The 65880-nt window shown below is 25.4% G+C and overlaps 3 protein-coding genes across 6 annotated transcripts; 2 read left to right on the top strand and 1 right to left on the bottom strand.

Moving 5' to 3' along the window:
- Positions 1–10333: 10333 nt before the first annotated feature.
- Positions 10334–13889, top strand: LOC145835115 (heat shock cognate 71 kDa protein-like). Its single transcript, XM_082942661.1, has 9 exons — positions 10334–10443; positions 10599–10728; positions 10913–11031; positions 11148–11511; positions 11698–11999; positions 12166–12498; positions 12605–12803; positions 12961–13302; positions 13724–13889. Exons 1-9 carry the CDS (start codon positions 10369–10371, stop codon positions 13807–13809), a joined length of 1950 nt encoding a protein of 649 aa, XP_082798787.1. The 5' UTR covers positions 10334–10368; the 3' UTR covers positions 13810–13889.
- Positions 13890–17661: 3772 nt separating this feature from the next.
- On the top strand, positions 17662–23167 carry LOC145834744 (uncharacterized). Of its 2 annotated transcripts, none has more exons than XM_082942253.1 (6): positions 17662–17855; positions 18299–18412; positions 19166–19292; positions 20264–20457; positions 20668–20802; positions 22762–23167. In XM_082942253.1, the coding sequence occupies exons 1-6, from the start codon at positions 17719–17721 to the stop codon at positions 22877–22879; spliced, it is 825 nt and encodes a 274-aa protein (XP_082798379.1). In that variant the 5' UTR covers positions 17662–17718; the 3' UTR covers positions 22880–23167. The 2 variants fall into 2 exon arrangements, with proteins under 2 accessions (XP_082798379.1, XP_082798377.1); XM_082942251.1 differs by having other exon boundaries at positions 18296–18412.
- A 19378-nt stretch (positions 23168–42545) lies between these two features.
- On the bottom strand, positions 42546–54626 carry LOC145834333 (phosphatidylserine lipase ABHD16A-like). 3 transcript variants are annotated; one of them, XM_082941737.1, is made up of 14 exons: positions 54517–54626; positions 53973–54096; positions 53309–53395; positions 52935–53020; positions 52220–52436; positions 51988–52028; positions 49638–49714; positions 48988–49126; positions 48575–48686; positions 47598–47714; positions 46620–46739; positions 44968–45147; positions 44639–44769; positions 42546–43038 (listed from the first exon to the last, which is right to left on the bottom strand). In XM_082941737.1, exons 1-14 carry the CDS (start codon positions 54565–54567, stop codon positions 42919–42921), a joined length of 1602 nt encoding a protein of 533 aa, XP_082797863.1. In that variant the 5' UTR covers positions 54568–54626; the 3' UTR covers positions 42546–42918. The 3 variants fall into 3 exon arrangements, with proteins under 3 accessions (XP_082797863.1, XP_082797862.1, XP_082797864.1); XM_082941736.1 differs by having other exon boundaries at positions 42547–43038; positions 54512–54626; XM_082941738.1 differs by lacking the exon at positions 54517–54626 and having other exon boundaries at positions 42548–43038; positions 53309–53794; positions 53973–54080.
- Between the last annotated feature and the right edge of the window lie 11254 nt (positions 54627–65880).

The following is a 65880-nucleotide window of genomic DNA, read 5'->3' as shown; positions in this document are numbered from 1 at the left end:
CACAAATATTTCGGCTATCTTCAGTATATCTGAGACGATATTGTTATTACAAAAAACACAAGAACTGCCGCAACGTTTTCCACGAGACATTCGGCGGTCTGATTTTTTCCTCATCAGGCAGATATACTCACGATAAACCAAACGTGATTAAACAACTTAGTAGTAAATCATTCCATAGTGGGTACAGTCAAAAAAATTGACGCAACTAAATTATTCAAAGCTCAACGTCTAAGTCATTGTTACTTTGAATATGAGATTACAGGCTTTGCTTGTTTTATCAGTTAATTAGTATCAGGCTCTTTTTAGTAATGCAGAGATGTTTTTACCAACACAATAAATTTTCACTATGATAATGAGAACAAAAATAGGTCGCAGAAAGTTGCGTGGATTGTTGTTAATGGTTGTATGGTGGAATCTAGTTCTTCTTGTGAAAGAAAGAAAATGTAAACACTCACAACTAAGGTATTGGTGTGGAGAAAGACCTTACAGTCATCGAGCTGCACACTATTTGCTTGTAAATATGACTTTTAGCTAACTTTAAAACAATGATTGAAAAAATGCTAAACTAATTATAGATACATTATAAAACTTTTCAAGTAAAAAAATAATTTTTTAAAATGGTAGGCATCCTTTTTTAACCCATTACTGCCAATATTGACCATAGAAACCATAGTCTAACATGGTCTTCACACCGTCTCCTCCCCTAGATTTCAGTTTTTAAGTATTTTCCCTATCTAAAAGAGCAAATGAAAATAAATTCAACAAACAGCTCAAAAATAAATAAAAGGGGATAATTGGTAATTTCAATTTAAGGAAAATGTTTAGTATAATCATAATACTGCATTTTTAGATTAGTGTCTACAAATCTTCAGTATATGTGCTTGTAGGTGGATGAAATTTAAGAATTGTTAAAAATTTGGTTAACTTTTTTATTGATCTGCAAATAATTCAGCTTTAAACAATAAAATCTAGCATTAGAAAGCAAAATCAAACCAGTTTAATTGGCAATAGCAGAACTAATGCTACTAGTGAACTGATTAAACAAACATAATATTAAATTGAAACAAAAAATGACTTAGATGTTTAATTGTAAATTTTTTCGACAGCACCAACAAACGATTGCTTCAGAGCTAATATACTTAAGAACTTTTGCTTGGACCGATGTTTCCTAAACTCATTTTCTTAAACGGCCACTTGAAGAAAAAATAAATAAATGTCTCCTTTTTTATATTGGGTCCCTTGCTAGTTATTTATACAATCACCTTTAAGAATTTTCAGTAGTTATTGTCCCCCATTAATCAAAATTACTGTATAGCTTCATTAAGTCCATCGTTACTGTGTTTATTCAATGAACCTTGATGAGGACGAAGCCAAGTCGCAGAATGTCACATGGACTGTTGCTGATAGTCGTGCGATGCAACATAAAGTTTAAAACATATTTCCTAGTTTAAATAAGCAAAAGTTTTTTTTTTTCATGATGAAAAATGAGTGATTGCATTCTATACGGCTGTGCAGTATAATAATACTTTAAACTACTATGGATGTATCAAGACTTTTATATTAAAAAATATACATTGTTTATTTTTATTTTTTTATGGTAAAAAAAAACATTAGTCTCAAACTCTACCCCTTGCAACGATAAACGTTTTCTGGAGAAAGGTGAGTGTGTTACATCATATTAATTTTACATGCCCCATTAATATTTTACTTTAAGTATTTAGAAATAAAATAAACCAAAAACTATCTTTTAAAAAATTAAAAAAAAAACCTTGGTGACACACCATTTGGAGAACACTCACAAGGCTAAAATCCAACACAAAAAACCACAAAGTGTGAGAAAATAGCTCAAATCCCCAAGTAAGTGTTCACCGAAAACAAAACATCACACCAAAAATCCAATCATGTGATCACCGCTACCATAGTGAACCTGCAATCAGTTGTTGATAAAATGTATTAACTGGTATTATAACAAATACATTAGCATTAAATAATTATCTTAAAGCTTGGTAACTAACTATTGTACTGAAATGTTACTCAGAAAATTTTTATTTAATTTAAAAAAAACTATTAAGAAAAAATGTAGTTTCTGAAACTTGTATTGGTAGAAATAATTTTAGTCTAATAAAAGTAAGAAGAAGATTATGTTTTTCATCTGTTTTTAAAGTACGTTGGTAGAAACTATAATTAATGTTCTAAAAGTTAATAAAACGATTAGTAAAGTGTGTACCTGTACAAATATGCTATTTTCGAAATATTCGTCTTTTAGGAGTTAGTTAGTAGCATGCAAGACAAGTTTATTCTTAAATGGGTAAGGAACAGAGTAGAAAAAAATAGTTCGTATAAACATAAACACTTATTAAAAAAATTTTCGCATATGTTTATAACTTTAATAAAAATTAATTTTGTAAAAAAAAAGTGGGAAAGCTTCCAAACTGTATTTATTCAAATTCATTATAAGAAAACAGTTAATATAGTAGATATATTTGCTTCCTCCCCTTTATTACACGTTCTTGCTGTGGACATAATGTGCGTAGATTCGTTAGAGGTGACTGTACTTTAATTTCTAGTGTGCATTTAATTGTTTACTTCACTGTTACTTCCACAAAGAGAGATTAAAAGCTTATTACGTAACAGAAGAGATTCAAAGTTAAACTTTGAGCGACACATATTTATATCATGAGTCAGAATTGAACGCCTGCACTGGCTATTCTATGATTTAATAACTAAATAATTTTATTTTACAAAAGTGACTATTTTGCATAGTCAATACTTTTGTACATAAAAATTTTTTTGTGAAAGATTTCTACACATTTTATTTTTTGTACAGGTGACACTTTTCCCATACTGTTCTAACAACTTACAATAAGTGAATCAAAGTTATAGAGTCAAAACTGAAAGATTTTTAGGGGTTAAAGGATATTTGCTTATTTTAATTGGTATAAATAAAATTATTATACAATTGATAATGAGTATAAATAAAAATTAATTTTTAGAGCGAGTAAAATATTTAGAAAACTACTTAAGAATAAAAAGCACATATGTTACGGATATAGTGTATAAAGCTCAGAATTTAATTTATGAGCTTGCGTCTATTTAAAGATAATGAAAAATATTTTTAGATAAAGATTAAAGATAATGAAAAATATTTTTAGATAAAGATTAAAGATAATGAAAAATATGCTAAAGCAACAAAATTAAATCTTAGTTTAGATTAAAGACTCATAGCTGTAATATAGTATCAATTTAGGCTGAAAACATGTGAGCATTCTAAAAAAAGGCATTTATTAACTTTAAGTAATTGATAAATGCATTTATAAAATATTATATTTTGAGCTTGATTGTATTCTATAAAAGAGTATAACTTTTTGAAAATTATTAACTCTCACCTTTTTGAATTAGTAATTATTTGTATGTATTATTTTTACTTACTTAAAAACTAATACTGTTCAGCAAAAACTACCATAAACTTTCTTAAAAAATAGCTCCAGCTGATTCTAACCTTATTTGAATAATTTTCTAAAACTGTAATAATAGGATTAAAATTTTGTAAAATATATATTCAATATAAGATTAACTACTTTGTTGTGGTGAATAAATAATATTTAACGCATACTAAAAATGTAATTTATTTAATTTATAGTCTATTTACGAAAAATTTTTGTCATTTATTAAACTACAGCAGTTGTTGAAACTAAGTATGCCGAGGAAGAAAAAAGTGAAAAAACCTAAAACTCTTGTGGAGAAAAAAGACGCAAAATTGCAAAATAAACAAGCCAACGGGTCTGCAAGTTCTATTTCAACTCCATATGCCTCTTTAATGAAAAAAGATGACATTTTAAAAGAAGTAAGTGCAATTACTTCAAAACCAAAATCCCCTTTGTTGAAAGATATAGAAAATAACGGGTCTGCAAGTTCTACTGGAAACAACTTCTGCAGCCAACAAACGATAAAGTCAAGTTGTCTCTTGTCAATTCCACAAACGAGCAGTTGAAAAATACAATACCAAAGTCCATCACGTCCAAAAATATCAATAATCTTCCAACTGTTAAACTTTCTAACCAGGAAAATTCATTTAACTACCCGGCATTGAGACTTGTAAGTAGTGACGTTTCAGGTGATCAATTAACAAAGCTCTTAGAAATTATGGAAGGATTAATCACCAACAATTTAAAAGTTGGAACGGATACAAAGAAAACTGTCGATGTTCTCAATGATCGCCTCGGAGGTGTGGAGACTAAGATGAGGATCATTACTTATATATTACTCTGGATTTTATTTTTTTTGCTCCTGCTTATTTTGATTGTTGGTGTTTTAAAAATTGTGTTATAAAAATATTACTTTTTTGACGGTATGAAAATTTCGTTTTTTTAACAAATTTTAGTGATTTGATTTCACTAGTGGCACAGTATTATTTAAAATTTTAAATCAATGTAAAAAATGCTTAATAAGTTTATAAGTTGTTGTGTTATAGAAAATCATTACTTTACATTTTTTATATGAAATAAAACTTTATAAATTAAGTTTGAATGCTCTGTTATAATCGGGTTATAAATAAAACTAATGTTATCAGATGATTATACTAATACACAGAGGAGATTGATGTAACTTGATAGTAAACATAAGTTATAAATAATAATTGAGCAAACTTTAAATGTTCCCCTAGTTTATCAAGTATTTAAACGGTGTTATTTGAGTACTACTCCATTTATTATTTGTGTAAGAAACTTTCCACTTAACGAAGTTTTTTTGTCATATATAAAGTTCTGACGAACATATTTTAGTGATAGGTTACAATGGAATCGCAGATACAAGGTATTGTTAGATAACTACCGGCAAATCTCCAAAGAAATTGTAGAAAATCTTTAATCTAATGTTTGCAATTAAAACATTATTATCTATATTCCTAAAAGTAAATGTTGTTTTCATGTTTTTTTTTTCTGTTAACTACATGTTATGCCTAAAAGATTATTAATATTTAGTTCGAATGAGATGGTTATATCAAGTAAATTTTCAATGCAAGTCAAAGAATGGTAGAAGTCTTGATGTCTTAACAAGCCAAATGTTTAATTCTAGTTATATGGCTAAGCTTTTGATCTTTAGAAAATGTGTAATTTATTGATTATAGGTATTGTAAAGTTTGTTTTAGTTTAGTAGTTCAAAACAATTATGTAATAATTAATTTAGTAATGATTATTTTATGCAATTTATAAAACCTTTTTATATTTTTAGATAGCATAGCTTTTCTTTAGAGTTTTTAGCTTAAAAGTGTTACTCTGACATTAATCTGTTTTCGCCAAGTTAATATTTCTTTATTACATTATAAAATTGTAGTAACACTTAGTAGGTATACGAAAATTTTATACATGCTCTTGCTATCTAAAGCTTAAAATTAAAAAGAGTAAGAAGCAGCTAAATTTTAAATATAACTTTTTTTTTTTGAAATTTTAACAAGTTTTAGAATAAAGTTTATCAGTTAAAAAAAAATATATATATAAACTAAAAGCGATAATCATAGCTAGAACAGATAGCAAAAATTAATATGCAATAAAGTTTAGTTAACTTAACGGTCGCTTTATCGGTCTGAGTGAAAAAAAAAAATTAATATGTACTAGTTCATTAGATAGATTGTAAAATAATTCTTTATATAGGCTTTAAAAACAACAGGTGTCTTGCATTAACAAAATATTTATTTCAAAGTTAGTGGAAAAGCTACTGTTTTTAAAATAATATTTCAAAACTGTTTTAATTGTTTTAGATCTGTGTGTTTGAGAATTGTGTTTGGTATTAATAACTTTTTAAAGGATAACGATATAAATAAGCTACTTATCCATAGTATTAGCAGTAAGAACTATTTTTGTATGTCCTTGTCAAGGTCAACACAAATACGTCGTTACAAAACAAGTAAAAATTTAGTATTAAGATTAACTTACAAAAAATTTACTTAATAAAATCAAAGTTTAAACTATTACAAAATTTTAGTAGAACACAGTGTAAAAATTGTTGTAATATGATAATACGGCAACAACTCATTAATAATTAGTTTAGATACCAACTTTTTATTTTTAGTTTAATAAGTTTTAAAGTATATTTAAAAAACAATATATGTTTTATTTAAAATCTTTAAAATTAGATTATATAACAAGCCTTAAACCTAAGTTTTGTACACAAAATAAATTTGATTTACAACCAATTTTTCTTCAGCTTACAATGATTAGTTTATAAAGTTATTGGTTATTTATTATTGTTTAGTATTTTGCTAAAATATTATTGTTTTCAAGATTGTAGGTTAAGTATAATTTGTGTTGCCTGTTTTAAAATAAATATTTATATGCACTTTTGTTGCTAGTAATCAAAATGAATGAAAAAACTTTCTAATACAAAAAAAAATACATGCATCTTTGCGAAGCATGTTGGATTAACTTTACGCAAACAACTAAATTACTTTTGAAGTGCTAGATACACAATAGTAAACATATGTTTAACAAATAATATAGCAAAACTAAGTAAATAAAAAGCTTAAAACTCTTAAAATATATGATAACTAATTATTCAAATAGTTTTTAAAAAACTGCTAATTTAATAACAATTGGCTATGAGTAACTGGCTAATTTTGAACTTTAGTTTTCTAGTATGCAATCAGCTTTAAAACAGCCTAGTAATCTAAAAACTTATATAAATTACTAAATAGAAATTTTAATTATTAATCTTAGTTTAATATATTTTATATATGTAAATAGTTTACTTTGTAATTTATTTTAATATACTTTATGTTTAAGTCTCTTAGATTCTACGTTTTTTTAAAGCTATATATTAAAAATGTCATTAAACTTAATTATACTAACTTAACTAAAATATTACAATAATTATTTTTATTTTCTGAAAACTTATCAGTCAAGTTAATATTTTTCTATTTTTTTTTCAATTTTAGACTTATCAGTACTCAATTGGCTTGACAAAATAAAGAATTCTGAATATGAAATACTTATCAAACCTTTAGTTTAACTTTAAACATTATTTTCCAGTATTTATAATAAAAATTTATATTAGCTTTTATGTTCGGCTGCATTTTATTAGTTACAAAATAGACCAAAAAAAAGTATTTTGTGTTTGTTTGTTTTAAATTTAAATGTATTGCTTGAGTTATTGTATGGTCACTTGCTGATAGAAATATTAAAGTTATGCTGGACAGGATCGTTGTGTACTCGAAGTGATAATAATTATGCTTTTCCATAAGTAAATTTAAAGAAGATTAAATTAATCTATACACGTTTTCGTTTTGTAAATTTGATCAAGTTTTCAATCTCAAGTTTTTTATGATAACTGTAGAAAAAGATATTGTTATGATTAAATCTACCGGTAAAGAAACTGGTTTAAAAACCAAACGAAAAAAACTGTCTCAAATCTTTTACAAAAACAAAAAAAACAGATACAAAGACGTTTCGCTTATTATGTAAACATTTTAAATGCTTATTCAAAAATTAATTAAATTAAACTTTAAGAAAAGCCAACAATAAAAAGTACAAAACAAATGTAACATGTAGGAGTCTTGTTGTAGTCTAATGAGGTTTTCCCTAATATTTGCTGAGTCAGCAAAATTAAAAAGTTTTTTCTTACAGTGTTTTATTTTTAGTTATTAAAAATTAATTTTGATAAACAGAGGGTATAAAAAAAAAACTTTTCTACTTTATTTTGCTGAATCAGCAAATTTTAAGGAAAACCCAGTTAGATTACAATCGGTGATTGTTGAGAAAGTTGCTTTTCGGTCAGTGTTGTTATAGTATTATGTAATGCTAAAGTTTCTAGATAGTTCTTGTGTTTTCTTTTCTGTACAATTATAGAAAATACAGCAATAATCTAGTAAATTCTATTCACAGTATATATATAGGGCAGCCAGGCATAAATTCAATTAATCTTAGTTGGATAAGTTTTGGCAGTAAGATTTTTTAGTGCATGTAAATGATTTATAAATTAGCTTATGTCACAAATTACCTATTTTGTGACATAAATTTATTATGAACAATTTGGTAACAAAAAGTGATTTTTTTTTGTTTATGATATTTGTTTTAATTTATCTTCTATATAAAAATTTTTAAATAAAAAAATTGTTAAAAATTACAGTATTTATTTAGTATTATGTTGCTTGTTTTAATTTATCTTGGCTTGGTTTTAGTATAGTTGTAAACAAAATTTTGGATATATCATCTTTGAATTTTTAAAGTGAACAAATTTGTAGAAATAAAGTTTCAAGATTGTCACACACTCAAGCTATTCAGGATAAACCAAATTATTATAGGGGTTTTTAATAAATTCAGATTTTTTTTCTTTCAAATTATATTTTTCTTAATGACTGTGTTAAAGCTTGCCAAAAAACCCAGAATTTGATAATTTAGGCCGAAAAAAAAACTGTAAATTTAAAAAAATTTTACTTGTAAATAGGTTTGCCACTTTACCTGGAATCCTGGAAAAACCTGGAATTTAACAATTTAGGCAAAAAAAAAAAAGAAATTGGAAATTTTGAAAAAAAAAACTGGAAAAACCTGGAATTTTGAACAAAAAACACTGGAATTGTAACAACGTTCATATTTTCAGTAGTAAAATTTTGGTTTTACTCAAAAATTCTATCACATAAATAAAAATTTTTTGTCATCATACAATTTTTTTTTATTAAAAAACATTTTTAAACTAGATCACAGTATCTTTTAAATGTTTTTATACTATTTAATACAGTTTATTACCTTAAAATTAACTTAAAACTTAAAATAGACTCAAAAATGTGTACTCTTAAAAGCCTGGAAGACATTTGGAAAACCTGGAAAAATTTTTGAAAAAAGAGTGGCAACGCTGTGTAAAGTAATGAAATTTTAATTAGATAAAAAAACCTGTTATTACAATTAATTTTAATAAATATTTGAATTTTATTTATTATAAAACACATTTAAAGTAGCATTGTAATTCATCTTTTCATCATTTTATACTACTTTAAAAAAAAATTTCACCTAAATTAAATTGTATATTATATTTTCAAGAAAACTTGTACTTTCAAAAACCTGGAAGAAATTCAGAAAACTAAATTTTTTTTCCAAGAAACCTTTGGCAACCCTGTGTGTTTTTATCAAGTTACCTTGTTACTATTTTAAGTTTCTTAAGCTTGACTTACAACTTTTTTTTTTGATGAAGGCTCATGTTAATGTTATTTTTTGAAATTCTTTTTAAACTCAACCTAGTTTTTGCTCACACAGTGGCAACCCCTTAAGTGAGTCAATTTCAAATCTTTTCTAGAATAATTTTGACAATCTTTTAATCATTTAATATTACTATGAATCACCTCTTAACTGATTATTGTTAAAATAAAATTAGTTCTTGGATTTGCCACTTATTTAAAGGAGGCATACAAAACACCTCATTTTGGAAAGCTAAGCCTTAAAAATCTATTTTGATTATTTTGAAAAAAATACTTGCTAGTTAACGTTTTAATCTAGGTGAGAAAGTTTCTTTTTCTATGAAACTACTGTAGTGTATCTTATACAGTTATATACTGTAGACTTTGTTTTAAAACTTAAACAGGGTTATTTACACTGCTAGTTAAAATTTTTTGTAAAAAAGAGGCTGTTTAACTTTTTTCAAATTTATTTATCTAAAAAGTAGTCTCCCTACATTTTTTAACATATTTTAGTATTGACCTTTATTTCAAAGTTTTAAAAATATATTTTTCACTAAATATGTGAAAAATAAAAGTAATGATCAATTCTAAGAATTTAATAAATTTGTTTCTTACATTTTTCAACCATTTTCCTCTAGTTTTTAGTATGTGTTTCTTGTAAAATAAAAAAAAAAATTTTTGTAAATAAAAATTAAGATTTTAAACCCAAAAAAAAAAGAATAGTAGTTTTTGTAGTTCTTATAAAAATAGTAAAATATAAGTTATTCTGTTTTTGAAAAGTTTCATCTGACAAAATAAAGTAAATTTATAAAAATTAGACTTCCTTAAATCTTTTTAATTTACAGCTTCAATATAGAATCTAATGGTTTCATTTGCCTACATCAATTATATCTTAATAGGTGAAATATTTAACAATTAAATTAAGGTTATTCAAATGTTTTAATTATTTACAATGTCTCTTAAATGATAGCTGAAAGTATGAACTATTACAATTTTGGGTCAATTTTGGGAACCCTGATCTAAGCTTACAAATAAAAGCCAATGTTTATTTTTGTAAAAAAAAAATGTTGGACCCTCTTATGGCTTTTATTTCAAGTAATGTTAAGTTTTTGAAAAAAAGTTTTTCTTGAAGTTTATGTTTAAAGAATATTCAATAAAGTTTTACTTTGGTTTAGATATAAGTTTAATTACATTTATAAAATTACAAAATGACAAAAGCTCCTGCAATAGGTATTGATTTAGGAACAACCTACTCTTGTGTTGGTGTCTTTCAACATGGAAAGGTGAGTTGAAACATTTGTTTTAATTTTAGTTTAACATCAAGTACAAAGCTGTGTCTACTTAGATTTAGCTTTATTTTGTGTTTATATGATTTTATTTACTAAATAATTTGTTTAAAATAAAGATTTAAGTTATGAATTGTTCAAAATGTTTACAGGTTGAAATTATTGCTAATGATCAAGGAAACCGCACAACTCCTAGTTACGTTGGTTTTACTGATACTGAACGTCTTATTGGTGATGCTGCTAAAAACCAGGTTGCCATGAATCCAGTCAACACTGTATTTGGTATGTAAATATATATATTTTTGATTTCCATATTTATGTATTCAAATAATAGCTGTATCTTCTTGTATTCTTTCATGATTAAAAAGCAACAATTGTTATAGTTTAATGTATGTTTGTATTTATAGATAATAATTGTCAAGAAATCTACATTTTACAATTATTATTACTGTTCACCTGTTTTCAGATGCCAAGCGTCTGATTGGTCGCAAGTACAGTGACAATGCTGTCCAAACAGATATAAAACAATGGTCTTTTAAAGTTGTTGATGACAACACTAAACCTAAAGTTCAAGTTGAATACAAGGTATTTATTATTTTTTAGTATTGATTTTTGTCTAACTGTTAATTTAATAGTAGATTTTAAAACTTTTTTTCTTTATTACTTTAAACAACATACTAAGTTCAAATTTTTTTTACCAGGGTGAGACAAAAACATTTTTTCCAGAGGAGATCAGTTCAATGGTTCTCCTCAAAATGAAGGAGACTGCTGAGGCTTACTTGGGTAAGACAGTCACAGATGCTGTGGTTACTGTTCCTGCCTACTTTAATGATTCCCAGCGTCAAGCCACCAAAGATGCTGGTACCATCTCCGGTTTGAACGTTCTCCGTATCATCAATGAGCCAACTGCTGCTGCTATTGCTTATGGCCTTGATAAAAAAGTTGGAGACGAGAAAAATGTACTCATCTTTGATCTTGGAGGTGGTACTTTTGATGTTTCCATTCTTACTATTGAAGATGGCATATTTGAAGTCAAATCCACTGCTGGAGATACCCATCTTGGAGGTTAGTAAATTTTATGTCTTGAAAACTTTTTATTTTTCAAATATTTTCTAAAAATTCTATAGTTGGTACAAAAAATATAAATACCTTGTTTTTATGATATATATTGTGCATAAAGAATATCTATAAAAAAGTTGCTATTTTAAATGGAACTGAACTCATATTTCAGTTGAATAAATCAATAAACAGGTGAGGATTTTGATAACCGTCTGGTTGATCATTTCATCAAAGAATTCAAACGTAAACACAAAAAAGACATCACTTCAAACAAAAGAGCTCTGCGTCGTCTCCGCACAGCTTGTGAACGTGCCAAGAGAACAATATCTTCCTCTGCACAGGCCAGTATTGAAATTGACTCTTTGTTTGAAGGCGTGGACTTCTACACCAGCATCACACGTGCTCGTTTTGAAGAACTTTGCGGAGATTTGTTCCGTGCAACTCTTGACCCAGTTGAAGAAGCATTGAAGGGAGCGAAAATGGACAAAAGAAAGGTAAATCGTTTTTATTATCTCAAGTAATTAGTTTTATTTGTATAATAATACTAAAGTGTATTTGAAAAATTCCTCATATAATTTTAATTAAGTAGTTTTATAAAAAAATAAATTTATTAATCTTAACTTAGCTACTCTTTACTAAAGTGTATGTAAATATTATCAGATTCACGATGTTGTTCTTGTTGGAGGTTCAACTCGTATTCCAAAAATCCAGAAATTGTTAAGAGATTTCTTCAATGACAAAGAGCTCAACAAGTCCATCAATCCTGACGAGGCTGTTGCCTACGGAGCAGCCGTCCAAGCTGCCATTTTGAGCGGAGACACTTCGGAAGAAGTCCAAGATCTTCTGCTTCTCGATGTGGCTCCTCTTTCACTCGGTATTGAGACGGCCGGAGGTGTCATGACAGCCCTGATCACTAGGAACACCACCGTCCCAACCAAGCAGTCCAGAGTGTTCACCACATACTCTGAAAATCAACCCGGTGTCCTTGTTCAGGTATTTGTTAATTTATTTTGTATAAAAATATGTTTGTTAAATTAGTCATTTAAGTGTTTAGAGAGCAATTGAAAGGCATAAATAAAAATAATTTAATAAAAACCAGGTTTTTGAAGGAGAGCGTGCCATGACAAAAGACAACAATTTGCTAGGAGAATTCGAACTTTCTGGAATTCCTCCTGCACCGCGCGGAGTTCCTCAAATCGAAGTCACTTTCGATATTGACGCCAACGCCATCTTAAACGTTACAGCTTGTAACAAGTCGACAGGAAAAGAAAACAAGATCACCATCACAAACGACAAAGGTGTGTTATACTTAAACTAGTTATTAAACCGTCAATTATTTGTTTTGTGTTTTGTAATGAAACTTGTTTTTTTTTATCAACTAGTAGTTTATTTCTTATTTAACTTATATGTAAAATAGTTTGTACACGAGTAAGTAAAACCAATATTTCTCATCAGGCCGTTTGAGCAAGGAGGATATTGAAAAGATGGTGAACGACGCTGAGAAATACAAGGCGGAAGACGAGAAACAGCGGGAACGCGTTGATGCGAAGAACCAGTTAGAATCTTACGCCTTCCAGGTCAAGCAGACCGCTGAAGACGACAAACTGAAGGGCAAAATTTCCGATGATGACAAGCAGACTGTGGTGACAAAAGCCAATGAGGTTATAGACTGGCTGGACAACAACCAACAAGCTGAAAAAGACGAATATGAAGACAAGAAGAAGGAACTCGAGCAGGTTGCACAACCAGTGATGACAAAACTTTATCAGCAAGGTGGCGCCACAGGAGGCATGCCAGGTATTAGTTTGTTTTAATTAAAATGTTAAAGTTTGTAATGAACATGGTAATACTCAGTCTAGGTAACAAATTAATAAAAAACTTCGCCTAATTTATATTTTTTATCAACCCTATGACCAGTTTTTAATGGCTCTAATTTTTTTCATATAAATTATTATTTTCTGTAAAGTACTATATTTGTGACAGTAATGATTTATTTAAAAATTTAAATTTCAACAAGAAAAATTTTTGGGTGTTTTTACTCGAATATTTAAAAAAAAATCTGTTTGACTTCGACTTATTGTTCAGATTGAAAATTTTGCTTTGTACTTGGATAATTGATTACTGATTGATACTCCTACAGAAGTTAATGATAACTTTATATTAGTAACGTAATGATTATCAGATAAAAACAATAAGAATAATTAAATTATTTTATTAGGTGGTATGCCAGGTGGATTCCCAGGATCGCAACAAACATCAGGTGCTGGAGATACATCAGGTCCAACTATCGAAGAAGTTGATTAAATCCCAATATTTTCAAACTTACTTTTCATAGGCTATTTCGTACTGCTTTTTTGTAGTAAAAATAAATTGAAAAAACCTTATACTTGTCTTATTTTCAAATATTTAAATAAGTCTAGAATTAATTTACAGATTTTTAATATTTAAAATAAGATGTGGTGGTTAGACAGTTATAAAGTAGAGATGCGATCAAAAGTTGTGATAAAGTTCATTAGTAAATCATTAAATTCATAATTAAGTCTATTTTAATTCTACTTTCAAGCCAAAAACCTTATTCTTTGTTTAATTTTCGATTTGCTATACACATATTGCCCATTAAAATTCAACTAATTTTTATTTGAGTTCTATAAACTTGATAGAGTAAAAAATACTATAGCAGGATTAATACGTACTCTTTTTTTGCTAAGTTACATATACCAAAAATTTTTAACAAGCATTGTTAAACAAATGTTAAATGAAATTTATTTCAGATCGCTGTATAATAAAGATAGTTTTGTTATTTAATTAGATCATTCTCAAAGCGAGTTTTTTTGTAATTTTTTTTGTTAAAAATATAGAAAAATTGAAGAAAAAATAAATTTGGAACAAAATTAAACCCAAAATGTTTATTCTTTAAGAATTTAGTGAAACCTTGGCCAAGTATACAAACGTTTATCTGTCCTTTCTTTTTAAATTATCACTGCAATCCTGTTTAGTCTCAATACACAACCTAAATTTTGGATTAAAATTGATAGCTTGAAAAATTTAAATCATTTTTGTTTTGAATATGTTACGGTAGTATCTGATCAACTGAACTGGTGTTCACAATCTTATATTGAAAAGTATCTTTGCTTTTTATAATCAAAACTAAGTGCTGAGTCACTTATAGACATGTTGCTCTTAGAAAACTAACCTTGCAAAAGCTTAAAAATTGAGATATATTAGTCCAACAACAAAAAATTCTGATTTAAAAATGGTCATTAGTAAATGTGTAATGTTTGCCAATATAGCGATGGTCAATAACTCACTAAGTAGGCTTATTCTTTATGACATACCATTAAGATCACAATTGCTAAAAAATAAAAGTTAGATATTAATAACCAAAAATGGTTTATTGAAAGAGCCTTTTAAAACCTAGATATATTAAATATTTTTTAAAGTAAGCTATTTTTTAAGAAGAAAATATTGTTAATTTCAGTGTTCAGTAGCATCATATATTTAATGTGAATGAAATGCTTTGTGAATTTTTTAAACTTTAACAGACATTGAAGTTAAATTAAAATGGGATGAAGGTAGTCTTCCTCTTTTGATTTTAAAGACCGGACAGGATTGAATTTTAGATAAATATAAATAAAAATGGTAAGAACCATTAAAAAAATCAGTCACAGTCTTTTACAACCACTTAGAATAGATCTTTCGTTTATTAAAAAACAAACATTTTCAATTCTTATTCAAATATTTTAATGGTTCTTACCATTTTTATTTACATTGAAGTTAAAGAAACGTAAGATAATAAAAATTTTTTACTAACAGTGAGATCTACAAAAGTTTAATTTAATGATAAACTAATTTCTTTATTGAAGACATGTTACAACTTTCGTGCCTTAGTACAAAAGAACTAGATGAATTTTTTTCTGTATACATAAATTTATAGTCTTAATTTATACTATCTAAAAGTTTTCATAATGTTACAGACTACATTATTTATGCATATATTTTTTACTTAACACGTAATATATAAAAATAAGTTTACCTGTAACTAGGTTGCCTCTGATATTATTAAAATGATTTAAATTAAACTGCTAATTTGTAAAAAAAATAATTATTGTTTCGCTATACATCTATAACCAGTTGTTTTTACAGTGTGAACATAATAAAACTGTACGTACATTAGGGGCGCCTCTAGAACCATAAGAAAAAATAATAAATAAAAAATCTTTTTGAACATAAAGCCATACTTACTTGCGCGATCTTACTAATTTTTTAAATGTTGATTTGCAAATGTAATTAGATAAAAAATAGTACAAGAATGATCGGAACACCTTGAAGACAGCTGTAAGTTTTTTTTAATATAACAAATGATCATGTCGTAGTTTAGTTTGTTGAATGAAAAAAAAAGACGCTCAAAATATTTTGTCCTAGGACCTGGTGCACGAAGAACTTTTCGGTTATCGAGTCGCACACAACTTTGATAACTTTTAATGTCTTGTCCAGGACAAGTAAATTTAAAAATAATAGTAGTAAGTTATAGTGATAATTCTAAGTTTGTTTAAACTTTTAAAATTAATTTAAAACTCACAAAGCCTGTTTGAAAAAAAAAAAGAAAACTCTGCTATAATTTGCTTAAGACTTTCAATGAAAATGCTAGCATATGTTAATAAGTAAGAATAATACACTATCATCAAAATGGCTAGATACTGCAACTTAAATTTAATAATGCTCATCGTTTTGTTATTTACATATATAAGTAAAAAAAAAAATGACTGGACAAGTTTGTTTAAAAAATGTCTTTACGGCTCTCTATACTATATGTAAGGTGTAAATGTATATAAAGATAAACAAAGTATACGATAAAGATACAAAATCCAGGACAAACTAGTCATACGAAAAAAATAAATCAAGATAGTTAGCGAAATTGATTGTTAGAATTCAACTAATAGTGTTATTGTGACTTTAAAACAAAATAAATTTATTAAGCTATTGCTTTAATTGTTTCATAAAATTAAAATTGATGTGATCGTAAACGTACCTGGAACGCGTGATCAAAATATATAAACATATTTTAGTTTTTATTAATTGTTTCTTCGATTAAAAAACAACTTACATAATCTTAAACGCAGGTGGTGATATTTACAAGCAAGGAATATTATAATTTAAACTATTTCTTCTGAGAAGTATTACTAAAGAAAACCTTTTTTGGCTTTCAAATTCTGGAAAGTAGAAGTTAACAGTAAGCTTTGGATATTACATAAAATAAGTTTTAAGTAATTTATCTTTAAACACTTTTTCATACTATTTAAATTTATTCAGGACTTCAGCAAGATTGATATGAAATTTTAGACTTGCAATAAGATACCTCAAGTTTAATTATTACTGTTAATATGTTTTGGAACACTTTATATAACGAATTAGATATGTGGTTTTTAACGTACTTGAACTTTAATAATTTGAAACGTTATCTCAAGTGTCAAATTGTATCTAGCTAAAATGCATTTAAAAATACAATGTATACTAATATAGTACAAAAGACAAATTTAACAAATTTGCCGAATTAAAACTGAGTTTTGTTTAAGATCTACATTATGATACAATAAATCTAAGTAAATTGCTATTTAAATCAAAAAATTGAAAGTAATAACTACATCTCTTGTTATATTAAGTTTAGATAGTTTTTATTAGTTGGCTTTGAATTAAAGTAGTGATCTTCATATTAACTTTTTCGTTAAATATTGAAATAGATGTATTAGCAAGCCTTATTTTTAGTTTTACTCTATACAAGTAGAATAGGTAAAAATAATTAAATTTAAAACCACCCTTGGTATAGTATATAACTAAATTAAGTTATTTACGCGAAAAGTTTACCTTCTTAATATATCAACTTAAAAAAATAAACACTTTGACTAAACTTATACATAAACTTAAAAATAAATCTAAAATTAAAATGTATGATACTTTGTGTATCATTCTGTAAAATTTTGTCTTAAAAATATAACAAATTTATCCATAAATTGTTTGTTTTTTACTTAAAATTAATAAAAATTGATGTGTATATAAATACGTGCTTAAGTATCCTTTAAATAAACATTTCCTAAAAAAACATTCGTAATTGTGTTTGACGTTAAAAAACAAATGAACAATTTTCTGTAAAATTGTTATTTAAAATATTGTAAAAGAATGGAATCTGTGCACACTTAAGAATTTATTTAATTTAAAATGAAAAAAGAAGTTTTTTCAAAATATTTTGATAGAACAGCTATTATTCCGTTTTTAATTGAGTTTGTTGCACAGTTTATTCACACTTATTGGGGTATCATGGCTAACTTTCCTTATGACTCAAGTTTCTTAAAAAAGTAAATTGTTGTAATAGTGTTTGTTTAAAGACTATTTTGTTTATTTATTTTTAATTTAAAACTATGAAAAAAAACTAAAATGCTTGTAAAAACAAAAATAGTAGTATTGTTAAAGTACATAAAGCTTTATCTAATATATATAACGTATAACGTAAACATCTTTTTTAGTAACTTTCTAGAAAAAATGCCAATAAAGCTTTGTTTTTGTTCTGAAGATATGCGTTAAGTATTAAAACATTTGTTAACAGCTTGAAAACTATTTGATTATTTAAATACCATAAGCATATACCTTTTTTTGCAATTAACAATCAGTACTTGTTGTCCCTGTAATATTTTTAAACTATGTCAAAAGATTAATTTAAACATTATACACTTTTAAGTATTTCAAGAAAATTGTGTAGTTTTTGTCTTATTTAGAATAAAACTTTTTTTTTAAACAGTAGTGATGAAACTTCTACAAATTCAAATGAAAAAGATTATCTACAAAATGTATTCATGCCGGCAACACAGGCTGGGTTTTCTGTTTTTATGCAAATTATGTGGTCTTGGAAACTAGGGCAAGTCATTGTTTGTTTTTTATACAAGTATAAGGACTTAACTATAAAAAAAAATAGCTTATTGTTTTTTTACAAGGGTTAGACTTAACTGTAGTTTAACATAACGATGACATTAATTGTTAAAGCATTATGTACGCACTAAACAACGTTAAAATATGTACGCAATAACCGAAAGGTTGTTTCGTACATCAGGTCTTCGGACCAAAATTTTAAGCGCATTTTGTTCGTTTAATAAAAAAAATATTTAATTTTTTTTTAAATTTCTTAGCTATACTAAATATATTGATTACCTAACGAATTATCTAAAAAAAATACTTTATTGTTATTAGCATATACCTTGTGCTTTGATTAAACATCAAAGTGTATTAAACAAAATAAATTACTACCTAAAAAAGGCTAGTGGCTATTTATTTTCCACATATATTTACTAATAGTTATCATGCATCATTAAAAAACTTACGAAAAAAGATCAACAGTTTATCTCATAAATTTATGACTAGTTTTTTTCTTATATATTTTTAGATAAAAAAATCCTTGTAAAAGTAATTTTAGCGTTGTTAATTGGTCTTTGTTGGTCTAATAACCACTGCAAGTTTTAGAAAAGTGATATTGAAAAAAAATTGTTTACAAGTATCTAATTAAGTTTTCCGATATATTTTTGCAACATATATCTTGATCATATTTTAATTAAAAGTATTTTGAAAAAAAAAATGTAAACACTATTTTAGTTCCTTACCAAAGTTTATTTAACAGAAAAGCTCATTTCAATCCAGCTGTCTCAATTGGGTTTTTAGTGAGTGGAAAACTTTACATCGTCCACTTTATTTTGTTTGTGATATTGCAATGTTCAGGGTCGGTTGTAGCTGCTTTGACAGCAAAGGTTCACAGTATTTTATAAATAGCTCGCTACGTTAGTTAGTATATTACAATGGGGATGGGCAACTTTTTAGTTGGCCAGACTTACCGGATATTTTTTGCGGGCCGGACTTGTTAAAAAAATCTTTAGCGGGTGGCGTATTTTTTAATTAGAATGAATCATTAAAAGTAAAACTACAATGAAGTTGTCATTTCAAAAGTACTAGTAGGTACTGATAGTTAAATTAAATAAACTTTTAAAAGCACTTGTTATAAAAATGCTCAATTTCATTTAGTTTGCACAACATACTTTATAGCTAAAATAATGTCGCTGGCAAGAGATTTTTGTTTACAGGCCTGCATCCGTACGTTGCCTTTATTGCAACAATAATTTAATATTATTTACTTGTTTAAAAATGCAGTTTTCATACAATAATAAAATAGTAAATTTGAAATTAAATATATATGTAGCTCAGAATAGTAGTATAAGCAAAAGTTATCAATGCAATTAAAGTTGTCCTAGACAAGACATTAAACTGTATCCTTGGTGTATGACTCGATAACATTATAAAAATTTCGTACACAAATCCTAAGACAAAACTTTTTGAGCGCGTTTTTGTCGTTAAATAAACAGTTATTATTAAGGTATAAGCACGTTGAACTTTAACTAAATAAGTAAATAAATTTTTAAAAACAACTTTTTTTATATATGTTTTGATAATATGACACTAGTTTTTATTTTTTTTTAATTTGGATAAAGTATAATAAGTAGTAGCTAAATAAATTTAAACTATTTTTATACTGCTATAACAACTTAAAACTTTGACGTAGCAATTCTAGCTAACGTAATATATCTAACACTAACACTATATTTTTTTTAGTATTCTTTTTAGGATTCAAGCATAGTTAAACTACAAACAGTTTTAGAAAAAAAAACATGGAAATTTTACAAACTTATTTCTAAATAGCTGTTTAAATTGTTATCAAACTTAACAGTTGATCATGGGAAGAAATCCAGGTTACTTGCTTGTTGTTGAAGATGTATCAGTAATTACTGTTGGTGTTAATGAAACTCTTATGACTAGTTTTCTTGTGTTTTTTATTCTTTGTGTTGGGATGGAAAAAACTTACGAAAATCCTTTAGGTCCACTGGCAATTGGATTAACTGTATTTCAAGGAATTCTTTCGGCGTATGTTTTTGGTGTATGTCACTTAAAAAAATGTTAAACGTACGTAAAAATTGTAAAAGAGAAACTACTAAAATTTTTACTGTTTAAAAAAATATGTATACTACTTATGAAAACCTTGTTTTCAAGTTGTTCACCTTACCAAAATTTATGTACAACTCACTAATGATGTATACTAAGTAAAAAAAAATACTTTGTGTACAAATTATTTAGAAAAGCGGTTGGAATAGTCTGCATAAGTCCTTCTAATGCATTTGGCCCTGCACTTATATCGGGAGGTTTAAGTGGCCATTGGATTTTTTGGTTGTTCGATCTTTTAGGAGGTGTCATTGCTGGTGCTTCATATATGTAAGTTATACTGATCTAAATAATCTTAGCTGCTTAGTGTAAATTAGTTTATTTACTTTATTAGATTGTTGTGAAACGAATAGTTTTCAATTTGTAATTAAAAAAATACTATTACTTTGTTTATTTACTATTAGTTTTGTAATAAAAATAAAACTTTTCTATTTAAAAAACTTAACTTAAAACCTTGGTGAGCTTTTTACAATTATAATATTTTGAGCAGTTTTAAGAACTGTGTAGAGCGTATGCTTTGTGAACAATATCATTGTGTATAGTTTACTTTGAACATTTTACTTTTATATATCAGGTAGTTAGTAGTTTTTATACTTAAGTAAATTTTTACGAATCTGCAATTACAAAAATAAATGAAATGAAAATACATACATTCAGTGCTGTAAACTAGTAAAAAAAGAGAATAATTCAGCTAATAGGTAAAATATCAATAATGTTCTTTTCAAAGGTATTTACTAAAAAACAGTTTTTAATAAGTAAAAAACCTCATATAAAAGCAGAAAGATAAAAAAAAATGTTTTGAAGTAATTCAAAAACTACTATTTAATATTTGAAAATTTAGGGTTTTTTGAATTTAAACTGGTTGAATCTGTTGATTGAATCAATTAAGTCTAAAATTTTAGCCTTTAAAGTGTAAACAATGTTTAACCTTTTTCAAAATAAAAAAATACATCAAGAAAAGCTCTGTTTTAAAAACTTAATCAGAGAGCATTTAATATTGAAACAATATACATATATTAAACATGGTAAACTATAGTTATAAAATATACAATATTGATTAATATTGCACTAAATTTTTACCAACATGTTTGATTGTATTTCAATATATAATATTTTGATAAAAATTAACTAGCATATTAATATTTACTTTTTTACTTATCAGAAATAAGTTAAAGGTTTACCTTACGTATCCTTGTTAATTTGTTGTATTTGCTCTCGCCTAAAAAAGTTAGCTTAAGTCCTGTATGCTAGTTTGTAAACTTTTGATTAAAACTAACGATAAAGAAAGCATATTGCATATGCATAATAATTTTGATTAATTTAAATATACAAACTTTTTTGTTTTGTTTTTTATTTATTTAGTGCTTAGTAAAGAAATCAAAAAACAATAATTTTCTATGTTAACTGAAAACAGTGAAATAATTTAAAAAAATAAAACCTAATAATGCAGCAGCCTTGTAGAAACGTACTAAGCTACATCTGGGCTTCGCACAAATTTTGATGTTTGTAAAAAAACTCTTGAAACTGTAAAAAAAATATTTTTGTTTCTTATCTTTTGATTTTTGTAGCTACCTTGTCAGCGTTTAACAATTGTATACAATTGACTTACAAAAAAATACTTTTTATGTAGTAGTTCTGTTATTGAAACATAGTACTTTTTACTGTAAAATTACATTTTTCAGATTACTATAGGTGATAAATATTTTATTAAGCTTTAACGATTTGATAAAAGTTAATAAATATTCTTGAATAAAAATAATTAAAGTTGTAATGCAGACTTTTAAAGTCATATAGGTACTACCTACTTATTTTCTAAGAAGTTGTCATCATAGATAGTAAACTACTACTTAAAGTAAATCTAGAGCGTATTTTAGTAGTCATAAAATTGAATAAAACCATTTACGTTTTTTACTATGGTATTTTGTATAAAGATTTTATAGTAATAGAGATTTAATACTGTATTAGTCTATTTTATAATAATAACAATTTTAAAATTTTACAATGAATGAGTTTTGATTTATTTTTATCGTTAAAAGATACAGTACATTAGATTATTTTTGTTAATTTTAAATAGAGTGTGTATTTTAATCATTATATAGATTTGAAAAAAAAAATTATAACTTTCAAAAACAGTTTTACTATAAATAAAACTTACCTTTGACCTTTAAAAATTAATTACTTTATTTTAAATCACGTAAAATAAAATAAAAATAATTTTTTTCAAAACAGGATTTTCTTTGCAAATAAAGAAATAAGATGGTTTTCTAGTACAACAACGACAAAAAACTCCTCAGCACAGCAAATAACTTCGTTTTGTGGCAATGAAATTGATGGAAAAGTTTATTAGTTTGAAGAAAATTAGACTGTTGTATATTTAGTTTTTAGTATTTTTAATTATCGTAAAACAGAAACCTCTCAATATTGTCCAATAATAACTATATACAAAGGTATTTTAAGTTTTATATTTATAAAAAATGATAGTTTTATCTATAAATTTACTCTAGAAAACTATTGTATAACTATCTTAAAAGCACTAGTTTTTAAAGACATACTTAATAAAAAATTAAAAAAAATATCTATAAAGAAATGTTGCCCTCATTAGTTATCATTATCCAGCAATTCCGATATTTTTTAGAGTAACTTATATAATTGAAAAAAAGTAGTAATTTTTTGTAAGTAATGAAGTTTATTTAGTAGTTTTAATTAACTTGTTTTGTTGTAATTTTTTTAATTCCAGATGAGTTTGTAAAAAAACTATTTTCTTAAGGTTTTATATTTACAATTTTTTTATCGATAGTTTAAAAGTAGCGAACATGTTTCTTTCAAAAATAAAAGAAGCTATTTCGATTAAGCTAAAATAATTTGATTAAAATAAAATACTTGTCATTAAAATTTATCAGTTAATTGTCTTTATTTTCTGGATCAACCATTGATTTAATTTTTTAAATTTGGTTTAATCTATACTCAATACTATGATTTAATTTGTTGGCAGAGCTTTTCCTCTATGAATGATAAGTCTTTTTCAATCTAGTCGATAAATATTTTTCTAGCCTGTTTATTTTTCATGTGCTTGGGGCTTTGGTTTTAGTTAGTACTAAAAATACTTATTGTAGTTAGTCAATCCATTATAATTTTTAATGTTTGATGATTAGATTAAGTTCTATGTGTTAATTTTTTTGGTCTTTTATGTTAATCTGTAAACTTTAAAATAATATATTTACGTTTTCTGATTATAATCAACATTTTTTTTTGTGTTATCTTTTCTTTTTCGTCTCTACCTTATGCGACTTTCAGTTTAAATTGCCCAGATTTTGATACCTAGATCCATCACAAGGCAATAAACTTACAAAAATAATAAAAGTTTTATACAAAGTTTATAAACTTAAACTTCTTATTTTTTTCAAAAATTCTAGTACATACTAAGTTTTTTCAAAGTAATGTTTTATTTTTTAATTTTCGAGCAGTTTTTTTTTGGTCTTAAATTTTTCTTATCAACTATAATATTATTTTACAGTTTATATGCTAAATCAGTTGAAATACTTTTTTTTGCATAAGAAACATATTTATTATATACTTTTTTTCATTTGTATTAAATGTATAAATAGTAAGATTTTCGTGTTTCAATTACTGAAAGCTATTAATTATTTTCAGCAGCTGTCAAATTTGCACGAGCGTACAAAATTGCACGAGGGGACAAAATTGCACGAAGATACTTTTGCACGAGGGGATAAAATTGCACGAAGAAAAATTTGCAGGAACAAAAAATTGCATGAAGATACTTTTGCACGAAGGCTATTTTGCACGAGCAGACAATTCTGCACAGAGACATTTTTGCACAGGTTGAAATTCTAAAACTTTTTTTTACTTACATAACTTTTTGTTTTTTTTTTAGTTATTTTTAATATCACTGTTACCCCTAAGCCTTACCCTCGGTCGGAAACTTTTATATATATTTTTTTTAATTTTTTTTTTTAAATTTTCTTTTAAACTGTCACTGTTACCCCTAACCCTTACCCTCGGTCAGTAGCTTTTTTTTTTAATTATTCTTCTTTTTTAATTATTCTTTTTTATAATAATTTATATTAGTTATTTTATTATTTTTATTTTTACTATCACTGTTACTCCAAACCCTTACCCTCGGACAGTAGTTTTTTTTTTTCTTTTTGTTTTTTTGTTAATTTATCTTTTAGTTTTTTTCTGTTTTTATTAATATTTTTTTTTTTTTGTATTTTTTACTCTCTTGCAAAATTGACCCTTGGTGCAAATTTATCTTCGTGCAATTTTGTCCCCTCGTGCAAATTTGTGTTCGTGCAAAAGTATATTCGTGCAATTTTGTGCCCTCGTGCAATTTAGTAACCTCGTGCAATTTTATCTTCGTGCAATTTAGACCCGTTCCCGTCAATATAGCTATTGTATTTAAACATTTCACTTTATTATTCTAAAACGAGTATAGTACTTGGTAAACTATGTAAATAGTAACACGATGTTTATACTTGTTTTAAATAGCTTATGCAAAATGTTTAATAATCTATATTCTGATATTTCTTAAAAATTAGTTTTTATGTATTTCTGTTTATTTAAAAAAGTTAAAACTTGGAAGTTTTTTTTAATTTCGTTTAATATTTGCTTAAAAAGCTTTAAAACAATTTTTTTTTTGAAAGAAGCATTAAAAGAAAAAGTTTAATAAAGAAAACAAAAAATATAGGTCTGAGGTTTTACTTCAACCTCAAACAAAAACATGATAAAGTCAAGTAAACTTTATATTTACAAAACATTCGTAGCTATCTTATAATCAAGATTTAAAAAACAAAGATTCAAAACACATCAGAAGTTTTTTTTCAAAAGGTTTCAGGTAATATTTCATCGTTATTGTTTGCTGGTCTCGAAGAAATCATACGGCTACAACTAGTGTCTGAAAAATAACTCAGTAAATAACTTCTTTGTGCTAGCTGTTAATAAAGCTTTTATTACTAATTGTCGTAACATTCAAAACAGTTATGAAAAGTTAGAAAATGTTAAGTTCGTTTTTAAGGTTACAGCAAAGTTATTTTATGTAAAGTATAAAAAATGAATGAACTAATCAATAAACAAAACAATGAACTTATAGAATAGTATTATAAATTACACTTAAACATGTACTTATTTGTAATTTACTATATACTAAATTTTACTACTTTTCCAATATAATTGCACAGTAAAAATTCTGTACCAAAGCCACTGTGCAGTGTTCACAGTTTGAGATTTGTAGATACTTGCATGAATTATTGTAGCATCGATTAAAAACGATAAAGTGCTAGTTAAAAAACTAACTATAGAAATACAACAAATTTCATCAGTTAAATTTATTTTAAGTTATCACTGAATAATAAAAAGCAATCAAGTATAGTCTGTTAAACTTAATAAAACAATATGTTAAGTCTCATTAAACTATTAAATGTTAAACTAGAATAATAAAATTTTACTTTTTAATTTCCCTTATAATAAAACTAAACTTTTCACCAAAAATATCAAATGACGTTTAGCTTTCATTCACCTCTATATTTTTCAAAATAAGACTTACTTGTCACAATCTCATTGTTCACTGGTTTCCAAATCAAAGGGAATACTTTCCTGTACTCAGTTATAACTTTAGGATGGCTGTACAAGTACACCAAAGCTGTTAATGTGGAGGACATCTTTGCCATAATTGCTGCTAAAGTTTCTAACAAAACTGGTGTTGATGAGCTCTGTTTAAGGATTAAATTTAGCTTTCAAAATCTAGAGTAGTTAATTTATTATTAGTTTAGCAAAAAGTAAATAAACTGTTTTTAAATAACAAACCATATATATTTAATGCAAAAAATTATAGTGTTAAGTGATATAAGCGTATAAATTAAAAAAAAAGATAAAATTATAAATTTTCTTAGAACAAAAAGAAAAGTTTGTTTGAAAAAGCTTTGCAACTAAGTTTAGTAAAAATTGAGTAAACTTTTTTTTTGCATTTTCAGTAAAAGCTTTGGGTTAAAATTTTTTTTTCGATATTTAAAAAAAATTATAAAAGCAATTAAAGAACACAAAGCTATACTAATATATAACAAAACTATGTTTCTTACAAACAAACTAGTCAGGTCTGAAAAGTTGTTAATGATTTTTTTAAGAAAATTAAATAAAAGTGATTAGTACTACCAAAACAGTTATTGCAAAGCACAAAATAATAATACATTAAACTAAAATATTTGTTTTATAAGACCTGTTCAAGAATAACTTGAGACTGAGCGACATATTTGTAAATTTAAGAAAGTTTATTTAATGAAAGTTTTAATACTTTTGTAAACTTACAATACATAGGTGTTTTAAAATTAATAACTATGGTTATAGAATTTAGACGTATGTTGCATTGCTTTTTATAACTTCATTAAAAATAATTATAATTTCAACAAACACTTTCGTTACTAATTCCAATAATAGTGATGCAGACAAACGGAGACCAAGAAATTAGAAAACATACAACTGCTCTGCTAGCATTCTTTGCAAGCTGGTACTCTCTTAGCTTCAATGCTGCTTCATTTCGGTGACTGTTAGCCATGTTCTGATCTTTCAATGTTTTTCTACTTTTTTTCGCAATCATTATCATCTCAAAGTAGCAAAAGCTAATGAGAGCTATTGGTACTGGAATTTGTTGTTGATAGTAACAGTATGATTAAAATTTAGTTACACTTGCAATAAAATTTCAAAAGTTAGATTCACTATATCAATAAAAAATATTTTTTATTTATACTTTTTAAACTCATGCCTTTTTTACTTGTTTCATTGATACAGTAAAAAAAAAATTGATTTTTTATTTAGTATTTTTTCAATTGAATAAAATTTAAATAGAATAATAATATTTAAATAGAACAATACTAGATGATGGTAAATTAAGAAAACTAAATGAAATATATTAGTTTTTTTTACATTTGATTAAAAACATAGTCTTTTTTTAGGTTACAAAGGTAGTCTTAACTTAGTTGAGCCAAGCTAATTTAACTAATCTCAACTAAATGAGTCAAACTAAACTAGATAGCAAACCGACCTGAATTTGAAAATTCGGCAAATACTAGGTTGTTAAAATTTAAGAGGTTATTCAGCTAAGAGTTTTACGAAACATACTGTACATAATTCATGTAGTTAATCAATTTTAATACAAAGCAGATGTAGCTACAATTAAGTGTGATCAAATTAGTGTACAATTAAGTGTGATTAGTCAAAAATTGAATTAAAATAAAAACATAAACTAATTATAAAATAATTTCCCGCAAATTGTGTTCTTTTAACATTATATGTACTTAAAAAGTTTCTTTACTCGGTTTTAGTCGTTAAAAATATTTTGTTATAAAATCATGGTTGTCAAAAGTGTTTTATAAAAAACGAAGTACATAAGTATATTATTACAAAACTGTATAAGCTTTAAAAAGAAATAATGGTAAAAAAAAAAGTCTGGTTTTATTTCCAGATAATACCTTGCATTTTAAACTTTTAAACTAGTTTGTGAAATTTTGTTAAAAGAAAAACTCAACAGAATAAAAGTTTTTAGAAAAATAAAACAAAACAATATAAACTAACTAAAAAAACCAAAGACAAGGAGTATTATGCTATAAACTTTATCTTCTGTAGCTTTACTATGATAATCAAAAGAGCAACTGATATTTATTCCATTAAAAGCATACTTTCCAAAACCACAGAAAGGAAGAATACCTAAGAAAATTCTGCAAAAATTTGTTTGACTAAAAAAAAGTTATAAGTTTTTAAGTTGTAGAACTCTTATACGCGTATATAACTGTAAAAAAATGCGTTTAGAAGGTTATTTTTAGAAAACAAGAAACAGTTATAACTATATGACGGTAACGACAAGATATTCAATATATTGAAAACTTAAATATTTATCGTGTTTATTGAACGAAAAAAGGCGCTCAAAAGTTATAACCTAAGGACCTGGTTTACGAAAAAACCTTTCGGTTATCGAGTCATACACCACAATGGATACAGTTTAATGTCTTGTCCAGGACAAGTTTAACAAGTATAATCTAGACGTTATACTATTGTTTCCACAATTCACATGATTATAAAAGCTTTGTAATATTTTATAAATTAGTTTAAATACTTTGGTTAATTTTTAGTACGAAATATAAAAAGTTTTATTATTTGTTAGGTAAGAGCTTGTTGTATATGGTTTTTTTTGTAAGTTGAAAACTAGCTATTAAACTTTATTATTTGATTTCAGTTTATGTTCTAACATTTGCTTTTGAATTTTCAAAAACAAAACATTTACAACTATCATATTAATGTTATTTTATTTTCTATTATTTATTTTATGATTTTAGATTCTTTTATTCACGTTTAGTAGGATTATTTTACTGTGAACCAATTTTATTTATAATAGAATTAAAAAATTTTTATAGTTATTAAAAAGGTTAAGTAAAAAAGTTAAAAAAACGTTTATGTTAAAAGTTTAATACAATCAACATTATTCAGAATTATAAAAAACTAACGCTAGTGACCAGATAACTCCAAGCTTAACACAAACATCTTTCATACCAGGGTAGCTTACATAAGCGTGTTTGGTTGCTAAGTAGCGTTGTACAGCAATCTCACACATTATAAAAATTTGAGAGTAACAGCTGATAGCTGTTATTGAAGAAGTAACAACACATCCTGAACAAAAATTTACAAAAACAATATGAGATATTTACAGATTTAAAATAATAGAAACTTGAAAATATGCAACCCGACTTTCCAACTAACCAATTTTACCAGCTCTCCATCCATAGTTAAAACAAGCATCAATTATGAAAGGAAAACTCAACGACACTCCGATATTTGCAACTGTTAAACTTATAAGATTTACATTTAGCATCCGATGTCTTAAAGTTCTAAAGGCTCTGTAATTTTTATTTTCAAGTTATACTTTGAATATTCTATAAAATCTCTTTAGTAATTAATAGTAACTGATAAACAAAGCTGGTTTATTTCAGTTTTTTAATGGGCATTCAACAATTTTGACCAAGCCTTTTTATTTAAATTCTTTTTTGTATAGTCTTATAGGTAACAAAGTTTTAATTTCTTAATACTGATTAAAAGTTTTTTTTTTTATATATTTAAACTGATAATACTAAACCTAAGTCACATGAAAAAAAAAGTTTTGAAGCAAGTAAAAAACTATAGATGAACAGTTGAAATTAAAATATAGTTTTGGTATAAGCGAAGAGTTTTATTTTGTAAATAGACCACTACAAGATATGATATAAACACTTTGTTTCAATTCATAGTTTAAATGTGAATAATTATAATAAGCTACAGCTTTGTGCTTTTTGTTATTTTAAATCTTAGTTTGTTTATTTGTCTGTTATAATTAAACAGCTGATGTTAAAGTCTTTTCTTTACGTTAAAATCAATTACTGTGTTAAATGTATCCTGATTTTATGACTATGTTAAACAAGTATTAATTAGCGTTAGCGTAAAACTTATGTAAATGAGTTGAACAATTGACGTAAAGAATGAACTTTTTTTTGGCCTTTTTTCCAATTTTTTTATTCTTTTAATTTTGTCCTTTAGTCTTACATAAGTGTAAGTGGTTTGACTTTTACTTTTTAATTCAGTTTTATAATTTATTTTAAATAAGTTGTGGACTAATGGTTAATCAATACTTATTTTACATAGTCATTAAATAAATTTAAAAAGTAGTTATAATTTGATTAATTTATAGTACAACATAATTTTTTACTCTAACTGATAATGTTAAAGATTTTTTAAATACATGCTATCATTGCAACAGTTTTACTATTATTACTTTCACAAAACGTTTTGTATATTAAAACTGGTACTTTTCGATTTCTTTTTGTGAAGCTTTAATCATTAGTTGAAGTTTTTATACTTTTTGATTAAGCGAATATTCTTTATACACTTAAGCTAATTTTTTTAAATTAAAACAAGTCTATTTTAATTATAATTTTTAAGAAGTTTTAACGCAAAATGTTTTAAAAGATTAATCAACGTTAGGCATTTAGTTTTTTTTTCTTAAGTTTGTTTTTTTATTTATTAAGAAATACTTTATGTGTTGCTATTTTAACGTTTTAGATTTTCTAATATCTTTATATAATTAGTATTAGTTTCTAATATACAAGTTTAATAACTTAATTAATAAATAATTTATGAACTTTTCGCAAATTAAAAAAAAAGAAGAATTATAACGCATATGAGACTAGCGATTAAGTTAAAACTAGTTTTGTATTTTCATAAATTTGTCATTAGAATTTTTTTTTAAATTATATATTGAACTGTAGTTTTCATCATTTGTACGATTTTTTATAGTTGTATTATTTAGTTGTATTAAAAAATCAATTTACTGAAAATTAAAAAAAAAAACAAGTTTAAGTAACTGAAACGGCAAGTACAATTAAAGATATTTTAGAATTTTTTTAATATTTATTTGAAAATAGTAGAAAGGCTTGTTTTAAGCATTTTAAAACAACATTTTGTTTAGTGTGTAATTTTTAAAGTACAAAAATATTTCATTTGTCCTCTTTTAGGACTCATTAGTATAAAAATTATTTTATGCATTTGTTGAAGTTAAAATAAAAAACATTCTATGTTTCTTTGAAAATAAGCGACTTTAGCCAGAAATCTCTCAAATAATGTAAATTTGTGTAAAATTTGCATAATTCATAAAATAAAATAATAATGGAAAAATTGATATTTCCTAATATAAAACTTAGTTAAATAAGAATAATGAAAATAAAAATTATTTGAAAAACATTATATATTTGCATATTTGCAGTAAAGCCATAAAAAACTTCAATACTTTTGAAAATTCTATTTGGGAATATCGTTAAAAAAAAATTTGCAGGAAAAAAAAAGTGTTTCCATGAAAAAAATTTAGTTTAATTTTTGGAGAAAAGCTAAAGTAAGTAAAAAATAAATAAAAAACGTTAAATTTTTAAAAGGGCCCCACTACTAAAGTCAAACCTCAATTTGATGGAAATTATTGTGAAAAGCAAAGCCAAAGAACGTTCTTTAGAATAAAAAAAAGTTCCAAGTTAGCATTAAAAAATTTAAAAATAATGGGTTTTAAAGTTTGGTAAATAAAAAATTACAAAAAAAAACTATTCAAACTAAAGTAACCTTCGTTAAAACTACTACAAACAAAATTATAAGTACAATCTTATTTAAACGTATAAAATTTTTATGTTGCGATATCAATATAGCAAAAAATAATTTAAATAATAAAAACTAATTCTATAATAGAAATCTTAACTAATTAACTACCGTAATACAAAAGCTCTTATTTTATCTGCAACTTTGAGTGTAAAAATTACATTTAAAAAAAAAATTATAGATTGTTAGACTTTTGTTAAAGATAGTGAAGAGTTATTAATTACTATACAAAATGTCATAGTAAGCTTACTTCTGTAGAAAATCATTTCAAAATCTTAGTGTTTTAAAAGTATAATATCTGTCATTTGTTTGATATTATTTAAAAATTGTAAGTTAACATTTTTACAAACATTGTTTTACACAATTGACCTAGTATTTCAATATTATATTTTATTGATTAAAAAAAAAAAAATTCAGCCTTTTCTGTTGTAAACAACTTAGAGTTAAAGTTTTGGTTTAGTTTTTATTTAGGAAGGAGTCCTACAATCAAGCTAGTAGTGACCATTTTAGGGGCATTTACATATTTCAATTTATAACTATTATTGAAAAACTAAAATTTGTCATGTTGTTATAACTATTTAAATAAATGGCAAAAGTTTTATTTTTTTACCAATTTACATATATTAATTTGAAAAACCCTAACACAAAAGTAATTACAAAAGTTCAAATTAGCAATCTATACTTTAAAGCATTTGTTTAGCAAATGTAAATATATGATAAAGTGAAAGTTAGATAAAATCCAGTGTAAAGTTAATAAATGAATAACTTTAGGATCCAAATATGTTTATAATCACTTTGGTCATTAAACTGAAATATTTTTAGTAGCACTAAAACAATCATAAGAGTTATAGTTTCTAAAGTAAAAAAAAATCAAAAATTTACAATAATAGGTGTAAAATTGAATTAATTTTAAAAAGTAGTAGAAAACTTGTTTGAAATTAAATGAAAACTTAAAAGCTTACTTGGGAAATAAGTAAAGTATGAAGAAGTTTATTGTAACACTACATACAGAAACAGCAGTAATGATTGTACCCAAAATATTGTAAAAGTAGATGTGAATATTACTTTTCTCCAGTGTAGTGTTTAGCTCCAATCGTGTTGCATTTATGTTTAACATGTTTACAAAAAATTCTAATAATGAGAAATAGTGTTTAATGAGGTGTTTATCTAAATTAAAATGATTCAAAATCAGTATCATTTTTAACATTTTTTTTTTATTGTTTTGTTATTAAATGAATAAAGTAATAAATATTTTATATAATAGCATCTGAGCGTTCGCTTAATATTACACTCTTTTTTTTAACAGTAGTTTTGTTTTAATTTATTATTAAAAAAAAAATCAAATAAAATTAATAAAAACTTCTAATTTATATATATAAAATTAATAGCTTTTTTGAAATTGATTTACGGTTTTTTATCATTGGAAATTATTATTTTTTTAATAAATATTAAAACAAAGTTCAAAGCTGATACAAACTGTTTGTAATCCTTAAAAATTTTGAGTAAAATTGTAAAATGTAGTTTTATATACAACATAAATAAGTTTAAAAATGTACCCTTAATATTAATATATAATTGAACAAATATGTGGTAAAAACTGTAGAAAAAATATATTAGTTGTTTCTAAAATATTAATTTATTAAAGTTTAAACATAAATGCAAATAAAAATAGGTTAAGAACGTATATCGTCAATTAACTTTTCAGAAAAACAAAACTTAATCGAAAACTTAAAATTAAAAATAGAGTAAACTGTTTTATAATTTGTAACGTCCTTAAATACTTTTCGCTACGAAAAAAAATAGATAGGATTTAATAGTAATTAAAGAAATCTCAGTTGAGACAGTAGTAAAAAAGTTGACGGCTATTTCAACTTTAAAAGTTATATAACTAAATGATTTTGTAATAACTAAATTTATGTATAAATTAAATTCGTATACTATATAAGTTTTTTTTCGCTTTATTTGTTTCAAGTTTATCAAAAAGACTTGAAAAATTGAAAATATGAAAAATTACTTATATTATAATATTGTTTTTGTTTGATATATAATCAGCTAAAAGTTAACTTTAAAGTACTTATTTTGTTGTTTTTTTTATGAAAGCTTGTTTATAGGACTGCTGTGAAAAAAAAAATGCATATTAGATTTATGGTTTATAAAACTATTAAGCACTATATTAAACAATACTTAACTGAAGTCCAATACTTAAAAACTACAAAATGTAAATTTTTTTTTCTAAATATTAAAACACGAAACTAAACTCAATAAAACAATCATATACCACAGAACTGGTAATAACAAAAACATTAGTTTTTATGAATAATTCAGTTATTTATCACACAGAGAAATCAAAACCAAAATTGTTATTCTGTAAATTTATTGTAAACTTAACTGATTATTTTACAACATAATAAGCCGTATACATTTAACATTTAACGTATGTTAGTATTAAAAATAATTCTTTTACAACTTCTTGTATATTTTAAAAACTATTGAGTATGTATTTGGGGAACGGGTCACTTTTGCACGAGCGTCACTTTTGCACGAGGGTCACTTTTGCACGAAGGGTCACTTTTGCACGAGTGGACACTTTTGCACGGCAACTCTTTTGCACGAGCGTCACTTTAGCACGAGGGGACACTTTTGCACGGCGTCACTTTTGCACGCAGGGTCACTTTTGCACGAGGTGACACTTTTGCACGGCGACTCTTTTGCACGACTGTCACTTTTGCACGAGGGGACACTTTTGCACGGCGACACTTTTGCACGGAGGGTCACTTTTGCACGAGGTGACACTTTTGCACGGTGACATTTTTTTTATTTATTTTTTTTTTTTTTTTAACTTAAATAATATTCGCTTTTAAACGCAAGTTGTTTTGAATAAATAAAATGTGGTAGTTTTTTAATGAAATATTATTGTAAAGTTTTTATTTGAATTTTTACGTAGAACAATGTAACAACGTACCACAATTCATTAATTTATATTTATTAGCTTAACTTAAATAAACTAGTTGAATACATATTTTTAATTTTGAATAAAAACAACTTTGAATACATTAAATCAAAATAATCTGAATTTTGTTACTTTTTAAACAGAAAAATAAACTTAATTTAGTAATGCTTTAAAACACAAATTTTGAGTATTATTTTAACTTATTTTCTCTTGATGTTGTAAATAGCATTATATAGCTGCTAAAAAATATATTTTAAAATTATTTTTATTTCAAACAATTGTTATATTAAAAAAAAAAGATTTTGTTAGTTAATGAAGTGTAAAGTTATTTTAGATTTTACCTGATGTTTGTTTTTATTTTATAATTTAGCGTGAGAATAAAAAAAGCAATAAAATAGCGCATTTTCATGATTTAAACTTAGATTATTTCATTACAATAATGTTGCATGACCATGATAAGTTAATGGGAGAGTAAAATTCGAAGATTTTACAAGCATCAATAAATATAAGTTAGTGGTTAAAATTTTGCTTTTTATGATAACCTATAAATTTTATATCAAATTATGTTTTTATTTTTGTTTTAATAAATAAACTATATGTGTTATTTTATTTTTTCTTTATGTGTCTTCCAGTTTAAGTGGTCTAAGTTTTGATGCCTAGGTTCATCATATGAACAATAAACTTGTAAAATATATAAAAAGGCCTCGTTGTTGATTAATATATTAAAACTCAAAATAAACTAGAACAACTTACTTACACTTAATGTATTTTTTATCCTAGTTTCTAAATAAAATAATTTTATTGTCCCTGGTATGAATCTTTTATAAATAATTTTATGTTATTTTTTCGTTAGTTTGTTTCTAACATTAACATTTAATGTTTAAGGTTTTAGATCTTTCATTCTTTGCCTTTAATATAGGTGTATTATAAAATTTTAGTTTTCAGTTTCTTTTTATGTTACAGACTTGGTAATAGCTAAACAACTTTTAATCGGCCTGCATGCAAAATTGATTTTCCGTGCAAAAAATTCATCGTACCAAAATGTCGCAGTGCAAAAATTTCATCGTAAAAATGTGATGCTGTGCAACAATGTTGCTGTAGAAAAATGTCATCGTAAAAAAAATTTGCCGTGCAAAAGTGTCTCCTCGTGCAAAAGAGTCGCCGTGCAAAAATGTCACCTCGTGCAAAAGTGATCCTCCGTGCAAAAGAGTCGCCGTGCAAAAGTGTCCCCTCGTGCAAAAGTGACCCTCCGTGCAAAAGTGTCACCGTGCAAAAGTGACAGTCGTGCAAAAGAGTCGCCGTGCAAAAGTGTCCCCTCGTGCAAAAGTGACCCTGCGTGCAAAAGTGACGCCGTGCAAAAGTGTCCCCTCGTGCTAAAGTGACGCTCGTGCTAAAGAGTCGCCGTGCAAAAGTGACCCTTCGTGCAAAAGTGACCCTCGTGCAAAAGTGTCCCCTCGTGCAAAAGTGACGCTCGTGCAAAAGTGACGCTCGTGCAAAAGTGACACCCACCCATGTATTTGATATGGTATTTGAGTTTTTTAAATTATCAAATTTTCTTAGTATATCAATGTCATTACTAAAAAATATATTTTCAGTTAGCTTGTAAATTAAAATCAACTACTTTTTTGTATTAAATATTATTGAAGTTTGTATCTTAGCAAGTTTTAGCTAAAAATACAGTTTATTCAAAGGACCTGATGTATAAAAAGACTATTCGGTCATCCAGTTACACACCACTTTTTTTCTTTGACTATTTTGAGCTATAAAATAAAGAAAGTTTAAAACATATTTCTAATGAACAATTTTAATTTTTCAAATAACATCAATTAATGGAAAACTAAACATAATATTTTTACTCAGAATACTATATTTACATGAAAAATAAATTGAAAAATAACTTTTTGTTTAAAACAACATGCTCAAAATGCTAATTTTATTGTTTTAAGTTGTAAGAAATGCAAAATAGTTCAGAACTAAACCACAGTGGGCTGAAAACGGGGATCAAGCGGCCATTGACATAAAACTGTCATAAAAAGCACTATAATACAATTCAAAGTTACACTTAGTGTTATAGTAAGAATAATGTTTGTAAAATAGTTAAAATTTTAATTTTTAATGAAACTTTAAAGAAAGAAACTTAAAAAAAAAAAAAACAATTGGCTACCTCAAGAGAGTTACATTTACTCCTATTTTAGTTTAAATATGAATGGATTTTCAATATCAAGCTGGGTGAAACTATACTTTAGATACAGTTTATTTTTAATTTAAGGCTGTTCTGTGTATATCAAAGTTTGTATTATTGATAACGTTATATTTGTACTAGTTTATCAATAGAAAAAAAAAACCGTAAACATTTTGAACAATAAAAACATTTATTCGTTGCAAAATAGTGCAAAAAACAAAATAATTTAGCCTGTGATTAAAAAAAGTACTTTAAATTTACTAGAAAATATAAGTCAAACAGAAAGTTCTTAAAACTTCTTTGAAATTAAGTTTCTAAAATAAATAAAACACTCTATTCAGTAGCACAAAGCATATGTAACAATGTTTCCCATTCTGAACTAAATGATGAAATTTTTTCATTTAACTGCAAATAACTTCGCGCAGTATGTCCAACTTCTTTACTTTAAGTGCAATTCAGTCTGTCTAAAGTGTTGTTAACATCGTAATCACTCTTGTCCCATAATCGATTAAACAGTCTGTTAAATTTTCATACTGAGAGGTTTTCCTTAAAAAGTTCATTCTGTACTGTCTCAGAAACTTGTTTTTACATTTCAATCCACTTTCGGTGTAATTTAGCAAACTTCTACCGTTGTTTTGCTCAATTAGTTCAGCACTATGTGCAAGAACAGTATGCGCAGTTGGTGTAAAGCGAATCCATTTAACCGACATGACCAGCATCATTGTTTTTTGACATAAAACTTAGTATTTCTCTACATTAATCTTTTTGTTAGAATTTATGAGGCATAAAATAATGGAAACAAACAAAATAATTTTGTCAATGTTTTCTTTTAAACTAACATCAGAGAATATGCTTTGTCAGCAGAGTACTATTATTGGTGTTTAGCAAAGTTTTGACTACGTTACCTGTTGAAGAAGTTCCACCATGGCCTGTGGGATCCGGTTTTTCAAGAGCAACATTAATTTCTTCTTCTACACATTTCTGAATTTCTCTTTTTAATTCAATTAAATTATTTACACCTTGACTTTTAGATATTCCTTTAAACTTTGATTCTGACCAATTAAAATGTCCAGCCACAGCATGATAACATATTTTATAGATCCATCCAAAAACTGTGAGGTAACTGTGAAGCGGATATAAATTCAAGTGCTCTTCATTTGTAATTGGTTCCTTAGTTATTCCCTGTCTAACCTTATAGTCATTTGGTTTTCGATTTTCAAGCAAGTGCCATTTCTCTTCACATATTTGTTTTGTTTGTTCAAGAAAACGATCAACAGAAAATCCTGCTTTAACATAATCTAAAGTATTACATTGTTCCTTGCTATAACTGCCTGCAAAGGCAACGGAAGGCACCTCCTAGACCAGTGAGCAAACTGTGTAGCATACCATCGACCATTGTCATTTCAGCGTTAAAAAAACATTAGTTTGTATTTTGTTCAAGGTAACGGTAAAGTTGTGTGAACTTTCCTTTTTGGAGAATTTTCACATCCCGCAGTTGTCATATGATTCAGTGAAAAACCAGGGATAGGATATTATATCAATTTTTTTAACAGAAATATCGCTTGTTAAAACCTAAAAAAATAGTTATATTCCACATAATAGATTTGTCTGTAAATTTGTATATAGATTTCTTGTCATTTTTACTAAAGTATTAAAAAAAAATTTATGTTGGTTCTACGGTGGCAAATTGAGAAAATTAACCCTGAAGAATACCCTAAATTGCCAGAAAATCATCAATTAATTTTCGGCGAGAATAGAAAATTTTTTAAATGAGAAATAATATACTTTTACATTTAAATATTCAAAGAAATTTGACTTTTTTCAATTAACACTAAATCAAACAAATGAAAAAACTTTAAAAAAAGTATTTGTATAGAAGCTTTTAAAGTGTTTTTTAACAGTAGATGTAGACCTTAATTTTGACAAAAATTTCAGCATATTTTGAGGCTTTTTTAAACTTAGAAAAAGCAAACTTTGGCTACATTTAAGCTTACATAACTTTTAGTATACTTTAAGCAGAACAGAAACAAACCCAGTTTTTAAAAGACAAAACCCCGCTCTAAACAATTAAATAAAAATCTTGCTTTAACTGTTTAGTCGCGAAAACAGTCAATGGCCACTTGCCAGCCCACTGTGTAAACTATTGAATTTTTAAACTGCAAATCTAACTTATACATTATATTATATCTTTAGATTCAACTAAATTTGATAAACCACATAAAAAGAAAGAAGGAAATAAATACAAAAAATATCAAAAACAATTTTTTTTATTAATTTTAAAAGTTATTTCACTTTATTTTGAAATATAATATCAAACAAATAATGGTTTTGAAATCTCTCTAAGTTGAAAATATCAAAAAATCAAGAATCACGTTTGTGGCCAACAGATATAAAAAAGTAAAACAAATTAAACTAAAATTTTATTAAAAAAATGTATAGACTCATACAATTAAATTAAAAAATCTTTATTTTATAATTAAATGTTTGCCTAATGGTGCAGGGATTCTAATGATAGTTTTGAAATCTCTCTGAGTTAAAAGTTTCAAAAAATCAAGAATCAACTTTGTGGCCAACGAGATATACAAAAAAAAAACTTAAATAAAAATATTCAAATACCATTAAATGATAAAAAAATAAATTGCCAAGTGGTGTAGTGGTCTAAAGATGATTTTGAAAACTCTCTGAATTGAACTTTTCAAGGTTTAAAAGCTTCACACAACATTATTATATACAATCAACTAAGTAATATTAAACTTTAGTGATTATATTTGACATTTTTTAAGTAAAACTGTACTTACTAGTTGAAAAACAATACTTAATCAAAAGTTATTTACACTAGGTAACAATTTATAATGGGAACTAAAAGCTTCTTAGTAAAAAGTTTTCCAGAAAAAAAAAATGCTACTTTAAAACTTTTACCTATTATCACGTCAGAATTAAAATTTTATTTGAAATCTATTTCAGCTGGGCAAAAACGAGCATTTTTTGTTAAAGAAACTTATAATCTTTTAGTGTTATAAATTCAACATTCATTATTTAAAGTTTATCAAATAACCAAAACAAAGTCAATAATCAACGTTTTTAGTGATATTCTAAGATTTTTTATTTTTTTTTCAGGGGGTTCACAGGAAACAGAAACCAGTCAAAACACACCCTGCTTGTTTATATAAATATTAATAAAGTTTTTCCTTTGCAATATATAATTGATAATTGTATTCCTTTAAACTGCTTGATTTTATGTATTAATTTAAATAGGTTTTTGGTAAAGGGGAGAGAAGGTTTTGAGACGCGTTTGGAACCTAAAATTAAAAGTTCGGAAATTTTTAGAGGGTGAAGAAAAATATAAATTTTTTAATCAGTTCGAAAATAACGAATAGTTCTCAAATTTTGCATTCCAGTAAATTTGTTTGGGCGTATGAAACAAGTAGGAAAAGGTAATTTTGCTCAGGAAATCTACTCTGTGGTAAAGGCATTCAGGTAAAAGTTAAAACTATTTTTTTGCCATATTAGTAAGAACAACTTGACGCTTTTTGCAACTTTAAAAAATATAGAACAATCAGTTATATCAACGGAAAAGTACATTAGTATCACGGTTTTACTTGACAATGAGTTTGGTGTGACAATGAAACTCAGGGTAACAATACCTTTAAGAAAAATTGAAACCTACAGAATTTAAAAACTTTATGTATTACTTAACAAGTCATAGATTCTTAAGTTGAAATCAATAGCAATGAAGTAACTTGTTCTGTTTGGTAGACCATATGTTTGTGAACCAACACTCTCGACCATGAACATAAACAAAAGTAAGCTACGGTCAAATCTTACTGTTAGCAATCTGGAGTCATTAATAAGAAAATATTTTCGAAAATACTTCCAGACTTTTAACAACTTAATAAAAACTTTGATAATCAACATACGTTTCGTTCTTAAAGCTACTTTTTCATGTAATTTTTGCTGCTAAACTCTAGTAATCTACCGTATACATAAAGCTAGTGCTCGGCCGGATACGTATCTTTTTTTTTAATTAAGACCCTGCAGGGTCCAGATCTTGTTTAAAGTAAGTAACTAGATAGATCAAGGTAATATTTTGAAATTAGGACCCATCCTGTCCCGGGTTTAAAAAGGCTTTATTCGGTCAGATCCGGTAGATCATCAATTCGAAATGCTCTGGCATGCCAAGGACTAAATTTTCCGGATCCGGCCCACCGATTAAAAACGTTGCCCACCCCTAACACAAACTATTATTACATGACACACGAAGGTCATTTATGATAAATTTTGTTAAAGCTACTCATTTCTATGTCACATTAACTGCTACCTAGACTACTTCTCATTGGAACAATTCCTATCAGATCTAAACTATTTTCACTTCATAAATCTGTACCCTTAAAATTCCCATTTAAAAAAAAACGCATTTTTACCTGCTAAGAACTAATGTTGCTAATAATGAAATAAACTTAAAACTAAGGATATATGTTATCACAACAATTTTAAATATAGATTTGTTTATTATTTAGCAAATACCTTAAGTTTTAGATTTTAAAATAAATGTTTTACAAATTTATTTTCAACTGTAATCAAAATGTATATTTAACATATTCAAGTTAACACTTCTTAGATAATTTCAACTCCATACTCTGTTGCATAAACTTAAAAGATCCTTAAAAATCACCTAATTAAATTTATCAACAAGAACAAAAAGTTCTAATAATAAAAACATTTTTAGCATTACCAATAAATTAGTTTAATTGAATTTTTAACGTTAAAACAGTCGGGAAAAATTGGATGGCAATTTTATTCATTGCAAACAATCGTATGGGAACGATTGAATGAGATTTTTTACTCTTGAGAAATTGATCCAATGGAAATAAGTTGTTTAACAAGTTGTACATAGGTTATTTTTTAGGAATAATCTTTTTATTAGACGAAAGTTTTTATACTTCATATCAATGTGGTGCATTTGTAATAAATAAAAATTTGGAATAGTTCAAAATCTGAAAAATTTGTTTCAGTACTTTAAAGTATTAGTAAGTTTTCATAAAAATTTTAACTTATTGCAGTTTGTTTAATTTAAACTTTGTTTTTATTACTCAGTATAAAGAAAGGAACTATATAAATTTAAGCTTATTATGAAAAGAATTTTATAAGTACTACTGGTTTTTAATAGTATATAAAAATAAGTTACTATTAGATTAAATAAAACAAAAAAATGCATTACAATTTTTTTTAAGAACCACGCAAATAAAAGTGTTGTTTTAGTAAAAATTTAAGTTTAATCATTCATTTGATGCTTATTTGTTAACTTACTATTTTGCAAACAAAAATACCAAATATTATTGAGTAACTAATATGTAACTAAAACTAAAAGAATATGTCTCACACTAAAATTTTTAATTATTACCAAACTTTCATACTTAACTTAATTTTACATAAATCTTTTTTTTTTTAAGATTGTGTCTGTGTAAACATATGACAAGATTTCGATATGAAGATATTCTTACACCTTCTTAAAAGCTTATAATTATAATGTAAATTATTTCAAAAAGCTAGTTTATATTCAAATAATTAATTGAGTAAAAAAGGTGAAAATTGCTCGAAAAAACTAAATTTATATAAAATTAATAATGTTTAAAATATAAAACAAAATTAGTTGCATAATATCGCTTGTTATAATTTAACACATAATAAAAGTCACTTTAAACAGCAAGGAAGTAAAGAAAAAACTATTTTAAGTACAAACTTTTACAATGAAACTTTAAATTAGTATGTATTTTTCTAAACAACAAAAGCAACATAATATACGTGAATACATATAATAAAATAGATGAAACATAAAATAAATAAACAATTATACAAATATAAACCAATACCTTAGTATAACAGAAATACTTTATTTTCAACAAGTTTTCTGTACCAAAATCAAGTTTTCAGATACCTGTGTATTAAAAATAACAGAAAATTAAATTGCTTTTCGTATCTTTTATTAAAATATTAACAATTAAAACAAATATATAAAAACTTGCATACAAACGGGGAGACAGTGAATTAACTCGTATAATAAGGTTATCAAGGTAAAAACTCAATGTCAGCAAGAACTTTGCAGAGTTGTTTCAGGCATGTTTGTTATGCTGAGAGGAAATTTGAAATTATTCTCGGTTAGAGGAATGCAGTGTCCAAGTTCAATGTTGACCACAAGCCTTTTCAACTAAAAATCAGTATAATTATATGTCAAATAAATTCGTTTTTTATACTTATACAAACATAAAGAATTACAAAATACTTAACTTAACTTACCTACTATAAACAACACTAATATTTAAACAGTACTGTGAACCTTTATTATTTAAACTTTTAAGTTTACAAGTGACCTAGTTTTAAAACATAATTTAATAATAAATAACTTATGTCTAAAATGTTTTTAAATAGTTAATAATTAAAACAAATATCAACCATTTTTTTACTTTTAAGAGTTCATTAGAATACTTTTTAAAAGCATTTAATGAGTTTTAAATAACTTTTAAACAAAAATTTATAACATCTAAAAAGATGTATTATTGCATTTTTTATTTTAAATAATGAAAAAACCTCAATCAAAGCTATATAACGCAATGAACAATTGCTCATTAAAAATTTGTACTCGTTATAAAATAAAACATTTGAATATTATTTTTGATTATTATTTTCTCTTTGTGATGATATGTATCTTCAAAATGACTTAGTAGTGCTATAAACAAAATTTTCTTAATCCGACAAAAACTGTTACATAATTACCTCCTTCTTTACTTTTCTTAAACATTTAAAAATAAAATAAGCAGGTGTCTTAATTGTTAATGTTGACATTAAAAGTCGTTGTTACATTACAAATAGAACACTAAATGAAACTTTGAAGACTTGTTAAAAAAAAAACTTCATGAATTCATCGTCAAAACGAGTAAGTGTTACTAATATAATTAGTTAATTATTTTGATACTAAACAGTTTTACAAAATAAACAACACAATTTATAAAAATATTCTTAGTATTTTAAACACGTGATGAAAATGATAAAACATTAAAATTTAAATTATATCAAATAGAAAAATATATATACTACCTCTGTTTTAAATAGATTTATGCAAATTGTATATTTTATTCGCGACCGGTTTCGGTGGCAAGAGATTGCGATTTGCGACCTTTTCAAGCTTTTAAAAGGTCGCAAATCGCAATCTCTTGCCACCGAAACCGGTCGCGAATAAAATATACAATTTGCATAAATCAATTTAAATAAGCTCTTTACATCCCAGTAAATTGAGCATTCTTTTTTAGTTAAGGGAAATAACTATAAAGAATTTATTGAAACTATGAGATTGAATTTTGTAAACCTTTTTTTTCTATTGCTATATAATGGATTTTTAAAACTTTTATTATGTAATTCAAAAAAACAACACTTTTATAATGCTATACACAAGATTTAAAAAATGTTTATTAAAACTATGAAAGCACAAAAACTATTTAAAACTTACATAACACATTGTTTAAAAATTAAAGCATATCTCACTATTGATAATTAAAGTATAAATAAACTTAAAATATTAAAAAATTAATACATTCAACTTCCGCATTTAATAAGCTACTCTATTTTTTTATTGGAGTAATTTTTAACGCACAAAGTAAACTCAAGAAACAAATCATCTGGTTATTTTGTAGGATACTCTAGTATAAATATATATATACAAAATATTTAAATTATATCTAAAACTAAATAATCTTTAAACAGCTTTTGACAGCAAAAGTAATTTTTGCAAAGCAATTTAATTTATAACTTACCAAATAAAATATCATTTTTATTTTTTCATCAGTATCAGAAGAAGCAGCAACTTTATGAAAATCTCCCTCATTTTCTATTATTTTCTTAGCGTATTGTTTTTCATCAAACAAATGCTCACATTCGATTTGTCCTTATAAATTAAAAACAATTTTCTATTATAAAAACTACGTTCAAACAACTAAAAAAAAATACATAAATATTTATTTATATGTATATTCTATTAAAAATTTAAAACTAAGTTACAACTAAAAAAGTACATAAATATGTATAAAATATGTTTTTATCTTAGTTGAGAAACTACATCTAATAAAAAAGTATTAGTTCCAACTTCTTTCAGTTTGACTCCTAGCACTAAGCCAGTCCCACAGAACTTCAAATGCTTGCCCCTGACCTCTGGTGGACAAGTTTTTCTTGTCACCGTCTTCTTGAAATAGTGGGCCATACCGAGTCCAAAGCAAGTTTTCAATTAGTAAGTTCCCTAAGTTGCTTTCAATTTTTGTTACTCCGTCTGGCAAAAGATTAGATGTAATTAAAAACCACTATTGAAGCAAGTATTACAATCATATAATAATAAAGATATCATCAGTAAATAAGATATAAGATTATCAGTAAATCGAACTTACAAGGCTTCTAGTGTAAATAAGAAAAGTACTACGGTTCGAGATTTATTCATTCAAGTAACTTTCATAAATGCGAATAATTTTTATATAACATACATTAATCAAAGATATTAGCTTAGAAAATTATTATGATTACCACAAACACAACCACCTTAGTTTAGCAAAAAGCTACAAACTCTTAAACTTTAAGTAGAATTTTTTATCATAATAAAAAAATATGTTTTAAATACTATGAAAGTTAAAAAATTTTAAAGCTTATTTTACGTGAAGTTTTTTTAATGTTATTTATAGTAACTCTTAATCTTATAATGAGTATCATTCAGGGTTACCACAGATCAACATGAGAAAAATTTCCTGACTTTTTACTAAAATTTTCTTGACTTTTTTAAATCAAACTCTTAATTTAAACTGATTGTAAATAACACAACCAAACAATTGGAACTATATGAGGCTTACAATCTTATTTCTATACAGGTTAAAACAACAGTTTTTTGCTGAATTCAATCGTCTACTTTCCATTACATCACTTGAACCATCTGTGTATGATTGATGTATTTCCAAAAAACAGCTCAATCAGCAAAATACTTGTATTTTCTAACTTATAAACACAACTAGACTGAAAAAAAAGAATATTTTAGCATTTCCTAACATTAATATATCTTAATAAACTGAAAGACATATAAGGAACCTTTACAAGTAAAACCTTAAAACAACAACCAGCTTTTACAACTAAAACCCTAAAACAATAACAAACTTCTACAATTAAAACCTTAAAACAATAAAGAACTTAATCAAATATAGTTTTTTATTTACTATATGTACTAAACTTTATTTTCTCCGTTTCATTATTAGCACTTTAACCTCTTGATCTAATGAATATACAGTTTCCTTTATCTGGTGTGCATACCGCTTAATTTTCTTGGCAGTTAAAATCATTTGCCTCATTTTATTTAAATTGTTCTCCACTTGTCGAAGAGAATCTTTTCTAAATCTAGCCACAGTTTGTGGGCTTCATTTCTTTTCTTTATACACTCATTTTATTAATTTTTACCAGATTTACCATTGGAAATTAAGTAATTTTGTAATTTCTAGGAAAATTTTGCAATTTTAGTCTGACTTTAAAGAATTTTTAATAATCTTTTTATTGTTTTATAAATTTGAACTAACGAAATCTGACGTTTTTTCAAAATTTGTCAAATTTCCTGACTTTTTTTCAAAACCTCCATTTTCTACTGACTTTTGTCATCTTTTTTTTAGTTTTTCCTGACTTTCTTAACCTTGTGGCAACCCTGATCATTGTAATATATTTTAAATATAAATAAAAATTCATGAATTGTTAGAATTAAAATATAAATATTACCTATATTCATTATTTCATCTTTTGTTCTTCTTATAACTAAAACTTCCCCATTGTAATTTTTCAAAAGTTCGGAGTTACACATATTCAAATAATTTCTTATTGTATATACGGTTAAACCACCTGTTTATATAACAATAGATAAAACTTTAGTTTCTTATAACCTTTCATAATAATTTTTCAAATCTAAAAGCAAAATCATGCTCAATTTAGAAGATAAACATTGTTTATTTTAATGAATGTAAACAAAGTAATCAATTTGTACTTAAAAAGTATAACCAATAATTAAAGTTTATTATGTTGTTATGGGAATGGTAGAAACAAAATAGTTATTAAAAAAAAGTTTACTTCAAATATTAGTATACTATTTAAAAAATTGCTTTAACTCGTTTTTGTTAAAAAATTTTAAGTACTAATTTATACTTCTTAATATCGCACTTTAGCTCTGAAGATTTACTAAAACCAAATAAGCATATATAGTTAACGTTTTAAAACAAAATAATCTTCTTATAAATAAAATGTGACAGGTTCTATTAAAACATCGTAAACTATAAAACAAAAAAGTTTAAAAAATTAAATTATATACATAATATTTAATTTAAACTTATATAAATTATAGTTTGTACTTTACTATACAAGGAATTAAAACAACATAAGTAATTAGCACCACAGGTTTTCACAGCGATTTACTGGCATTGTAACGGTTTAACAAAATTTAACGGTAAACAGTCAATAAAAAATATTAATCAGCTCGTAATTTAATGATATTTAATTAAAACATTGCAGTTTTTAAGTTAATAAATAAAACTAAAATTGTTATAAGAAGTACTTTTTATTTATTTTTTATTTCGCTTAATTAACTAAAAATGAGCACAAAAGAGCTTTTTGTATATAAAAAACCAAAGTATAATGATTAAAAAACTAAAAGACATAAAACTATAGTTCTTATATTGTTGGCTTTTAAAATCTTGACAAACTTACTTAAAATAGGATGCATCATCTTTATTCCAAAAGGTAAGATGTCATGGAACGTAGCATCTAAAATGAGTCCTTTTATTTCGGGATAATTTGTGGCGGCATGTATTGCTGTGTATCCACCTTTAAAAAATGCACTATATATAATAGATAAAATGCATTCTTATCTTTTATAGAAATAAATTTAAATGACAATTTTTTATTAAAAGAACTAAATACAAATTTACATTGTTTAATTAAAATTTTAATAAAGGTTTGTGTTGTTCAAAACTTAAAGCATTAGTCACTTGCTTATTAATAAATGAAAGTTGTTTACACTTATTATACTTAAACGCCATTAAAATTCTTATACTTAAACACCATTTAAAAACTATCTATATATACTTAAAAAAAAGTTATTTAGTTTAACTTATGCTAATAATAACAAATTTTAAAAACTATTTAATTTAACAATACTAACAATTTATATGTATAGACTAAAATGGTAAGTAGTTTTTGTTTGTTTTATAACTCTGCAAACTTAAGTTACAAATAATTTTGTCTAATTTAAATATTTTCAAATAACTAAAACATTTAACCAAGATCAACTGAATAGTATCAACTAATAAATCATTATAACAATATGTCTTTTAACTCTCATTAAATCAAAAAATGTTTAATATAAAATAATACAAGTATCAATATATGAATTATTATATATAAAAACGATTATTGAAGATTATTACTCGAAAACGTTTTGAATCAAGCAAAAATTCTACCTATTTTTTGCTCTTAGAGAAAAAAGTTTTCGCTATAACTTAAGAACCTTAATCAAACAGTTACTACTGTGACATACTACTAAATAAATTCATTAAATGTTTGTATATAAAAATTTTTATAAAAATAACATACAGATAAAACAACTGCAAAAGTAAAAAGACGGTGTATTAAACTTGATCTGTATTTATAGATAAACATCTCTACTAATTAAAATTAAAGCTTACCTATTGACCATGCACTCAAGTAAATATTTTCAACGGGAAAATTCAGCTTTTGCAGGGCATAAAGCATAACAGCGTCGATAGCATTTTTCTCAGCTGCCGGAAATGGTTGACCCTACATATAGAATGTATTTAATAAGTAAAATTATACTTTTCTGTATTTATTTCAAATCTCTTTTTAAAATGTTCGTAACGTTTGCAACTTATGACTATATATCTTTAAGTTAAAAAGGTCATCAATAATTATATGAAACTAAATTATTAAACAGGCTTGTATCAAACTTAAACTATTGAATGAGAAAAATTAACATAGACGTAAATTATAAATTCACTTTAAAATTATAATAAACTGTATTTATTCATTTACTGAGATTTATATTACAAGTTAGTGATAAGAAAGTATGCTTAGAACAAACTGTGCTTCCTCCAAAACCTGGATGATTCCACCCCAGAACTGAATACCCCATTTTCATAGGAGCGCCAATTATTCCAACTTCATAAAACCCCGCATTCCCTTCACAACAAATTACCAAGTACTTGCCTTTGTCGCTTGATCTACTCAAATTAATTTTAGTTAGTGTTATCTTAAAATTGTATTATTTACACATGACAAGTAGAACATTAATTTATTCAATATAAGTAAGTTTTGAGTTTAAATTATATGAACTCTTATCCCAGGACACAAACAGTTGCCAAAAGAAGTTAAAAGGGTCAAATTATTTCAAAATTTGTCATAAAACAGTCAAAAAGACAAAAAATGCATAAAATTAAGATAACTGTTTCACAAAATCTAGAGCATTAGTTCAAACTACTTTTTCTTAATCTACGATCATATATAATAGATTCTTACATTGCATTAAATAAGTGCAACTTGTTTTTTATTCATGCAAAAATATGCAATACAATAAAACTTATGCATTATCATTGTATAATCTCAATAATATCATTTTAATTTAATATAGCTTACAAACAATACTAAAACTGATTTTATTGTATTTTTAAAATAATTAAAAGCACACCATGAAAACTTAGTACTTTTAAAGACAACAAAAATGTTCAAACTAACTTATTTCTATTGTCAACGAACAAAGTGTCAATTGAATTGTTATCTAGTGTTACAACTTTTCCACGTATACCTTTATTCTATAAAGTTACACAACTTTAAAAAGTATTGTATATATTTGTTTTTTATTATTATTATAAATATTTAATTGGTTTTATCATTTTAAAGTAATATATACTTCATAATAAACAAGAATATAATAATGTTTTAACAAAGTTTTTAAAACGATTATAACATTAATAAAAAAGAAGGCTGGTTACATCACAAAATACATTAACTGTTTTAAATATATTTAGTGATTAAAAATAGACTTGTAATTTGGTAATGACAGTAATATTTATAAATGAGCTAATAATTATAGTTATGAAACAAAATAAACTAATATTTTTACAAATGATACAATTAATCCAAATTTATTTCAACTATTTATTTAAATTAAATAAGTAGTGAAAATTTATGTATATTTTTTATAAATCTATAAATCTGAAAACCTTTTTACAAACAATCTTAACTTTAATAACTAATTAAATTAGATACCTACGTAATCAATAGACTGGATATTTAAATTAAAATTTAAAATCAAGTTAGTAGAATTAGTTATGTAAAATAAATATAAATACTTTTATAAACCTAAAAAAACAGCAATTTATATTCAATGTCATAAATACCTTAGGTCAAATACATTTTTCATTCAGACCACTCAGAATTTGGATCAAGAAAAACTCAACTTTGTATAGTATGGAAACTTATATAGTTTTTTTTTTTTAATTATCAGTAAACTAAATTTCGGATCTTGCAGTAGAAATCTCTGCATATTGTTTTTTTTTTAAATCAAAACATAGAATATATGGAAACTTATAGGACATACTGGTTACTATAAATTAAACACCTAAAGTAATAATTTTTATTTGAATGACAGCAAAAATGACTTGTAATGGTTAAAGTTTTAGCTCTAACCTTAATAAAAAAAAAATTAAATGATTACAGTTATGTTAAAAAAATTTACACTTTTAAAACGTAGTTTTAAAAATCCTGTTATTTTTTAACTAAAAACATTTACTAAATAAGATAAATATGTTATTGATGTTAAATATTTACGAGACTTCGAGAAAGTTTAATAGAATATTAAATTAATTTAAGTTAAGTTAAACAAAAATAATTTTTGATATTAATCTTAAATAGGAGTTTTGCATAGTACTTATAGTTACAAGGAACAACAAGTCAATAAAACTGATTTTTTTTCTTACGGTATCAATAAGATATTTCTTAAACTTTATGGAAAAACACAGTTACAAAACATTACAAAACTTGACTAAGTAGAAATATATAGTACAATGTTTTTAATTTCAAGACATGTTTGTGAATAGTTGTTGAGGTATTTTAATTTAAAATGTGTAGCTAATAAAAGTATACGTTGTTCACTTCTAAAATTTCAAACGTTAAACGGTTGAAAAATAAAACTATTGATGTTTGTAGATCAAACATATATTCAAAAAAAATTCTTAAAATTGTACAAATAAAACTAAAGCGATTTTAGTAGATTTAAGGCGATTAAATTAATAACTATAGTTAGCGTAATGATATAACTACTTTTGGGGTTAGGAGTCTAGTAATTAAGTATTAGTAAGAATTTAACTTTTTTTTGGGTGTACTGAAATTAAGATTTAGCTATTCAGGTATAAAACACACTCTATTGAAATAAAAACAAAATATGAAAGATATTCTTGTAGATGAAAAATAAATATGAGCTTAAAAGTGAAATAAGGAATGTACTTAAAAGATTTAGGCATCTAATTATAGTGTATATAGCATAATTATTTTTTAGTATATTCTTTACAGACTGCTAATTGTTAATACAAAAATAAACAAATTGAATGCATTGAAACAAAAATCTATTCTTTATGTATTAAGTTAGAAAAGTGTAAGTTTAAATTAAGCGGGTTTCAAATGATAATATAACAATGAAACTTTACTTTTAAAAATACAATGTAATTAAGCTTTAGAGAAAGTAATAATAAAAGAATATATGCAGTCAAAACAATGCCTTACAGCCAAAAGTTTATAGATGATTCTTGTTATTTGTAAATGAAAAATTGAGTTAATATATTTAGTATATTTATTCAAATTTGTATTATGAATAGAAATTATATAATTTTTCAGAAAATTTAGATAATTCAGTTATATTTCAACTTATAATAAGTAATACAAGTAGAAGTAAAAATAAAATCAACAATGAGGTATTTAATACTTTTATATTATTAAATAATACTTTAGTTATGTAATGTTTTTGATAATTACAGTTATCAGAGAATAACTATTTGCAAACTTACAAACATTTTAATAAACAACTTACCTCTTCAATTAATTTTGCTCTATTTTCTTCTAGTGCCGAACCTGTCAGATTCATTCAAATTACAAACATGAATCATTTGAAACAATGTTAACTCAAGTGTTTTGTAAATTTGATTAAAAAGTATAAATTATAACTTGAGAACTAATAGACAGTAAAATTATAAATAAAATGTATAATGGAATAAACAACTAAAAGTACACAAAAAAGTTAATACTTAAAATGCAAGTACAACCTATAGCTAGATTCATTAATGCCGTAGACCCTGGGTAAGTAACTCTAATTCCGAATGAATAAGCAAAAATACCACCAAGGATTTCATAAAAAGGATTAAAGCTTCCAGTTTTGATCCTTCTAAGTAGTTCACTAAAGTTATTTTGATTGATTTGTCCTTCTGCTCTAAACTCAACTGGAAAGTGGTTGAATTCAAAGTCATAATCTTTAATTGCAATCTATAAGTAATAATTGAAATATTTTAACAAGATTTCAAATTAACACACAAATTATAATTTTTATAGATGTGTATCATAGATTACTAAAAAATGTTAGTTAATAACTTTTTTTTTTAATATTGTTTCTACAAACTTAAAAATGTGTACTTTGCTCAAAATATATAAACAATTATAAGAGTTATCCATAAAATTTATACAGACTTATAATACTGTTTTATGTTACACAGTAAATATTTTTATACTGTAAATTAAAATAAAATTACGAAATGTGGGTTTAAGTATTCAAAATATAAATTCAATCGTTAGTTAAGAAAGATCCTAGCGAAACAAGTTCACTGGATAATACAATAATAACAAATTATACAGTATCCTTTTATCATTTATCCACAGAAAATACTAAAAATTAGTTTGCAAATGTGGTCTAAAATATATATACTACTTACGTATACTATTTTAATTTTTTTGTACATGTGCTATTGCATTGAAAAAATTAAGTACCTTATTTTCAGCTGTAGGAAAGTCTTCAAACTTTTTAAATTTTTTCATAAAATCTAAATAAACTTGATTTTGTAATCTTCCAAACACTAAAAAATATTATTTTTTTATTAGATATTTTTACACTTATACATTTTATTCCAGTAAATACTTATCTCACTATTGTGTAAATATTTTAATGTAGAAACTAGGCTAGTATAGTTAATACTTTAAACCATATTCTTTTTCACATACTTGTAATAAAGTTTAACTATCTAAATTATGATACCGTTTTTTTAACTCTATATCATATAAAACAAAAAAAACAATATTTAACAAAAACATTATACATACCTTTTTTAATATTATAAAGTATCTTACATAGTAAATAAACTTACTTCTTCCAATTAATCCTACTAAATACAAAATTGAAAAAGTTCCAACTGTTACTACTACATTTTTTGTTGTTATTTTTTGAAGAAAACCTAGATAATAAAATAAAATTTCTATAAAATTGAAAATATTTAAAAAATATATAAAGTTTTAACTTTTCAGTAACTATAATTTATATCAAAGAAAACATCAGCAAAATTCTGATAGAGCCTAAGCCTGGACTTACATATAACTGTTTTTTTTTTGTTTTTTTTTATATAAAATTTTTATTTATTAATTTTCCACAAATTCTTTCCTACAGAATTTTGTAAATATATCAAGGAACATTTCCTGAAAGTTTGAGTTAGTTATCTCAAAAAACCCAGGAGAAGATAGATTTTTAGTGAAATAGTCTATTTTTGCCGTTTTAGTTTGCGCCTCCCATAAGGAACCTATTGTTGCCTCCAACTTTGACCGGCTATATCTCAATAATTATTTTGAATTTTTAAAATCTGTAAAAAGCATCTTTTAGCTTAGTAAAAATTATATAAAATGAGATCAAAAACCAAAAAAGGGTGTTTACCCCCCTATGCTCTTAATTTTACAAATGAAGTTAATTAAGGTAGATTATTAATAAAATAACTGAAAAAAATATAATTTTTAAATATATACATACAAAAACCAATTCACCTTTATTGTAGTAGTATGGTACCCAAAAGAAAGTTGTGTAGTATAAAACATTTTTCATAGAACGTAAAAAAGCTAAGAAAAATTGAAAATTACTTTCCAGAGAATTTGAATTGTATACTTCAGCCTAAAAACAGTATGATTTTTTAATTTTAATGTGTATCAGTGATATCATTTTGTAGAGTATCATACCTAAAAACTTACTTAATTTGAAGAAATATAATTTAGTTCAGTGAACAAAACTTTCAATTAGTTATAATTTACAACTGTTACATTGTCTTATGAAAAATTTTAAAATAAATAGTCTCAAATGCAGTTAGAAACAATCTTAATCAGATAGTTAAGTAATTGTTAAGTTTTTGCTTTAACAAAATAAAATGGAATTATCTTTGAAAAAGTATGAATAAAAAGCAGAAATGTAGTGAAAATTATTAGAAACTACCATTAATAACTTCTTTCTTAATTCTGTATCTTACTTGAAAATATTATGTAATGTATATTCAACTATTCAAGACTTGATAAACATTTTTTTACAGACTTACTTGACCTCTATAAGAAACTTTATGCAGGCGTACCAGTTGTGGACCAAGCAAAACATCAATAAGGCTAGGTTGAGACATTTTAATTTAATAAGATTCAGTAATTTCTAAAACAAACTAGAAAAAATAATGTCTAATTTCATATCAAGTTTTAAAATAGATTCATTTATTAAAAAAAAAAATATTTTGAAACCAAAAATTATATAATTTACCCTTAAAACACTTAATAACATACATTAGTATGTTAAACAATTATAGTCAATAAAAAGGATATATTTAACTTTTCATGTAAATTAACTCCAAGTTCCTGTTTTTATTCTATTCAAAAAAATTATTTTTCTCTAAAAAAAAGTTTATATTTTTCACTAATAAAACTTTTGCACCACTACTAAACCTTAAAGTGGCCTAGTGCAAAAGTCAGTTATCAATGTTTTGACAAAACTCTAATTACTTTTATAAAAAGGCTCACTTTATTAGTATTTATAAACACATCTACCAATAGAGTGGTCCAAATATTCAATAGTTTATTTTATCTGATAATTTAGAATACTTTAACTTTTGTTTTTACTATTTGTGCTTCCTAACATTGTTTTTGGCTACTTATACATACGTACTAGCAATGCAAATCTTATTAATTAATTAAATTCAGTTTTACAAAAACGTTTTGATTTATGTTTTGTTTAATATAGAGAATGGTAAACTAGTATAATTATACAACAAGGCATAATATTTTGTTTAGTATTTTATTTATTTTATTACACATTTTCACCATAGTATAATTTAAAACATAATATAAATATCCACCCTTAGTACATAAACTAAATTTTTACTTGTTTCTGCTTATTACACATTTACATATTACACATTTCTGCAAGGGTTTTATTTACTGCAAAGTAATTACAAACATAAGCTTAGTGAGCTGAAAAGGGGGTCAAGCAGACGTTTACTATTTTTAAAAATTACTTTATAGAAAATATAACTAAGTGTTGAACTTATTTATACACAACTTGGTCTCTTTGCTTCAAAATCAGTGGTGTTACTTTTCTGCTTTAAGTATTTCAGAAGTTATGTAAGTATAAATCCAACCATTTTTTGACTTTTACAGTGTAAAAACTATTCAAAATTATTCTTAGTTTTATTTAATTATTTGCGTGCAGAAATTTTCAGAAAAATGCCTGAAATACTTATCTTTTTTTTAAACATTTTCTTTAAAAGTGGTACAAATTTTATCAAAAAATAAGAAAAGTTATTTAAAAACTAAAAGTTTTAAGACTGGTTTTTTTAATAATGAAAAAGAAATTCAGTAAATAACCATTAAAATACCACTAGCAAAAACCTAAAAAATAGTTATATAACCATTGATAGATTTTTTTGTAAACTTGTATAAATCCTTGCCATGTTTTCTTAAAGATAAAAAAAATATGTCTGCGCTGGGAACAGGTCAATATGCAAAATGATTTTTTTGCATGAATGGTCATTTTTGAACAACAGTAAACAAATAAATAAAGTTATAAAAACCAGAAAAACATACAAATAAATAAACAAAAAATTGAAAAAAACAGAATCAAAGAATAAGGATTAGGGGTAACAGTGATAGTAAAAATTAAAAACAACTCATAAAAATCATTAAAAAAACAATAAAATAAAAAATATAGTAATTTTTATAATTAACCAAAAAACAAAAAGATGAAAAAAAGTTAACAACCAAGGGTAAGGGTTAGGCATAATAGTAATAGTAAAAATAAATTTCATTAAAAATAAAATATTCAACAAAAATTTCAAAAGTGCAAAAGTGTGTTTGTGCAAAAGTGTCCCTTTGTGCATATTGGACACCTACCCACCTGAGATGGGTATTTTGAGATATTTAACTCTCAAAACCACCCATTGTTATCTTTATGGGCTAAGTTTTTGTAGGCTAAGTTTTTTAAATATAGGTTACTATAAGTCAATATTTTGACTTACTCGATTGTTCAGCAGGCTAACTTTTTTTAGCTTAAATATTGATAAATAAGCTATTATATGCAGGCTAAGTTTTTTTAGCACCAACAATTTTTAATAAAGCAAACTAAAAAAAATATATTCGAAGTTATAATCTAATGTTACGGCTTTTATAATAAAGAAAATTTAAGTATTATTACAACCGTTTAAAATCTATTATTATTACTCAAAGAGAAGCACAAAATACTTTATTTTCAGAGTTTGATTTGCTCTAGAACTAATAACTCTTTAAATGGGAACAAGTCAAAACTGCACAAGGTTACCAAATTACACAAAGATACTTTTGCACAAAGACAATTTTACACCACAAGTCAATTTTGCACACAGGGTCATTTTTGCACAAAAGTAAAATAAAACAGAAAAAATATATAGAAAAAAAAGACAAAAAAAATTATAAGATAAACTAATTAAAAAAAAGTTACTGACCAAGGGTAAGGGTTAGGGATAACAGTGACAGTAAAAATAATAATTAAATAACTGATAAAAAATGTATAAAACATCAAAAATATTAATTAATTAAAAAGATAAAAAAAAGCTACTGACCAAGGGAAAAAGGTTACGGGTAAAAATGACAGTAAAAAAAATATCTTTATGCAATTTTGTGCCCTCGTGCAAATTTGACAGCTAGCCCTTCAAATATCCAACTTAAACTTTGCAGTAATATTTTAAAAAATAAAAGAAAAAATTATGAAATTTTAAATTTCAAATTAGAGTATAAAAAGTTTGAAAAAAATATCAAAGATATTAAAGAACTGACATTTCTAATAAAGTGTTTTTTCATTGTATATTTCAATGTTTAAACACAGCTTTATACTTTAAATTATACAAAAAAAAACTTATTTTTAACTAAAAACATTGAAACTTTATATTTGCATTCTTGAAGGTCTTATTAAGAGGGGCTCTTCTTTATTTTGGTCATTTAGTGACATTTCTAATAAAGTGGTTTTTCATCATATGTTTAAACACAGCTATATACTATAAAAAACCATACTTATCTTTTACTGACAACATTAAAACTTTATATTTAAATTCTTGAAGGTCTTATTCAGAGGATCTCTTCCTTCTTTTTGTCATTTTACCGAACTTTTATGAGCAGAGACATTTCTAATAAAGTGGTTTTTTATTGTATATTTCAATGTTTAGCTATATTACAATGATAAAAAGAATCATAAGTTATTGTACTATAAGTTAGTTTAAAAAACAAAGAAAAAACCCGTATTTTTTTACTTAAAAGTTTAAGCATCAAAATACTTACAGTTAGCTATAGAAATAATATGAAGCAAAGCGGTCACTTATATTAAACTTAAGCCAACAAAGGAACTTCACAAGGACATAGCAGTCTAGTTGTAAATAATAGGAGGTTTGCTTTTAAATATCATTAAATATTTTGCGAGTTCATAATATATAAAAATTTCCATTGATCAATTAAAGACCTCCAGTTGAGGAAAAACGCTCAAATTGCTACATACGCGAAAAAAGTGAGGTAGAAGAAGATACATCATGTAGAAAAAGAATAATAGTTGGGTAAGCTTAAATTTTTAAGATGTGATATATTTTAAGTGATATTTTAACTTATTATAACTCCCTTTACAGAGTCAATGTGATCACAGGAGATGTAAAAGATGGTTCCAAGATGTTTGTTTTAAATTTTAAAAAGTTCACAAAAAAGATTTGTTTTTCTGTAAAATGTGTTTAGTTGTTGATCATTTATTGTTTAAGTTTGGACAAATTATTTAGTTTTCTTTGAAAACTTTAGATTTTTTTGATATGTAAACTGTCATTTTTGAATGTTTTGGTAATGTATTAATGTTAAGTTTTAATGTTAAGAAGTTAACAATTTACAAAAGGTAGTATTTTTTTGTCAATTATTGAACTTTTTTATTTATTGTAGTTTTATCATAAATTTAAATTAAATTACTAAACCATAGTTTTAAAAAGTGCTTTGTAATATACTATTTGTGTAATTTTAAACAGCTGTAATATTTATAATACTTAAGTAGAATCTTTATAAATTAAATCAAAATATTGTCCTACACTTCATAACAATATCACAAAGTTCTAAATTAATTCTGAAAATAATTCTTGGTTCTAGAGCGAATCAAACTCTAATGTACTGAACTGTGGATAGTATTGAAATATACAACTAAAAATCACATTATTATAAATGTCACTGCCTATAAAAATTCATTAAAATTAAAAAAGAAGGAAGAGACCCTCTAAATAAGACCTTTAAGAATTTAAATATAATATATATGTTTTTAGTTAACGATAATTATATGTTTTTTTTTTCATTTAAAGTATAAAGCTGTGTTAAACATTGAAATATACAATAAGATTCACTTTAATAGAAATGTTTTTTTATACCTTTAATATTTTTACAACTTTTATACTCTAATTCAACGTTTAAAGTTTCTTTTTTTTTTCTTTAAAACATTATTGCAAAGTTTAAGTTACGTATTTAATTAGTTGTTAGTTTTAGAGCAAATCAAACTCTGAAAAAATAATTTTGTGCTTTTCTTTGAGTAATAATAATTAGTTTAAAAGGCTGTAACAATTCTTAAAGATTTTTTATTACAAAAGCTGTAGTATTAGCATATAACTTGAAATATTAAATTTTTTTAGTTTGTGTTGTTAAAACTGTTGGTTCTAAAAAAACTTAGCCTGCATAAAATATCTTATTTACCAATATTTAAGCTAAAAAATTTTAGCCTGCTGAACAACCAAGTAAGTCAAAATATTGACCTATGGTAACCTATATTTAAAAATTTTAGCGTATAAAAACTTAGCTCATAAAGATAACAATGAAAACTACCTATATTGCCCTAAAAGTATCAGTGAATTTTCGGAAAGAATAGCACTTTTTTGAATATAAAATGCTATACTTTTATTTTTAGATATTCAAAGAACTTTTTTTATATTTTTCAATTACAGTAACCTCTCGCTTATTTACGCACATTGTGTCCACAAAAAAAATGCTTGAGAGATCGTAAAGATATCAGAGGTACCAAATATACTTACTACAATGACTGTTTTTTGATATTGCTTTTAGTTAAAAGCAGACTGAGGACTTTCCCACTTTTAACAATTTGTTTATTTTGTTTATAAATATGAAAACAAAAGATAAAACTGTACATATAACAAAAAAAAGGATTTAAAATTATTTAAATTAATAATACTTTTAGAAGAATTTTACTAATTTTTATAAGAAGTAGATTTTATCTTTATTTAAATGTGACTTATTTGATACTTAACATTTATATTCTATTCTACTTAGCAAATTCAATTTTTAATTAAGAATTTGTTTACATTTAAGAAATGGTGTGGTGTCTATATTAAAATTTCTGTTGCTTTATCCTATATAAGGCAAGAGTGCTGTATTATTTATTTGTGTTTTAAACTCTAATTTTTTCATTATACTTTCATTATTTAACACAGTCATATTTCTTTCAGAATTTTAATTTAATCTCTTATTTTTAACATAATTGATTTAGTTACTGAGGTATAACTAAATGTTTATCAATTAGTCAAGGAACATGAGTTTAAAGTCTAAAGATAAAGAGAGGTGAGATGGTATTTAAAAACATATTTTAAAATGAAAAATATACAACAAACCTAATTTGTGCAGTAATATAAAAACTATTTTTTTTATTATTTTGAATTTTTTAGAATTCTAAAATGCGTAACTAAATGAGAGTGCGTAGCGTCACCACAAGTGCGTAAAGATGCAAGAGGTTACTGTAACTTTAAACCAATATAAAAAAATCTTTAAAAAAATATTTGTAAAATAGCTTATAGCATGGTTGCCACTGATCAAACTGAGAAAAATTTCCTGACTTTTCCTGACTTTTTACCAAAATTTTCCTGACTTTTCTAAATAAGACTCTTAAATTAAACTTATTCTAAAATACATAACCTAACACTTAAAACTATATAAAGCTTTATATCTAATTTTAATATAGGTTAAAAACAACAGTTTTTTGCTGAATTTTATCATCAAACTTTCAGTACATCACTTAAACCATCTGTGTATGATTGATGTTTGTAATAAACAGCTCTATCAGCAAAATACTTGTATTATTACCTTATAAACACAGCTTGTCTGAAAAAAGACACAATTTTTTAGCATTTCCCAGCATAAATGTATCTAGATAAACAAACAACATATAAGGAAATTTTACAATTAAAACCTTAAATCAATAAGGAACTTTCACAACTTAAACCTTAAAACAATAAAGAACTTTTACAGTTAAAACATTAAAACAATAAAGAACTAAATCAAATACTGTTTTTTTAAATGTATGTACTAAAATTTATGTTCTCCGTTTTTCATTAGCACTTCAACCTCTTCATCTAATGAAGATATGGCTTCCTTCATCTGGTATTAATTCCGCTTCAGTATACACATTAACTTGTTACAACATAAAATACTAAACTAACTGCTTAGTTATAAAGAACTCAATTATTTACTTAAACAAAAAACACTTTGATTCTAAAATTATGCTAGATAAACTGTTGTTTATATATCACAGTTTCACTATGTAAGTGTCCTTGCTACAGATCATCAATACTAAAAAGCTTACAAAATCTGCTTGTTCAAGTAGGGTACTTGTTCAATATGCTAATAGAAAATTTTTGCAGTTTTACATGAAAAACTTTTCAAAGTGTAAACAAAAATTGTAAAGTGAAATATACTTGAAGAAAACTTACCGAGTAACTTTGCTGGAATCGTGTTCCAAAGCAAAATTATTGGATTCTATTTGCAAATTATTGTTTTATATGGTGAAGTCACAGTAGTGGTAGGATCGAGCTGATTTTCATTTGTGCCGATACTCACGTCGTGCAGAGGACGCATGCGAATTTTGAAGAAAACTTACCGAGTAACTTTGCTGGAATCGTGCTCCAAAGCAAAATTATTGGATTCTATTTGCAAATTTCTATAGTGACGTCACAGTAGTGGTAGGATCAAGCTGATTTTCATTTGTACTCATACTCACGTCGTGCCGAGGACGCATGCGTATTTTGAAGAAAACTTACCGAGTAACTTTGCTGGAATCGTGTTCCAAATTTTTTTTTACAATTTCCACTGTGAGAAGATTTACATCAGTTTTACAAAGGATATTTTACTAATTTATACCAGATGAAGGCATTGGAAATAATGCTAAATATTTTTGTAAATTTAAACTGACAAAATCTGACTTTTTTTTAATTTTATAAAATTTCCTGACTTATTTTTAAAACCCCCCATTTTTTCCTGACTTTTGTCATTTTTTTAATTTTTCCTGACTTTTCCTGATTTCCTGAAAGAGTGGCAACCCTGTTATAGGTATTTTTATCTGTTGCTGTAGGCCTTAACTTTGACATCAACTTGTAAGTTTTTTTCTAGTTATTCTTAAACTTTAGTCACTAAAATGGTCAATGTCCACTTGCCAGCCCACTGTAATAAGGACAAAATATTAGAAAAAAAACTCCTTGAACACTTTTTTTTAATTGTATAGCTATATAAACAAAAATAACAGCAAACAATTCATTACTATTTATTGTTAAGTACTTTCAACTAAGGCTTTTTAAAAATGGCATAATAATTTAGTGTTAAATTTGAATTAAAAATTTTCTGAATTTTTATTGCTAAAGAAACATTACTGTTTACTGTTAAAATTATTAGATTTAAATTTTTTTCAAAACAAACCAATAATAATTTGTTTGGTTATGTTTAACTTTAGGTGAGCACCGAAACTTATTTTATACTTTATGGAAATGATAATGAAAAGCAAAAAAAATCTTAAGTGTTCTTAATGGTAGTTTTGAAACTTGTGCTAGATATTCTGGGTTGTGGGGGCTATAGCTTTTTCAATTTCTTTAAAGCCTTTTGAAAAATAAATTAACTCTGATCTACATGTAGTAAAAGTAGTGATATCTTAATGCTTGACTGAGCATGAAACTTCTAGGTAATCAATATGTTCAAGCTTCAGATTTTCTCTTGTTATCCTATTTATGTTTAAAGATTTGTTTTCTACTATTAATTCCCTTAAATATTCTTTTTTTATGAATGTTAAATAGCAAAAATTTTAAAGTTTTCTAAAGTAAATTTCTAAATAAAAATTCTACTTTTAGATTGTAAAACTACTCAATTGTGTGCACAATCAAAAGAAAAATTAATTATTAATAAAATGTAAAGTAGTATTAAACAATAATGAAGTTGTTTATATATTTTGATTTTTTTCTTTAATTATCTTAAACAATATATGTAATTTTTAGGACTATGTATCCAATCTTTTCTAGAAACTTTTCCTGTGGTATTTCTGAATAAAGAAATTTTTGTTATATTTTTTCTTTGGTAATTTTTTACTATATACTAACTCCATACTATAATACTAAACTATTTTGTTAGCAAAAGTAGGTTTGATTTAAGTGTTTTAATTCAGAATTAGAATAAACTATATCAAAGTTTAATACTTTTCAATAATAACAAAAAGCACAGCTTATAAAAATGAATATAGAAATAATTTGCTTTTCTTAACAAAGACAAAGGTACTTTTTATAAAACAAAATAACAATTGTTACAGGTAAATAGTATGAAAGAAGTACAGTCGTTTAATTTTTAAATTTTGCGATAAAAACTTCTCTATTATTTTATACTCTTCAAATAAATCTATTTTTATAAGAAATTCGTCGAATATAAAATAGAAGATGTTTTTATGCAATGAAAAATAATTAATTGAAGGTTTTGATTAAAATTCTCATTAATATGTTTGACCCTAAAAAAATTTTTTTTTTACCTGACAATTTTGAAGTTAGTTCTAAAAATATATTTGAGTTTTTCGTCATGTATAACTGTTTTAATCTATTACTTTAAAGCAAATAATAAAATGATAACTATAAAAGACTTTTAACTTAAAAACATGTGATTTTATTATAAGAGAATAGGTGACTCCAAACTCCTTGTTGCATTAAAAAAGTAGTGCAACTTTTAAATGTTTAAAAATAAACAAATGTGCATTGTGGAGTCCGTACTCCGTACTGATCTCATGCGCATTTAACTTGCTACTCAAACTTTTCATGATGATTAAATACCTCGCTTGCTGTCAACTAAACATTCACTAATAATATAATTTTATTAGTAGTTGTTGATAACGAGCATAAAGCTTATAGTAAACAATTAATAAAAAACTTATTGCTAATTCATGAGTGTGTATCAATAATTCTTTTTAATAAAAGTTGGTATTTGTTCGTAATTTTGTACTTTAAATATTCGATACTAGTAAAAACTGATTTTTAATAAAGTAATATTTTGTTACGTAATAATCTATTGTTAGAAGCAGCTGAATTTTCAAAAGTTAGTTTAAAACTGTTTTTAAATTAAGTATGTACTTGTATCATAACTGAGTGTTTAAACTCAAATGTTTAAACTTTTCTATGAACAAGTTTTAGTTGCAATTGAATAAAATTTTATATTTCGAATATAAATCTCGGGTACAAACTTCTAGAGACAATAGTCTATATTCAACTATTCCATATCAGGTAATAAATTTGAATTAAATAAAGTTTGTTGAAACTTAAATTAATACAGGGTTTTCAAAAGTAAGCCAAAAGCAGCAAAGGGGTGTTATAAGCAGTAAAGGGGCTACAGGGGGCCATGAGGTCATAATTTGAAAGTTACAATAGAGATATTCTGGAGTTGATGAGTAAGAGCAAAAAAACGAGTCTTGGGCATTTAAAAAAGCAGTTTTAATACTTACAGTAGATATTATTAAAGAAAATTAAGAAATTTAGGGGCCATATAAGCTGTAAAAGGGGGAGCCACTTAGTCATAATTTGAAACATACACTAGAAATTCTAGAGTTGATGATGAAGAGGAAAAAAAGTCATAGGCGAATCATTTTTGACTCTTTATAGGAGAATTCTCCGAAACAAGATTACATCGAATACTTGGCGAATACTACACTAAATGCTGCAACGTTTTTTAAAAGTAGGTTTTTTTTAAACTTGTTGGAAGGAGCCTTTTGAAAAAAAGTTTGGGAAGTCTTGTTTCAAAGATTGCTTTCTGAAAAAGCTACTTTTCTACTAACATTTTTAGATTAATAAAGGCTTATTTTTTATCAAACAGACGAGATCAACTTCTGAATGGTTACTAAAGATGCAGCTAAATTTTTTTTTTATGTTAAGTTCTACGTGAGAAAATTCTCATAAAAGTATACTTTTATTTAAACTACAAACAATTTTAAGATGCTATTAAATAAATATGTTTTATTTTGTGACTTGTTAAATTGTAATTTTTAATATTTTATAAAGTGATTTTGAATGATATACATTTTAACTTTTTCAAATATCTTTTAAGGTTTTCAAAATTGGGTAGTACGTATTTTACTTGTTTAGTAGTAAAACAAAATATTTTTGCTTTTAATAAATATTTTTCAAATGACAAAAGTATCTAACTTAAGCGTTAAAACATGTTTTATTATAATGTAAAGTAAATTAAGCATTCATAAAGTGTATACTAAGTTTTTAACATTTTAATAGTAATTTAAGTACTTTTCTTTTCTAAAATTTATTATGCTTACAGTGTCTCTTTAAATTAGCTTAACAAAAGGGTTGATCATACCAATTTGATCATCAGACCACAAACTTCGGTAGACTGAGACCGGTTTTGTCCTCATGAGGACTTATCAGTTAGTTACAACCGAAAAACTTACAGTCTTCAATCTACAAACGGTTTATAAAGTCCTGCACTAGACGTTAAAAGGTATCCGTGGTGTGCGATAACTAAAAGGTTCTTTGTGCACCAGGTCCTTGGACTAAACATTTTGAGCGTCTTTTTTTATCGCTCTATAAACTCTATAATGCTTTCACTTGAAGCAACCATTTGCTGGCATTGATCAGTGACGTCAGCATTGTCTTTTGCCGTGCAACGTTCAATACATTGCCGTTCAACGATCAATGCCAGCAAATGGCTGCTTCATGTGAAAGCATGATAAACCGTTTGTAGATTAAAGACTGTAAGTTTTTCGGTTGTGATTGACTGATTAGTCCTAATGAGGACGAAACCGGACTCAGTCTACCAAAGCTTGTGGTCTGATGAGCGAATTGGCATAATCAACCTATTGTTAAACTTGAGCTTTGTCTCACGACATACGAAACTCCAGACTTCTGCTCTGCAGACTTTCGCCGATGTTTTTGTTGATTTTATTTGATACGAGCGTACCAGATGTCTTGCCTAGCGGACAATGTATTGAACTTTGCACGGCAAAAGACAATGCTGACGTTACTGATCAATGCCAGCAAATGATTGCTTCATGTGAAAGCATCATAACCTGTTTGTAGATTTAAGACTGTAATTTTTTCAGTTGTGACTGACTGATGAGTCCTAATGAGGACGA

The sequence above is a fragment of the Thalia democratica genome, chromosome 4, assembly GCF_965202585.1.
Source record: "Thalia democratica chromosome 4, ktThaDemo2.hap1.1, whole genome shotgun sequence".
NCBI classification, from domain to species: Eukaryota; Metazoa; Chordata; class Thaliacea; order Salpida; family Salpidae; genus Thalia; species Thalia democratica.
The sequence above is the reverse complement of the archived record's forward strand: the minus strand, read 5'-3'. Positions and strand labels throughout refer to the sequence as shown.

Bases quoted from the DNA above. Each gene is read 5' to 3' on its own strand.
- LOC145834744 (XM_082942251.1), top strand. From the start codon at position 17,719: ATGAAAAAAGAAGTTTTTTCAAAATATTTTGATAGAACAGCTATTATT. The intron at 18,413-19,165 runs GCAAGTCATTGT...TTTATTTAACAG, and splicing joins ATGTGGTCTTGGAAACTAGG to AAAAGCTCATTTCAATCCAG. The intron at 20,458-20,667 runs GTATGTTTTTGG...CAAATTATTTAG, and splicing joins TTTCAAGGAATTCTTTCGGC to AAAAGCGGTTGGAATAGTCT.
- LOC145835115 (XM_082942661.1), top strand. From the start codon at position 10,369: ATGACAAAAGCTCCTGCAATAGGTATTGATTTAGGAACAACCTACTCT. The intron at 10,729-10,912 runs GTATGTAAATAT...ACCTGTTTTCAG, and splicing joins TCCAGTCAACACTGTATTTG to ATGCCAAGCGTCTGATTGGT. The intron at 12,804-12,960 runs GTGTGTTATACT...ATTTCTCATCAG, and splicing joins CACCATCACAAACGACAAAG to GCCGTTTGAGCAAGGAGGAT.
- LOC145834333 (XM_082941736.1), bottom strand. From the start codon at position 54,589: ATGTCTCAACCTAGCCTTATTGATGTTTTGCTTGGTCCACAACTGGTA. The intron at 52,437-52,934 runs GTACTTAATTTT...TATTACTTATAG, and splicing joins TTCCTACAGCTGAAAATAAG to ATTGCAATTAAAGATTATGA. The intron at 49,127-49,637 runs GTTAGTTTGAAC...TAATTTGAGTAG, and splicing joins TTCGTTGACAATAGAAATAA to ATCAAGCGACAAAGGCAAGT.